Raw genomic sequence first — 60,948 nt, 5'->3', positions numbered from 1 at the left:
CGAGAGGCAGCCGGCGTCAGGCCAGAGCGCCGCCTCCTAGCTCCTGGCATCTCTCCTGCTCCCCGATCTTTTTTTTTTTTTTTTTTTTTTTTTTGCGGAAGAATATCAAGAACAGGGTCTGGGTAGGGCCAGAGAGGCCCCAGACGTGCCGGCCCTCCCCGCCCTGACGTCGCGCTCGTTCCCCTTCGCTCGTGCCTCCGCCCTCTTCGGCTGCTCCTCCAGCCCGTTGTTCGACTGACCACAGAGAAGGCCGGCTCGGGGGTAGAGCGTCGCGTCGCGCCGTGTGACGTCACGCGCGCGCCGCGCTCTGGAGGCTTTCCCCGCCCAGCCGGGCCGGCTCGCTCTTTCCGGACCTGGCTGAGCAGGAGGCGCCATCATGGTGAGCGCGTCTTGTGGCGTTCAGGGCTTGTCTATCCGCTGCCATCCTCGGCGGCCTCGGGCTGGGGGCGCGCCGCAGGGGGACGGGGGTGCCGCGGGTGTCCGGAGGAGGCGGCCTGCTGGGAAGGAAGCTACTCTGGCGCCCGGAGACCGGGGATGGGCCGGTCGCGTAGTCGTGTGTTGTCATCCCCGTTGGACGACGACCGACCTGGGGCGTAGGGAGGCCGAGTGGCGTAGCCAGCACCCGACCCCGGCCGGCCGGCGCGGTGTCCGCTTTGCTGGGCCTCTGGTCTGTGAAGTCGGGTTCAGGGACGGTCGGGAGCCAGGCTCGGCCGGGGCCCCGGCGGCCTCCCTTCAGTCTCGGTGCCCGCCCACCGTGTTGCTTTCGAGGTCTGTGTCTTATACCTTTTTCTTAGTCATATAGTGACCCCACCTCACACTACTCTGAGTTTGGAAGACGTAGTTCGTAGGTGGCGTTTATCACGGGGTCTTGCACACCGTGAGTGCTGGCTAAATGGGAGCCCTTAATACATAACTAGTGTGTGTTATAACCGAGACAGTTTGCGGTAACCAGTGTCCCCAGAACGGCGAGTAGAGGATGCGGAAATGGTGGGTTTTCCCGTGACTTTTTGGCTTTAATGTGGGGATATACTACATAGAGTTTGAAGGAGACTGCATAGGAGGTTTTGTAATGTCCTCTCGACTTGTTGCTGTACCTACTCAGAGAGTGTGCCATTGGTTTATTTTGAGTTCTCCTTGGGGTATGAAAGTAAGTTTGAAAACTTAAGTAATACTTAGGTACTTGCTAAGATATTTTTAGAGAATTATCGATATGGTTGGTGTGTGACAAAACCTTAAGGCACTGTGAGCCCTGTGCTGAGAGCTTTGCATATTGTATGGACCCCTTTTGAGAAGGCTCAGTGGTGTACCTGGGATATGAGCTATTGTCTCCAGACCCTGGCTTTGCTTAGTTGGTAGATAAATGATCATTGAGAACGTTTTGGGGGTAATCTGGCCAGATGCAGGATTGAGACCATGTTTCCTTCACCCCTACAGGGAGTCGACATCCGCCATAATAAGGACCGAAAGGTTCGCCGCAAGGAGCCTAAGAGCCAGGACATCTACCTAAGGCTGTTGGTCAAGGTGAGGCTGGGGCTTGTAGGCCAGACTCCATCTCTGGTTCTGTCCCAGAGCTAGTCTCCAGGATGTGCACAATTTGGGAGTGGGGAGGGGGTTTTCTGGGTGCCTGGCCAGGAAGGACCTGGACCCACTCTCCCTCATGCTCATTAGGATGGGAGGAGCCATAACAGCCTTTCTCGTCTAAGTCATTCATATATATGCTTTCTCACCAGAAAATTAATGGGAAGGAGAGTCGACTGTGTTCTCATTTTCTTTCTCTTCCAGCTGTATAGGTTTCTGGCCAGAAGGACCAACTCTACCTTCAACCAAGTTGTGCTGAAGAGGTTGTTTATGAGTCGCACCAACCGGCCACCTCTGTCCCTTTCCCGGATGGTGAGTGGCTGGTCCAGGAACATGGGGGTCTGGAGGCTGTGCAGGAGCAACCTGGCTTTCCCCTGGGTTGCTGAGGCCGTCAGTGAGTGCAGCACCCTGAGCTTTGGTTGCAGTTATCTGGACAACTGGCGTGGCTCTGTGAGATTGCCCTGGCCTGCGGGTCACAGAAGGGGGGTTTCTACATGTCTACAGTCTTCTCCAGAGGCTGTTGGTGAAGTGTTTGCCTGGGGTGTGAAGCCTGAATTTAATCCCAAGTTAGATCTGAGACCAGGCCTTGTTGTAGCCTGGTGTAGGGGAGGTGTGGGTGGCCCGAGCCCATGTGAAGACATGGCTGTCCTGTCCTTGGGGCGCATGAAGCAGGGGAATTAGGTTTTAAAACCAGACTTTATGATGTGTATCCCCACAAGATCCGGAAGATGAAGCTTCCTGGCCGGGAAAACAAGACAGCTGTGGTCGTGGGGACCGTAACAGATGACGTGCGGGTTCTGGAGGTGCCCAAACTGAAGGTGAGTGAGGTGGGGCTGCAGCTCGGGTCCATGCTCTGCGGTGGTGCCACTGCAAGCATCGCGCTATCCTGGTGGTGTTCAGGCAGGGTGGGATGGGTCAATGTTTGTGGCAGAAGTTCTCGACAAGCCCCTCTGGGCTGGCAGCTGGGCTCAGCTCTAGATTGGCTTTTGCCTCCATAATACATGAGGGATCCAGGCTGGAGGTTTTTGAGTCAGGCATGGTGGCGCACACTTGTAATCCCAGAATTCAGGAGGCTGAGACTAGAAGGTTGCAGTTCAAAAGAATAGCTGCTGTCATCTGGGTGTGGGGGGCACATATCTGTCATCTTAGTACTTGGAAGGGGAAGCCTGAGCTGAGAGGATCAGAGAGGTTCTCAAGGCCAGCCTCAGCAACTTAAAAAACTCTCCAAGCCTGGTGGCGCATGCTTGTAATCCCTGCACTTGGGAGGCTGAGACAGGAAGGTCGCACGGGTTTGAAGCCAGCCTCAGCTACTTACTTAGTGAGGCTCTCAGCAACTTAGTGAGACCCTGTTTCCTAATAAAATATAAAATAGGTCTGGGAGTGTAGCTCGGAGGTAGAAAGCCCCTGGGTTCCACCCTCAGTACCACCAAAAAAAATAAAGACTCAGCAATCCATTGAGACCCTGTTTCAAAATAAAACAGCCAGGCATGGTGGAGCATGCTTTGTAATTCTAGTACTTAGGAGGCTGAGGCAGGTAGATCAAAGGTTCAAGGACAGCCTCAGCAAGTGGTGAGATTCCCATCAACCTTGCAAGACCCTGTTTCCAAGTAAGATAGAATATGGTGTGGTGGCCCATGCTTGTAATCCTCATACTTGGGAGGCTGAGACTGGAGGATCACAGGTTTATGGCCAGCCTCAGCAATTTGTGAGGCCCTCTGTGTCTTAGTGAGACCCTGTTTCAAAATAAAGAAAAAATAGAGCTGGGAAGCTGGGTGTGGTGGGGCATGCTTATAATCCTAGTACTTGGGAGGCTGAGACAGGAAGATCACAGGTTCGCAGCCAGCCTCGGCTACTTAGTGAAGCCATGGTTCAAAATAAAGACTAAAATAGGGCTGGGGTTATAGCTTGGAGGTAGAATTCTCTTGGGATCAAACCCTAGTACCACACATACACAAACAAAAATAGGGCTGGGGGTGTAGCTCAGAAGTAGAATGCCCCTTGGGTTTAATCCCCAGTGCCAATAAGTAAATGGGAACAGCTGTGGTCACCTCACCAAGCACCTGGTAGTGGGTGATGGTTGGCGCTGGGCCAGGGCGGTGTGTGGTGAGGCCAGCGGCCCCCCTGGGGCTCTGACTCTACCTGGCCCACTTTCCCAGGTTTGTGCGCTGCGGGTGAGCAGTAGGGCCCGCAGCCGCATCCTCAAGGCTGGTGGCAAGATCCTCACCTTTGACCAGCTGGCCCTGGACTCCCCCAAGGGCTGCGGCACCGTCCTGCTCTCTGGTGAGTGACAAGTGGTGTCTGCTGTGGAGGTTGGGATGTGATGCCTTTGACCACCTGGGCCTGGATCAGGCGCATCCTGGCCTTGCACCTGGCCTGCCCTCATCACCCCTCTTCCCCCAGGTCCTCGCAAGGGCCGAGAGGTGTACCGGCATTTCGGCAAGGCTCCTGGCACCCCTCACAGCCACACCAAGTGAGTGTCCTTGCCTCGCCCCTTCAGCTGCCCCTCCTGTCTACCACACCTGGGTGGGGGTGGGGTGGGGTGCAGTCCGTTGGCCATGGCACCTAGAGTGCGTGTTTTACTCACTCAGTGGGCTCCTGGGGTCAGCTGCCTGTGGCATATTGGCCTGTGCTGCCAAGCCTTTTCGGCAGTCAGCTGCCTGTCCCAGTTCCCCTGGAAGGCTCTCAGAGCAGGCATCCTGCTGAGGCCCCAGCTGGCGGGGTGGGGGGCTGTAGGCCTCTTGGTCTTCCAGGTTCCCTGCAGGGTGGCTCCTCTAACCCTCTGCTTCTCTCCACAGACCCTATGTCCGCTCCAAGGGCCGGAAGTTTGAGCGTGCCAGAGGCCGGCGGGCCAGCCGTGGCTACAAAAACTAACCCAGATCTTATTCTTGTTAATAAAAAGATTTTGGACTCTGGTGGCCCTCTGCGTGTTAATGGGGCAGGCGGTACACAGTGGGAGGCTGCTGTCTGCAGTGGGGTGCCAAGCTGCCCTGGGTCAGCCTCTAGGAAGAGCCTTTCATCTCTGGCCTGTGGGTGGTGCCCCGAGCCCTCTGGGTCTGGGCAGCACAGGCGCGGTATTCGCATCCCTGCACCTGTTAGACCTTCTGCCCCTAGGATCAGAGCCCCACCTACTTCCAGGTGTCTGGCAAAGTGTGCCGCCCCTCTCCTGGTCACCGGAAGCCTGAGTTTGGCAGAGGGCCAGCCCCTGGACAGGCAGCCCTGCATGGCCCACCCCATGTTTACACAAGGGGCTGGGTTCTCCAGGTCCCAGGCCAACGCCTAAAGAATGAGACCGGGGCCACTGGAGTAGAAAGCTGATCTGCAGTCTTCCCCCATCTGAAGGCAAGATATGGTGGGAGGACCGGGGTAGAAGGCTGGACTGTGGGCAGGGCCGAACGGGGATGGGAGGGGCAGGAGGGAGGCCAGGTGCTTCCTCTTCCTTGTGCTGGGCCCCTCGCTGTGGTTTAGAGGAAGGCAGGTGCCCGGCTTGCTGGGATTACAGGGTGGGGTAGCTGGTTCCTAGGGATCAACACCTGGGGGCCGGGAGGGAGACAGGGCTGGACACTGTCCCTGGCCAGGAAAAGGTGGGGCAGCTGGTGGGAGACCGGCATTGGGGCAGAAATCCAGGCTTGGCCAGGCCGCTGCCCTAGTCAGAGGAGGACCCAAGACGGCTCTGGGGCCCTGGTACAAGCAGCTGCAGCCACCTGAGGAGCAAGGTCTGCTTAGCCTTCGAACAGATCAGGTTCTATAGTAATGGGAACTCCAGGAAGTGGATCTGACCCCCAGCGAGAGCGGCTTGGGGGCCTGTGAGGGTCCTGGGAGCAGAGGACCTGTTGACTGGAGGAGACTAGGGGTGGGGGAGCTATGCTGAGAGTCCAGGCTGAAGTGCATTCCTTCAAGGCTGAGAGCAGGTCTGATGAGGAGGCACCCTTTATGGTTAGCCACTGAGGTGCAGGCAGTGCCAGCCCCCGGACAGAGTCTGCCTGAGACAGGCTGCTCCGTGGAGCTGCCGGGATTGAGATTGGCAGTTAAATAATCCGGGAAAGGTCAGTGAGACAAACTGGCAGCCTGCCATACTGTTGGTAACCAGCAATTGGGTGTTTGGAGACAAGCAGACAGCCTGTTGCGTGGAAGGGGTCGCCTGAGTCTGGGGTAGCCGAGGGGTGTTGTGGCCAGCAGGCTGAGGTGGCTGTGTGGTTGAGATGGCCAGTTGAGGGGTGGCCCCGCTGGAGACTCGGAGGTGGCTGGCTGAGCACAGTGAGACCTCAGGCTATCGGCCATTTAGGGAGACTGTTGGGACTGGGAGCTAAGGACAGCAGCAGGGAGCCGTGTGATTTGCAGGGCTGCCTAGAAGCCCCGTGGCCTCGTAGAGTCTGCCTGTCAGGACCCCCAGATGGTCAGCCCCCCAGTGACAGCCAGACCCTCGGCGACCAGCCTCACACAGTCCTGCCTGGATGGCGGCCTCGCAGCTGGCAGCGCTAGAAGGGGTGGAACCAGGGGCCGGGGTGCTGGCCCTGACTGAGGCCAGCCCTGGCTTCTTGTATTCCGAAGGCCAGCGGCTGGCACTCGAAGCTCTGCTGAGCAAGGGCTCAGAGGCCTTCCAGGCCTGTGTGCAGCAGGAGGGGCTGCGGCCCTTCCTGAGTGGGAGTGAGGTCCAGGGCTTGGAGGCGGCGGCCAAAGACTGGACAGTGGCCCAGCAGGAGCCCGGAGGGGCAGCAGATAGAGCGACTAGCGCTGCTGGGGACCTGGACAGCCTGACCTACTGGCCTGGGCAGTCAGAGGAGACAGCGCCCTTGCTGCGGCTGGGCTGGCCAGAGGACACTGCCTGGAAGGGTATCACCCAGGCACAGCTGTACACCCAGCCACCCAGCGAGGGACACCCACCTCTTAAGGAGCTGGTGCGCCGAGAAATCCAGGCTGCCCACAAGGTGAGTACCCCAGGGCCCGGGCTCCCCTCCTACCTGGACATCCACATGTGCTGTCTCCCAGAACTGGGACCAGCCATTCCTGGGACTTGCAAGCCCACATCCCCAGGACCCATGTCCCTGGAGTCCAGGGGTCCAGGCCCCAGGCTTTTTACCTTTACCCCTCAGATCCCAGGGTCCGTACCCTCTCCTGATACCTGCCTGCCTTTAGGTATTCGTGTCCCTTAAACTAAATTTTTTTTTGGGGGGGTGTGTGTGGTATTGAGGATGGAACCCTGGGGCATTCTACCTCCGAGCCACACCCCCAGCCCTATTTCTATGCTTTATTTTGAAACTGGGTCTTGCTGTGTTGCAAAGGGCATTGCTAAGTAGCTGAGTCTGTCCTTGAACCGCAGTCCTCAAGTCTCAGCCTCCCAAATGCTGGGATTACAAGCATTCGCCACCACGGCCCGGCTTAAACTAAATATTATTTTCAGAGGATACTGGAGATTGAACCAGGGACATTCTACCTTTGAGCCACACCCCTACCCTTTAATTATTAATTTTTTTGTGGTGCTGGGAATTGAACCCATAGGCATTCTACCTATGAGCTATACCTCCAGCCCAACTATTCTTCTTTCTTTCTTTCTTTCTTTCTTTCTTTCTTTCTTTCTTTCTGTCTTTCTCTCTTTCTGTCTTTCTGTCTTTCTGTCTTTTTCTGTGCTACTGGGGATGGAACCCAGGGGCTTTCTACCTTCTTGCTACACCCCCAGACCTATTTTTTTATATACTTTATTTGGAAACAGGGTTGCACGTAGTTCCTGAAAGCCTCACTAAGTAGCTGAGGCTGGCTTCCAACCTGTGCGATCCTTCTGTCTCAGCCTCCCAAATACTGGGATTATAAGCATGCGCCTCCACGCCTGGCCTGATTCTTTATTTTTGAAATAGGGTCTCACTAAGTTGCAGAGGGCCTCACTAAGTAGCTGAGGCTGTTTGCGAACCCAGATCCTCCTGTCTCAGCCTCACAGGTACTGGGATTACAAGTGTGCGCCACCACGCCTGGCTCCCATTCTTTACATTTTTTATTTGGTGGTATTGAGGATTGAACCCAGAGGTATTCTGTCTCTGAGCTATAGCCCTAGCCCTTTTATTTTGAAGTACTATGATTACAGGTGTGTACCAAGATGCCCAGCTTTTTATTTTTATATTTTATTTATTTATTTATTTATTTATTTTTGCGGTACCAGGAATTAAATCCACGGGCATTCTACCTTTGAGCTACACTCCCAGCCCTATTTTTTAGTCTCTGTGTATGTGTGTGTGTGTGTGTGTGTGTGTGTGTGTGTGTGTGTGGTACTAGGGTTCCTGAAAACCCTTCTACCTCTGGGCTACACTCCCAGATCTATTTTTATACTTTTTATTTGGAAACAGGGTCTCTGGCTTTGAACCTGCGCAATCCTCCTGTCTCCACCTTCCAAGCACGGGGATTACAAGCGTGTGCCACCATGCCCAGCGTTAGTCTTTTATTTTTACTTATTATTATTATTATTATTATTATTATTATTAATTTGTGGTACTGGGGATTGAACCCAGGGACATTCTACCTCTGAGCTCTACCCCCAGCTCTATTTTTTATTATTCTTTTTTTATTTTTTATTTTGGTGGTACTGGGGTGAAACTCAGGGGCTTTCTACCTCCGGGCTATACTTCCAGACCTATTTTATATTTTGTTTGGAAACAGGGTCTCACTAAGTTGCTGAGAGCCTCACTAAGTAGCTGAGGCTGGCTTCGAACCTGTGCCATCCTCTTGTCTCAGCCTCCCAAGCACGGGGATTACAAGCATGTGCCACCACGCCTGGCTATTCTTTATTTTGAAACAGGTCTCACTGAGTTGCAAAGGGTCCCACTAAGTGGCTGAGGCTGTCCGTGAACCACGATCCTCCTGTCTCAGCCTCCCAAATGCTGGAATTAAAAACGTGTACCACCATGCCCAGCTCTTTTTTTATTTTGAAACAGGGTCTCACTAAGTTGCAGAGGGCCTCAGTAAATAACTGAGGCTGGCCATGAAGCTGAGATCCTCATATCTCAGCCTCCCAACAGCTTTTAATTTTGAAACAGAATTTCACTAAGTTGCTAAAGGTCTCACTAAATTGTTGAGGCTGGCCTCAAACCTGAGATCCTCCTGTCTCAGCTTCTTAAGACCTGGGATTCCAGGCATATACCATTAGACCTGACTAAAGCAAATAATGACTCTCCCCTCTCCCCTAGTCTCAGCCTGCCCCTACCCCCAACCCAGGCAACCCTCAGCTGCCTCCTCTGCAGCCTCTGGAAACCCACTGTTCAGAAGTTGTCCTGGTGTCCACCAGCTTCCATGCCAGGTGCCTCCCACAGGCTAATGTGGGGTCCTCCAGGAGCCCTGGGAGGTAGAACTGTTACGCCCATTGAAATGGGAAAACACAGGCACAGGGCAGTTAAATCTCTTGCCTGAAGCCTAGCATGGTGGCACACGCTTGTAATCCCAGCCTTTGGGAGGCTGAGGCTGGAGGATCTGGGTTTGCAGACAGCCTCAGCTACTACTTAGTGAGGCCCTTTTCAACTCAGTGAGACCCTATTTCAAAATAAAGAATATAAGGCCGGGCGTGGTGGCGCACGCTCGTAATCCCCGCGCTTGGGAGGCAGAGACAGGAGGATCGCGTAGGTTCGAAGCCAGCCGCGCGCACTGGCTTAGGAGACCCTGTTTCCAAATAAAAATGTAAAAATAGGTCTGGGAGTGTAGCCCAGAGGTAGAAGGGCTTCCGGGAACCCCAGTACCACCAAAAAAAAAAAAAAAAAAAAAAAAAAAAAAAACCAAAAAATAAATAAAGAATATAAAATAGGGCTGGGGGTATAGTTCGGAGGTAGAATGCCCCTGGATTCCTCTCCAGTACTGCAAAAATTAATTAGTTAATTAAAAATAAATAAGTAAAATAAACATTAATAAATAGGGTTGGGGGTGTAGCTCAGAGGTAGATTGCCCCTGGGTTAAATTCCTAGTACTGGAAAAAAAAAAAAATGCCAGGTGTGGTGGCGCAGGGTTGTAATCCCAGCGCTTGGGAGTCTGAGACAGGAGGATCGCACAGGTTCAAAGCTAACCTCAGCTACTGAGTGAGGCTCTCAGCAACTTAGTGAGACCCTGTTTCCAAATAAAGTATAAAATAGCCGGGTGTGGTGGCGCACGCTTGTAATCCCCGCACTTGGGAGGCTGAGACAGGAGGATCGCACGGGTTCGAAGCTAGCCTCAGTTGCTTAGTGAGGCTTTTGGCAACTTAGTGAGACCCTGTTTCCAAATAAAATATTTTTTAAAAAAAGGTCTGGGAGTATAGCCCGGAGGTAGAAAGCCTCTGGGTTCCACCCCCAGTACCACCACAAATAAAGTATAAAATAGGTCTGGGAATATAGCCCAGAGGTAGAAAGCCCCTGGGTTCCACCCTCAGTACAAAAAAAAAAAAAAAAAAATGTCTTGCCTGTAGGTGGCTGAGTGAGGATTTGAACCTAGACCATTGACTGGGGAAAAAAAGTTTATCACCACTGCTACCTTGTGCTCTCACACTGGGGCACTCAAAGCATGCCTTGGTGGTCTAGAAGGTCACCCCACCCCAGCACTCAGGTTACTCAGGAGCACCCAGAGGTGCACTGTCAGCCCCTGACCCAGAGCAGGGCTGTGCTGGACATTTGGGCACCATACTGTCATGGTTCAGAGACCTGTTCACCCTTGTAGGTATGTGATTTATTTATTTGTTTATTTGTTTATTTATTTATTTTGGTACTAGGGATTGAACCAAGGGGCATTCTATCTCAGAGCTATACCCACAGCCGTATTTTATTTTTTTTCTTTTGAAACAAGATGTCGCTAAGTTGATGAGTCTCACTAAGTTGCTGAGGCTGGCCTCGAACTTGCGATCTTTGTCTCAGCCTTCCTAGTACTGAGACTACCACCACCATGCCCGGTCAACATGTGATGAAGATGGTTTTCCAGCACTTAGGGGGTGGGGTTTCCAAAGGCTGCCTATTTCTCATTCTGCGTCTAGGGTTCCCCTGGACCCCCCCTCGAATATCCCTTGGTAGCCAGGACCTTAAACCCCCAGACTCCAGAGAACCTCACCCCCAGTGCCTTAATGTCAGGGCGGGCCCCATCTCTGGGTGTCCCCCAAATCCTAGGTTTCATCCTCATGTTCACGCCCCTTGTCCTCACTCTCTAGCTAGTAGCTGTGGTCATGGACGTCTTTACTGACCCAGACCTGCTTTCGGACCTGGTAGACGCCGCCACGCACCGCTGGGTACCAGTTTACCTCCTCCTGGACCACAGGCAGCTGCCGGCCTTCCTGGCACTGGCCCAGCAAATGGGGGTGAACCCCTGGGCCATGGAGGTAGGGCTGGGCCAGAGGGCCCTGGTCTCCCCATTCCCCTGGTGCTGGGGGAGCAGAGGGAGACCCTTGCGGGTCATCCCGGCCACTGAGAAGGATGTCGGCCGAGAGCACCCCCTGAGACCCGATGCCCCAGGCCTGGGGTGGTGGAGGGGAATGGCAGTGAACATCCCTCTGGGGCTCTGGGCCACTGAGGGGTATCCCCAAAAGACTCCTCAGGGAACTTGGTATCAGTGGCTCTGGGGACATTTGAGTGGCTTCTACAGAGGCAGCTACCACCAGCCTGGAGGGACCCCATGTCCGCAGGGTGGGCCTGAGCCAGTTGTGCCCTCCCTACCCCCACCCCTCCAGAACCTGGACATCCGCATTGTGCGGGGCTGCACTTTCCAGAGCCGCTGGCGACGGCAGGTGAGCGGCGATGTGAGGGAGAAGTTTGTGCTCCTGGATGGCGACAGGGTCATCTCCGGATCCTACAGGTATGCCCCCCCACCCCATACCTCCCCGCACTTTGCAGCAGGGGGCTCAGGGTGGCCTCCCCTTTCTGGGCCTCTCTGTGTTCTGTTAGATGAGTCCAAACACCCTTCCTAGGAGGAAGTGTCCTGCTGCAGGACGGGCTTGGGGTTGGAGGCCTGTCTGCTCGAGTGCTGGGCCAGCCCTGGAGCTGACCTGGTTAGTAGACTTGGGAAGGACTCTCTTTGGCCCTGTGATTCCTAATCTGGAAAACTGGGGCGTGGGGCTCTGGGGCCAGGTGGCCTGGATTCAGATCTTAGCTCTGCCAGTTGAGCTGTGTGACTGCAGGCAATTTATTACACCCCTCTGTGCCTCCGTTCCCACTATATAGGTGAGCTAGCAGCACTAGGCCCATCTAGAGCAATACTGCTCAACAGGGGTATCACTCGAATTTTGGACTGACTCTTGGGGCTGCCATGAGCTTCGTAGGATGCGGGCCGCGTCCCCAGCCTCCACCCCTCGCCTCTATAATTATGACAACCAGCCAGGTGTGGTGGTGCACACCTCTAATTCCAGTACTTGGAAGGCTAAAACAGGAGGATTGCAGGTTCCCAGCCAGCCTCAACAACTTGGAGAGGCTCTCAAACTTAGTGAAACCTTGTTTCAAAATAAAAAATAGGGCAGCTGGGCATGGCAGTCGGTACATGCTTGTAATCCTATTACTTGGAGCTGGGCGTGGTGGCACATGCTTGTAATCCCAGAAGTTGGGAGGCTGAAACAGGAGGATCACAGGTCTGCGGCTATCCCTCAGCAACTTATGAGGCCCTCAGCAATTTAGTGAGGCCCTGTTTCAAAATAAAAATAAAATAAGGCTAGAGCTTGGAGGTAGAAAGCCTTCAAGTTCAATCCCTAGTGCTTAAAAAAAAAATAATCCCAGTACTTGGGAGGCTGAGACAGATCACAGGTTCAAGGCCAGCCTCCACAATTTAGTGAGGCCCTGTTCAAAATAAAATTTTTTTTCAGTACTGGGGATTGAACTCAGGGGCATTCTACCTCCAAGCGATACACCCCCAACCCTATTTTTTTAATCTTTATTTTGAAACAGGGTCTCACTAAGTTGCAAAGGGCCTCACTAAGTAGCTGAGGCTGTCTGTGAACCCAGATCTTCCTGTCTCAGCCTCCCAAGCACTGAGATTACAAGCGTGCGCTACCACACACGCCCCACTCAAAAAAAATTTTTAAAGGGGCTGGGGATGTAGTTCAGTGTAGCTCAGAGGTAGAATGCCCCTGGGTTCAATCTTCAGTATCAAAAAAAAAATTATGATAGCCAGAATGTTCTCCAGACATTGCCCCTTCTCTCTGGGGCACAGAAGCACCCAGCAAAGGACCATTGCTTTATTTTTTGTGATATTGTCAATGGAACCCATGGTCCTTCTATCTTCAGGATACACCCTCAACCCAATCTTATTTTTATTTTGAAACAAGGTCTCACTAGGTTTATGAGAGTCTCACTACATTGCTGAGGCTGCCCTCGAAGAACCTGCAATCCTCCTGTCTCAGCCGCCCAAGTACTGGGGTTGCAGGCATGTGCCACCATGCCCAGCCGGGCCACTGCTTTAGAACTGTGGCTTCGGCCCCGTGCATACGTTAGAGTCACCTGTTGAAACACAGCTTTCTGTCACCTTTTGTTTGCCTGGCCTGGGATAGGGCCCGAGGATGTGCATTTCCAGCAAGTTTTTAGTTAATGCTGATGCTGTCGGTCCGGGAACACACACACCACTGAGTCTGGGATGTTACCTGGCACGTACCATGAGAAGTGCTCCATGGCCAGGTGTGGTGGCACACACCTGTAATCTCAGTCCTCAGGAGGCTGAGACAGGAGGGTTGCACTTTGAGGCCAGTCCCTGTAACTTCTCGAGACCCTCAGCAACTTATCAGGATCCTGTTTCAAGAAGAAAAAAAATAAAATAGGGCTGAGGGTGTAACTTGGAGATAGGATGCCCCTGGTTTCAATCCCCAGCACCCAAAAAAAAAAAAAGCTTCATAAACATCAGCTACTGTTTATTATTATTATTTAAACCAAATTTCATCGACTCTAACCTGCCATCAGTAGAAAAAGGCATCCTGGCCGGGCGTGGTGGCACAGGCTTGTAATCCCCACGCTTGGGAGGCGGAGACAGGAGGATCCCGCAGGTTCAAAGCCAGCCGCGCTGGCTTAAGAGACCCTGTTTCCAAATAAAAATATAAAATAGGTCTGGGAGTGTAGCCAAGGTAGAAGGGCTTCCAGGAACCCCAGTACCATAAAAAAAAAAAAAAAAAAAAAAAGAAAGAGGCATCCTGATTGAAAGGGCAAAAAGATACATGTCTTAGAAGCAATGAAATAGACCCACAAACTGAACAGCGGCCCCATTGCTAGTCAGGCCTGAGGGCGCCTTACCGAGCCTGGGTTTCTGGTGGACCCAGGACACCCTAGAATGGATAAAGCCAGGGCCACGAGAGGTTGTCCAGGGCCTCTGGCCATTTAATGGGGGGAGGGGTGGAGACGGGGGCACGAGGGGAGTGATGCAGCTGGGAGACCAGCCCAGGACCCTGCCCTCCGGGTCGGTCACAGCAAATGTCGCAGCAGTGGCAAGCCGAGCACCAGGCCAGCGGTGGCTCCTGCCGTCCGGCTGCCTGTGTGGCCCTCATTACACAACTGGCCGATGCAGCAGGTGGTGGTGAGGGTGTAGGTGAGGCCCATGTAGCTGACTGGCTCCTCCCGGCCGCAGCTGGTGGAATGCACACAGCCTTTGTTGATGATGGGGCCCACGCCCTGGGCCACCCCGTGGCCCGTGAAACAGTCCTCATCATCCCCGCAGCGCATGCGGGTGCCCGGGCACTGCACGGAGTCGGTCAGCTCGCAGAAGACGCAGTCCTTAGCCCCTGTCACGTGCGAGGGCAGAGTCATCACCAGAAGCAACAGCCAGCCCAGGACCATGGCAGCCTGGCGGCGGGGACCTTGCTCAGGCCAGGCCGAGGGCTCCCTGGATGTCCTGGAACTGCCGAGTGAATGAGCCTTCTGCCCAGCTTTCTGCCCGCGGGACTCGTGCAGCCTGGGATGTCCTTACTTCCCAATGCCTGGGCTCCCTCAGGAGCTCCTGAGTGCTTGGGATGGAGATGGGCCACCTCTGAGGACAGTGTCTGTGAAGCGGAATGTAGTGACCTCACAGACCATTCCTGGCCGCTGGGGCTGAGGTCACAGGTGGGGGAGGGCGGCAGGCCCAGAGGCAGCCTGCCCCTGCCCCCACCCCACCCCACCCCTAGGGAATGCCTAGGAGCCTTCCTCCAAACGTGGTGAATTCATTTTCCAGATAGGCAGACTGAGGCCCTGGAAGGGAACGGGTTGCAACTGAGATTCCCTGAGCCAGGTTTAGAAACCGGGAGTTAAGGTGGGTATGGTGGCACACACTTGCAATCCCAGAATTGGGGAGGCTGAGACAGGAGGTTCGAGGCCAGCCTCAGCTACTTAGGCCCGTTGCAACTCCTGTTTTAAAATAAAGAATGAAAAATAGGGCTGGGGGTGTAGATCAGAGGTAGAATGCCAAAGGGCCATGGCTCAGTTTTCATAATGAAGCAGGGCCTTGATAAGTTGTTGAGACTGTCCTCAAACCTGCGATCCTCCTGTCTCAGCCTCCTGTGGGGTCACAGCTATGGGCCGCCATGACCAGCTGGTATTAGTATCTTAACTCATGTTGTCCTCACATGGGCTCCCAGGTGTTAGGTAGGTAGGTAGTTCCATTTTCTCATTCTGTTGCGGGGGAAGCCGGGTGTGGTAGCACATGCTTGTAATCCCAGCATTCAGGAGGCTGAGACAGAAGGATTGCAGTTTGTGGATAGCTTCAGCTACTTAGTGAAGCCCTTTGCAACTCAGTGAGACCCTGTTTCAAAATAAAGAATAAAAATAGGGCTGGGGTGTAGCTTGGAGGTTAAATGCCCCTGGGTTCCAATCCAAACCCGAAAAAAAAATATATATATATATATATATATATATATATATTTTTAATTTTTTTAAATTTTTGGTGGTACTGGGGTTCCTGGAAGCCCTTCTACCTCTGGGCTACACTCCCAGACCTATTTTTACATTTTTATTTGGAAACAGGGTCTCCTAAGCCAGCACGCAGCGGCTGGCTTCGAACCTGCACGATCCTCCTGTCTCTGCCTCCCAAGCACGGGGATTATAAGCGTGCGCCACCACGCCCAGCAATATATATATTTATATAATTTATATATATTATATAATATATGTTATATAATATATATATATAGAGAGAGAGAGAGACAGACAGACAGACAGACAGACAGGACTTGCTTGAGGCCCTGGCCCGCCCTGGGACCTGGTTGGGGACCAGGGATGGGAGCCGGGCTGCGTGGATCCTGACCCCCGGCTCCGGTCCCCAGCTTTACGTGGAGCGATGCACGCCTGCACCGAGGCCTGGTCACCCTGCTGACCGGGGAGATCGCCGATGCTTTCAGCCAGGAGTTCCGGACGCTGTATGCAGCCTCCAGCCCGCTCCCACCCGCCCCGGCCCCGGGCCCCCCGCAGCAGGCCCGCAGCCCGCACCACGTAGCCCGCCGCTGCCCCGTGGCCCCCGTGTCGCCGCTGCCGCCCCGCGGCCCGCTGGCCCCCCGCCTGGCCGCCGGCCGCGTCCCCGGGGACCTGCAGGGGCGGGAGCCCTCGGCCCCCGGGCCCGCGCTCAGCGACATCCTACGGTCGGTGCAGCGCGCCCCGGCCCGGCCCAGCCGCTCCCTGTGGGACCTGAGCCGCCTGTCCCAGGTGTCCGGCTCTAGCGACGGTGACAATGAGGTGAGACCCGGGGCTGCTGCCCGAAGAGGGCGGGGGGCAGAAGCCAAGAAAGGGGAAGGCGCCTGCCATAGGCGTGGGGTCGGCTCCAGGGCCCCTGGTCCTAAGCACAACAGTGGGAAGTCCCCCCCTCCCTCCCTGCCTTCCTCCTTCCTTTTTTAATTTTTATTTATTTATTTATTTATTTATTTATTTATTTATTTTTGTGGGTCTGGGGCTGGAACCCAGAAGCATTTGACCTCTGAGCTATACCCCCTGCCCAATTTTTTATTCTTTATTTTGAAACAGGGTCTGAGTTGCAGAGGGCCTCACTAAGTATCTGAGGCTGTCCACAAACCGCCATCCTCTGGTCTCAGCCTCCCGAAAGCATACACCATCACGCCCGGCTCTTTCTCTTCTTTTCTTTCTTTCTTTCTTCTTTTTTTTATTTTTTATTTATTTTTTATTTTTGCGGTACTGAGGATAGAATCCAGGGGCATTCTACTTCTGAACTACACCCCCAGCCCTATGTTTATTCTTTATTTTGAGACAGGATCTCACTGAGTTGCAAAGATCCTCACTAAGTAGCTGAGGCTGTCCGTGCACCTTGATCCTTCAGTCTCAGCCTCCCGAATGCTGGGATTACAAGTGTGCGCCTGGCTTTCCGAGCCCTTTTTGTCTACTCCATTCTACACCACTCCAGGCTTCCTTATTTATTGATTTTTTTTTTTTTTTTTTTTTTTGGTGGTACTGGGGTTCCTGGAAGCCCTTCTACCTCCGGGCCACACTCCCAGACCTATTTTTGTACTTTTTTATTTGAAAACAGGGTCTCTTAAGCCAGCACACACGGCTAGCTTTGAACCTGCGTGATCCTCCTGGCTCCGCCTCCCAAGCGCGGGGATTACAAGCGCGCGCCACCACGCCCAGCTGATTTATTTATTTATTTATTTTATTTATTTATTTATTTATTTTTGCAGTACTGGGGATAGAACCCAGGGCATTCTACCTCTGAGTTACATCCTCAGCCCTATTTTTTATTCTTTACTTTGAAACAGGGCCTCACTAAGTAGCTGAGGCTGGCCACGAACTGCAATCCTCCTGCCTCAGCCTCCCAAATGCTGGGATTACAAGTGTGCGCCACCACGCCCAGTGAACCTCAGTATGTCCATCTAGGAAATGGGCTGAGAAAGTACACTCATTCTCAGTATAGATGGAAAGAGGCATCAGTGAGGACAAAGAAATATAATAACAATGACATCAGTAAATTTTCAAAATGTTTTTTTTTCTTCAGGGCTAGGACTGGAAGCCAGGGCCTCAAGAGGTGCTAGACAAATGCTCTACCACTGAGCTACTTTTTTTTTTTTTTGGTGGTACTGTGGGTGGAACCCAGAGGCTTTCTACCTCCGGGCTATACTCCCAGACCTTTTTTTTTTTTTTAATTTGGAAACGGTCTCACTAAGTTGCTGAGAGCCTAAGTAGCTGAGGCTGGCTTCGAACCCGTGCTATCCTCCTGTCTCAGCCTCCAAAGCGCGGGGATTACAAGCGTGTGCCACCACGCCCGGCTCTACCACTGAGCTACTTTAAAAATTGTGTTATTAGCCGAGTGTGGTGGCGCACGCTTGTAATCCCAGCACTTGGGAGGGAGGCTGAGACCAGAGGATTGTGATTCATAGCCAGCTTCAGCTAGTTAGTGAGGCCCTCCGCAACTTAGTGAGACCCTGTTTCAAAATAAAGAATAAAAAATAGGGCTGGGGGTGTAGCTCGGAGGTAGAATGCCCCTGAGTTCCATCCCCAGTACCACACACAAAAAAATTGTTATTGTTGTACAAGAGATTGAACCCCTGGGCGTTCTACCTCTACCCAGTCCTATTTTATTTTTTATTTTGAAACAGGATCTCACTAAGTTACCACATGCTGGCCTCAAACCTGCAATCTTCCTCATTCTCAGCCTCCCAAACACAAGGATTATAGGTATGCAGCTGGCCTGGAATTTATTTTTAGTTATTTCATGACTTCTTTATCCCAGACCAGTGAGGCTACACCCTATCATGCCCATTATTTATTTTTGGTACTGGGGATGAAACCCAGGGGCCATTCTGCCTCTGAGCTACATCACCAGCCCTATTTTCTTTTTTATTCTTTATTTTGAGACAGGGTCTCACTAAGTTGCAAAGGGCCTCACTAAGTAGCTGAGGCTGTCCTCAAATCGCCATCCTGCTGTCTCAGTCTCCCAAATGCTGGGATTACAAGCGCGCGCCCCCACGTCCGGCTTAACCCTCTTTACTTTGAAACAGGGTCTTACTAAGTTGCTGAGGGGCTCACTGAGTGGCTGAGGCTGGCCTTGAACCTGCCATCCTCCTATCCAGCTTCCCAAGTACTGGGCTCGCAGGCATGTGCCAATGTGCCCAGATTTATCATACCGATTTTTACAGATAGGACAGTGGAGGCTCAAAGAGGCTAAGTAAGCTGTCCCAGTCAGGACAACCATCTTCTGTAGGCCCCTTGTTGCATGCCAGGGCGCACTAGGCACTTTTACAGAAATGATTACATTTTTTCTTTTGTGACACTGGAGATTGAACCCAGGGCATTCTACCTCTCAGCTGCACCCCAACCCTATTATTATTATAATTGTTGTTGTTGTTATTTTGGGGTACTAGGGATGGAACCCAGGGGCATTCTACCTCCAAGCTACACCCCCAGCCCTATTTTTTATTCTTTATTTTGAAACAAGGTCTCACTAAGTTGCCAAGGGCCTCACTAAGTAGCTGAGGCTGTCCGCAAACTGTGATCCTCCTGTCTCAGCCTCCTGCATGCTGGGATTACAAGCGTGCACCACCAGTTCTGCCCCAACCCTATTTTTTAATTTTTACTTTGAAACAGTGTCTCACGAGGTTGATGAGAGTCTCTGTACTTGCTAAGGCTGGGGATCCTCCTGTCTCAGCCTCCACAAGTACTGGGATTACAAGTGTGCGCCACCACATCCTGCTTGAGGTGGTTACATTTCACTGACCCATTTCACAGATGGGGAAACTGAGGTCCTGGAGACCAGATCTCAGTCTGGGCTTCTTTCCAAGAGGTGCTTTCCAGTGCTCTACTTGCTGGCTTCCCATTTTTGTGTGTCGCGGGATACTGGGGAGCTGGATGTGATTTAGGGAGCTCAGAGGGGTCTCCCCCAAACTCCTCTGATAGAGTTCCAACAGAACCTGCTCCAATCTGCTGGAGGGCCCCGGGCAGGTGCCTCGTCCTCTCTGAGCCTCAGTTTCTTCAGCTGTAAAGTGGGCTGTTTCAAGGGCAAGGGCCAAGCAGCACAGGGGAGACAGGAGGGGTCACCCAGGACACGCGCAGACCAGAGGTGCAGTTCTCCAGCCTCGATTTCCCTATCTGCTGAGTGGGAGCTAGAGGCTTCCTTAGAGGGTGAGATGTCCCTGGAGTTACCTTCCTCGGTCTCAGCTTGAAGAGGAGAGGGATGGGCCGGGACAAGGTCCTCACCTTGGCCTGTCCTGGGCGGCCCTCACCCAGCATCACCTCCTTTGACAAATATTTGTTCCCCCAGGCAGCTGCCAGCTGCTTCCTGTTCCTCCCCAGCTGCAAAACCCAGGAGGAAATGTGGCTCCTCCGCCACTCTGTGGGTCTGGGGTCCCAGGCCTCCCCTCTCCCTTCCTAAGGCTCAGGGCCCTTCTCACCTCCCTTCATATTTAGAGACCCCAACCTGTGCCAGGCCCCGTGGTGCACGCTTGTAATCTCAGAATTTGGGAGGCTAAGACAGGAGGATCACAGGTTTGAGACCAGCCTCAGCAACTCAGCCAGACCCTCAGCAACTTAGTGAGATCTTGTTTCAAATAGAAAAAGATTTGGGTATAGTGGCAGATGCCTGTAGTACCAGTGCTTGGGAGGCTGAGACAGGAGGATCACAAGTTCATGGTCAGTCTCAGCAACTTAGTGAGGCCCTCCGCAACTTAGTGAGAACCTGTTCAAAATAAAAAAAATCAAAGCTGGGAGTGGTGGTGCAAGCTTGTAATCCCAGCATTTGGGAGGCTGAGATAGGAGGATCGCAGTTAGCGGACAGCCTCAGCTACTTAGGCCCTTGGCAACTTAGTGAGACCCTGTTTCAGAGTTAAGAATAAAAAGTCGGGCTGGGGGTATAGCTCAGAGGTAGAATGCCCTGGGTTCCATCCCCAGTACCACAAAAAAAAAAAAAAAAAGGAAGAAAAAAATGGGGCTGGGTATCTGACTTAGACTGCTCTTGCATTCAGTCCTGAAAAAAAAGAGCTGGCGTGGTGGTGAGGACAACCGCAGCAAGTAGTGAGGCTCATCAACCCAGCGAGACCCTGTTTTAAAATAAAAATTTAAAAATTGGGCTGGGGAGCCAGGCGTGGTGGCGCACACTTGTAATCCCAGCATTAGGGGGGCTGAGGCCAGAGGACTGCAGTTCGCGGACAGCCTCAGCTATTTAGTGAGGCCCTCTGCAACTCAGTGAGACCCAGTTTCAAAATAAATAATAAAAAATAGGGCAGGGGGTGTAGCTTGGAGGTCGAATGCCCCTGGGTTCCATCTCCAGACCCACCAAAAAATAAATAAAAATAAAAATAAAAATTGGGCTGGGGGTGTTGTTGGAGGTAAAATGCTCCTGAGTTCAAACCCCTATTAAAATGAAATAACCAGCCGGGCGTGGTGGCGCACGCTTGTAATCCCCGCGCTTGGGAGGCGGAGACAGGAGGATCGCGCAGGTTCGAAGCCAGCCTCGCGCGCTGGCTTAGGAGACCCTGTTTCCAAATAAAAATGTAAAAATAGGTCTGGGAGTGTAGCCCGGAGGTAGAAGGGCTTCCAGGAACCCCAGTACCACCAAAAAAAAAAAAAAAAAAAAAGAAAGAAATAAATAAAAAGAAATAACCAGTAGCCAGGCGTGGTGACACATGCTTGTAATCCCAGCATTCAGGAGGCTGAGACAGGAGGATCGTGGTTCACGGACAGCCTTAGCTACTTAGTGAGACCCTGTTTCAAAATAAAGAATAAAAAATAGGGCTGAGGGTTTATTATTTATTTATTATTTATTTATTTATTGTCATGCTGGGGGTGGAACCCAGGGGCTTTTTATCTCCGGGCTATACTCCCAGACCTATTTTATACTTTTTTGGAAACAGGGTCTCACTAAGTTGCTGAGAGCCTCACTAAGTAGCTGAGGCTGGCTTCGAACCTGTGCAATCTTCCTGTCTCAGCCTCCCAAGTGCTGGGATTATAAGCATGCACCACCATGCCCAGCTTAGGGCTGAGGGTTTAGCTTGGAGGTAGAATGCCCCTGGGTTCCATCCCCAGTACCGCAAAATAAATAAATAAATAAATAAATAAATAAATAAATATAAATAAATAAAAATAAATAAAATAACTAAAAACAAACAAATATGGATCAGAGCTGGACATGGTGGCGCACATATGTAATACCAGTATTTGGGAGGCTGAGACAGGAGGATTGTGGTTCATGGCAGCCTCAGCTACTCAGTCTCACTCTGCAACTTAGTGAGTGAGACCCTGTTTCAAAAATAAAAAAAAAAAATAGCTGGGTGCGGTGGCACATGCTTGTAATCCCAGCGCTTGGGAGGTTGAGACAGGAGGATCACACAGGTTCGAAGCCAGCCTCAGCTACTTAGTGAGGCTCTCAGCAACTTAGTGAGACCCTGTTTGCTAATAAAATATAAAATAGGTCTGGGAGTATAGCCCAGAGGTAGAAAGCCTCTGGGTTCCACTCCCAGTACCACCAAAAAAAAAAAAAAAAAAAAAAAAAAAAAAAAAAATATCCTGGAGGTAGAATGCCCCTGGATTCTATCCCCAGTACTGCAAAAAAAAAAAAAAAAAAAAAAAAAGAACTACTGTCCTCCTTCACCTCCTCCCTCCCTGTCTGTGGATCCACAAAGCCACCTCTCATCTCCCACTTTTTCCCTCCACAGCTCAAGAAATCCTGGGGTTCTAAGGATACTCCTGCCAAGGCCCTGATGAGGCAGCGGGGCACTGGAGGGGGGCCCTGGGCTGAGGCTGACTCCCGTCCACTGGCACGGTCCCAGCCCTGGGCTAGCCCCCTGCCCCCGATCCCTGCCCACCGCCTCCGCTACTTGTCCCCAAGCCGAAGGAGATTTGGTGATGATCCTGCACCCAAATTCCCAGGACCCAGAGGCCTCCAGCAGCCAGGCTGGGCCTGTCGCTCAGGAGCCGGGGGCTGGCCCTGACAAGGGCCCCCTCTGACGTGGCCAGCCTGTGCCCTGGACAAGCCTCTGGCTTTGAGGTCTGGACAGCAGAAGGGAATTTCCCCCCCTCGTTCTAGAACTGGCAAACCCAGCGCCCGTACTCAGGCTCGGTGTCAGTCGCGGGAATAGACAGGAAGTCCCCATAGCTGTAGATCCCAGCTGTAGAAGAGGCGGCCAGGATGCGTGGGTGAGGCGGTGGAGCAGTCCGCTGTGGGATGATGTGGGGTAGTGACAAGGAGTCCCAGGGACCAAAGGGGGTGCTTCCTTCCCATGCCCACAATGCTCAGGAGCAGTGGGTAAACTGAGTCCAGGGCAGGGGAGAGTCCACAGACCCTGGAAGGCAGCCGAACTGAAGGATGAACTGGAGAGTCCTGGGACTGTCACTGAGGGGCCTGGGCAGGTGCTGGGGAGGCCTTGTGAGCACTGAAGGGGGATTTGCTGGGTCCTCTTAACTCACACTCAGAATAAAACTCTCTTGTGCCAGAAACCTGCATTTCTAATGACCAGCCCAGAATCCTAGACCCCAGGTTCATCCCGTTCCCTGACACCCAGGGGTCCAGGCCCAGCCCTCCTCCTCAGACCCAGGGGTCCAGGACCAGCCTTCCTCCCTCAGACCAAGGGCCCAGGCCGAGCCCTCCTCCCTCAGGCCCAGGGGTCCAGGCCCAACCCTCCTCCCTCACTGAACCCAGGGGGCGAGCCCCAGCCCTCCTCCCTCAGACCCAGGGGGCCAGCCCCAGCCCTCCTACCTCAGACCCAGGGGTTCAGGCCCAGCCCTCCTCCCTCAGACCCAGGGGTCCAGACCCAGCCCTCCTCCCTCAGGACCAGGGCTCCAGACCTAGCCCTCTTCCCTCAGACCCAGGGGGCCAGCCCCAGCCCTCCTCCCTCAGACCCAGGGGGCCAGCCCCAGCCCTCCTCCCTCAGACCCAGGGGGCCAGCCCCAGCCCTCCTACCTCAGACCCAGGGGTTCAGGCCCAGCCCTCCTCCCTCAGACCCAGGGGTCCAGACCCAGCCCTCCTCCCTCAGACCCAGGGGGCCAGCCCCAGCCCTCCTCCCTCAGACTCAGGGGTTCAGGCCCAGCCCTCCTCCCTCACTGAACCCAGGGGTCCAGACCCAGCCCTCCTCCCTCAGACCCAGGGGGCCAGCCCCAGCCCTCCTCCCTCAGACCCAGAGGTCCAAGCCTAGCCCTTCTCCTCCCTCAGACCAGGCCCCACTCTTTCTGAGGAAGTACCCCAGTTTGGCGCTCCCTGCAGGACCTTTGCTCGGGGTGGGGCCCGGCGCCTGGGTCCCGGCCCCATCGGTGTGGCAGATGGGGCAGCAGGTTGGCAGATGGGGCAGCAGGGTTGGGGACCTGCCCCGCGCGCGCCCCCTGCCGCCCCGCGGCGTCACGCCCCCTCCTGCGCTCAGAGGAGCCTGGCCGGAGCGACACGTTTATTGTCAGGGTCACGGGGAGGGGTCCTCGGAGGCCTGGTCGGGGCTGGGCGCGGGCTCGGGCTCCAGTTCGGGGTCCGGGCTGGCGTCCTCCGGGGTCTCGTCCCAGGGGAAGGCCGGCATCCCCCGCATCTGCTCGCGGTAGACGCGGTCGAAGGCTTCGCTCTGTGCCACTGTGAAGTGGTTCTTCCAGTCGCCGGAGATCCCTGCAGGGGATGGGGGTGAGGAGCCATTCTGTGGTGTGGCCCTCACCCCCACATCCCAGCACGCTCCGGCCCACCGCCCTCCCCAGCGCCCACAGAGGTCTGCCACCTGCAGGAGCTCCGACCTGCTAGTTCTGCTGGTTTCTCTGCTTAGTCGATCTCAGCACAGGACAGACCTCCCACCGGATTATTATTATTATTATTATTATTATTATTATTATTATTATTTTAACTAGGGATGGAACCCAGACACCACACCTGGCTTATTTTTATTTTATTGTGCTACTGGGGATTGAACCCAAGTGCGTCCTACATCTGAGCTACACACCCCCCAGTCTTATGTTTTATTCTTTTTTTTTTTTTTTTCCGGTTCTGGGGATGAAATCCTGGGTTATTCTACCTCCGATTTACACCCCTAGCCCTATATTTTCATTTTTTGTGGTACTGGGGTTCCTGGAAGCCCTTCTACCTCTGGGCTACACTCCCAGACCTATTTTAAACTTTTTTATTTTTAGAAACAGAGGCTCTTAAGACAGCGGGGCTGGCTTTGAACCAGCGCGATCCTCCTGTCTCCGCCTCCCAAGTGAGGGGAGTGTGCACCACCACGCCCGGCGCCAGCCCTATATTTTTATTCTTTTATTTTGAAACAGAGTCTCACTAAGTTGCTGAGATCATCACTAAATTGCCAAGGCTGGCTTCCAACCTGAGATTCTCCTGTCTCAGCCTCCCAAGTACTGGGATTATAAGCGTGGGACACTTTACTTTTTATTTTGAAACAGGATCTTACTCAGTGGCTGAGGCTGGCTTCCAACCTGCCATTCTCCTGTCTCAGCTTCCCAAGTACTTGGATTACAGGTGTGAGCCACCCTACCCGGTACTCCCAGCCCTTTTAAATTTAGTAAGTTTGGCCCCGCGTGGTGGCGCACGCTTGTAATCCCCGCGCTTGGGAGGCTGAGACAGGAGAATCACATAGGTTTGAAGCCAGCCTTGCTGGCTTAAGAGACTCTTTTTCAAAAAAAAAAAATTACACACACACACACACACACACACACACACACACACACACACGAGTGTAGCCCGGAAGTAGAAGGGTTCCATCCATCCCCAGTACCCCCAAATAAATAAATAACATAAAAATAAGTTTTATAAATTTGGAATCAGGATCTGGCTAAGTTGCTGAGGGTTTCAGTAAACTGTGGAGGCTGCCCTCGAACCTATGGAACTGGCTGAACCACACAGCCATCTAGCGACCCGGTGGGGCCCGGTGCTCACCTTTCCGGAGGAAGGCCCCCTGGCGGTGGTCCAGCAGGCTGTGGGGCAGGAGCGTGTAGTTGGACATGCTATTGGCCTTCATGGCGCCGAAGGTCGAGTGCGCCACGACGGAGCCCAGCGCCTCCTCGTCCAGCGGCCGGCCCAGGAACTCGCAGATGCGCTGCACGGAGCCCTGGAGGTCCTGGGGTGGGAGAGGGGGGGATGGAGTCAGGAGGAGGGAGTGCCCGTCAGAGGAGGCACCACGGTGACCGAGTCTGGACATCCGGGCTCTCGCCCAGGGCCATCAGGATGACTCCTGCCTCTTTGCCTCAGTTTACCTGCCTCTGAGCCAAGGGCTGGGGCCTCAGCCTCTGTGGTTTAAGGGCTCTGTGGGTGGGCAAAGAAGATGGTGGCTGGTCTGCGTCCTACTTGGGGCCCTCACCCCAGGACCCCTTGACCATCCTACCTCAATCCCAGGGTCCTCCCAGACCTGGCCACGCCCCTGCCAGCGTCAGCCACGCCCCTCCTGCCTTCTGCCTCCCTTTGCCCGTTTCCCCGAGCTGGCTCAGGCCTCAGCCTCTGCCTCAGTTTCCTCCCTCGCCTCCAGCCTCCTCGTGTCACCTCTGCTCCTCCCCAGCTCGCCCATGGCTCCCCAGTGCTGCGGACAGAGCCAGCCCCCAGGCCTGGCTTTCGACCACTGGGGTGACCTGGTCTCAGCTCTGCCCAGCGTCCCCACCCGGGCTCACCCGCCTTTGCACAGTCCTCTCTCTACTGCTACGGGATGGGGCTGCAAAATGCCCTTTCCCGCCAATGCAGGTCAAATACCACCTTCTTGGTGACAGCGGTGGGCCAGTCACTGGGACTGAGCGCCCACAGTCCACCAAGCTCTGGTCCAAGCCCTGCTATGCATCTGGGCTGCACCTGACATCAGCTTTGCAAGAGATGTCATCCCAGGGGGTAAAGAGCTCAGAGAGGGGAAGACAAACACGTATCCAAGGCCACAACCAGGAAGAAGTTCAGGCCCCGGCCTGGCTGCCTTCTGACAGCCTCGGGTCAGCTGCCCATCCCTCGCGGGCCTTTCCCAGGTCACTTCTGTTTTTATAACCTTCATCCCTTTATCCTCTAAAACCACTGCCGCGTCCCAGAAATTCTAACGTGGGCGGTGCCTCACAACCCTGGCAGCCCAGGATCTCTGTCAGGCTCCCTGGCCCAGTTTTTGGCTGGAGAATAAAAAGGGATGGGGGTGGGTGGTGTGCAAAACCTTCTCTGGATCTTTCCATCAAGAGAAATTTACCAGGATGGAAAAAATAACCCTGGGGCCACAGTGGAGAGCTATGCACCTGGGGCAAATTATCAGCCTCTCTTTCTTTCTTTTTTTTTTTTTTTTTTCTTTTCTTTTTTTTGCAGTACTGAGGATGGAACCCAGGGGCATTCTAGCTCTGAGCTACACCCCCAGCCCTATATTTTTATTCTTTATTTTGAAACAGGGTCTCACTGAGTTGCAAAGGGCCTTCACTAAGTAGCTGAGGCTGGGCGTGAACCGTGAGCCTCCTGTCTCAGCCTCCAGAATGCTGGCATTATAAGCCTGCGCCACCATGCCACATTCAACCACCACATTGTAGGTCAAAACTGGGTGATCACTGGCCTGTCTTTTTTTCTGGTGCTGAAGATTGAACCCAGGGAAGTTCTACCCCTGAGCTATACCCCTACCCCTACTTTGTTACTTTTTTATTATTAATTTTTTTTTCTTTCAGGTCTGGGGATGGAACCCAGGGGCATTTAACCTCTGAGCCACATCCCCTGCCCTATTTTTTTATTCTTTATTTTGAAAATTTTAACCTCTGAACCACATCCCCTGCTCTATTTTTTTTTATTCCTTATTTTGAAAAGGGTCTCACTGAGTTGCAGAGGGCCTCACTAAGTAGCTGAGGCTGTCTGTGAACCGCGATCCTCCGGTCTCAGCCTCCCCAATGCTGGGATTACAAGTGTGCGCCACCACGCCCGGCTGCTTTATTTATTTATTTTCAGTACTGGGGATTGAACCTAGGGCATTCTACCTCCAAGCTACACCCCCAGCCCTATATCTATATCTATCTATCTATCTATCTATATATTTTGGTGGTACTAGGGATGGAAGCCTTCTACCTCTGGGCTACACTCTCAGACCTATTTTATATTTTATTTGGAAACAGGGTCTCTTAAGCCAGCGAGGCTGGCTTAGAACCTGCACAATCCTCCTGTCTCTGCCTCCCAATCACGGGGATTACAAGCATGCGCCACCACGCCCGGCCCCAGCTCTATTTTTTTATTCTTTATTTTGAAACAGGGTCTCGCTGAGTTGCAAAGGGCCTCTGTGAGAGTACTGAGATGCAGGCTCCTGCTTCAAGGGTTAATGTAGCAACTCTGGCTCGAGAAGCAGCGTGGAACGCCAGGCTGGGAGGCAAGCAGACTTTCTCTAATCAGTGAGCTGCGAGTTTTGCCAAGTTCCCTTGAAGGTCAGGAAGTGGCTCCAGGCCTCTTTGCACGTCCTTCCCAGTCTAGACATCTCAGAAAACTTATTGGTATGATAAACAGCTTGAGATGTTATGAGCTGGTCACAGGCTTCCTTGCTTCTGTTTGTAAAACAGAGAGTTGTTTTAAGTTTGAGATTAGTCCTCTGGCTTTGTTTACACACATCCATTGTTGCTTTAAGATAACCTTGTAATATCTGAAATAGCTAAATTCGTCAATGTAGTTCGATAAAGGCTTTCTCTATAAAAGTGCGATTGCTCTCTCAATAAAACGTGCAGTTGTACCTGAAAATCCTCATCCCCTGTGCCCTGATTAAAAGGCTTTACCCTCAGGTCTCCAGTGCACTAGACACTGACAGGCCTCACTAAGACAGGCCTCACTAGCTGAGGCTGTTCACGAACCACGACCCTCCTGTCTCAGCCTCCCAAACCCTGGGATTACAAGTGTGTGCCACCATGCCCGGCTGGCTGTTACTTTTTCATTTTGATTTTTTTTTTCTTTTGGAAAAAGGGTCTTGTTAAGTTGCTGACAGCCTCACTAAGTTGCCGGGGCTGGCTTTGAACCTGTGATTCTCCTGCCTCAGACTCCCAAATATTGTGATTACAGGCATGTACTACCATGCCCGGCTCACATCCTTCTTCTTTTTTTTTTTTTCTTTCCCTCCTTCCTTACTGCTAGAAATTGAATCCAAAGTGTCCTACCTCTGAACTACACCCTCAGTCTTTTTTTTTTTTTTAACAAAGTCTTGCTAAATTGCTGAGGCTATCTTCAAACCTGCAATCCTCCTACCTCAGCCTTCCTTAAGTACTGGGATTAAAGGTGTGTGCCACCATGCCCGACAGAGTGGCTACATTTTTTTTTTATCTATATCTATCATCTATCTAGCTAATCTAACTCCATCATCTATCTTGTAATATTGTAGTCTACCAGATATTGAACCAAGGAGTGTCCTACCACACTGAACTGCATTCCCAGCCCTTTTTAAATTTTGTAATAGAGTCTCATTAAGTAGCTGAGGCTGGCCTCAAACCTGCCATCCACCTGTCTCAGCCCCCCCAAGTCCTGGGACTACAGGCATGCACCACTGCGCTCAATTATTACTGACATTTCCTGTGGTTTAATATATGTGTCCTCCCGGGACCCTACATTGGGAGAATCAGGTTCCTGGTGTTCAGTCACGGGTGACAGGCATTAGAGTTGATGTTCGAGTTGTCATTACTCATCAGATAGGTCCTCGCCGGGAACCTGTGGACACTGTGCTGATGCCTCCCTTCGCATGTCCGCACCGGTGTTGTGCTTCTAACAACCCCATGTATTGTTCTTATTATCATTTGTTGTTTGTGTTTGGTACTGGGGATTGAACCCAGGGGTGCTCGACTTCTGAGCTTTGTCCCCAGCCTCCCTGCCTCCAGCTGGGAATCTGCAATCCTCCTGTACTGGGTGTACAGGCAGGCACCACCGCGCCCAGCCTCTGGGATGTGTGTGTGTGTGTGTGGGGGGGTGCTGGGGATGGAACCCAGGGGCATTCGACCTCCAAACTACACCCCCAGCCCTATTTTTTATTCTTTATTTTGAGACAGGGTTTCACTAAGTTGCGAAAGGCCTCACTCAATAGCTAAGTCTGCCTGCAAACTGCGATCCTCCAGTCTCAGCCTCCTGAATGCTGGGATTACAAGCGTGGGCCACCATGCCCGGCTTATTCTTTATTTTGAAACAGAGTCTCACTGAGTTGTGAAGGGCCTCCCTAAGTAGCTGAGGCTGTCCTCAAAACGCTTTCTCTGGTCTCTGCCTCCCTAATGCTGGGATTACAAGCGTGAACCACCGGGCCTGTCTTTATTCTTTATTTTGAAACAAGGTGTCACTGAGTTGCAAAAGAGCCTCGCTAGGTAGCTGAGGCTGTCTGTGAACTGCAACCCTACAGTCTCCACCTACTGGATGCCTGGATTACAAGCGTGCACCACCACGCCCAGCATCCGGCATCTTTTTAATTTTTTGAATCGGTCTCACTGAGTTGCAAAGGACCTCGCTAAGTGGCTGAGGCTATCCACAAACTGTGATACTCCGGTCTCAACCTCCCGAATGCTGGGATCGCAAGCGTGCGCCACCACGCCTGGCTTTAGTCTTTATTTTGAAACAGGGAGGGTCTCACTAAGTTTTGGAGGGCCCAAGTGACTAAGACTGCGATCCTCCCGTATCAGCCTCCCAAGTACTGGGATTACAAGCTCCCTTACTTTTTGTCCATGGTCTGTGTCCCGTGCACAGGCTCAAGGCCTCTGCCTGCCTGGTCCTTGTCCCAACTCCTGGCATGTTGGAGAGCAGAGCGGGCTTCAGACCTGCTGGAGGGGGGCGTCAGGGAGCGGAATGTAGGAACCCACCTGCTGCAGCTCCTCGTAGGTGGTGAACAGGAAGTTCTCCTTGCCCTTCATCCGGATCCAGCCCTTAATGTGGTGGAACCAGGAGCCAAACTGCACTGCGGGCAGAGGGGCGGGGGTGAGGTTCAGGCAGCAGGGCCAGCGGGGTGCGGTGGGTGCCAGTGCCCCCCTCCCCCGCACACACGCACCGGGTCTGGCTCCTGGAGCAGAACACTGTGCCCAAGACCCCCACATCTCTGCCAAGCTCAGGGTCTCTCTCAACCAGCTCCTCCATTCAGGGTGGCCCTCATCCGCCTGTCCACCTGACCTGGCCATCGGCAGCCTGGTCCCTCTCCCAACCTCGGATTCCCCTCCACAGCCAGAGCTTCTCACGGGGAGAGAGAGAGACAGGGCGTGGGGAGGCGCTGATCCACTGCGGTGGTCTCTCTCTACTTTTTTCTCAGTCTCTGCCTCCTTTTGCTTCTTTCTCCCCCACCCTATTTTGGTACTGGAGACTGAACCCAGGGGTGCTCTACCTCCAAGATACATCCCAGCCCCTTTTATTATTTATTTATTTATTTACTTTTGGTGGTACTAGGGGTGGAACCCAGGGGCCTTCTACCTCCGGGCTACACTCCCAGACCTATTTTATATTTTTTATTTGGAAACAGGGTCTCTTAAGCTAGTAGAGGCTGGCTTCAAACCTGTGCGATCCACCTGTCTCAGCCACAAGCGTGCACCACCATGCCCAGCTGGCCTTTATTTTTGAAACAGGGTCTCACTAAGTTGCTGAGAACCTCACTAAGTAGCTGAGGCTGACTTCGAACCTGCGCGATCCTCCTGTCTCAGCCTCCCAAGTGCTGGGATTACAAGCATGCGCCACGAGGCCTGGCTTGGCATTCTACTTCTGAGCAACACCCCCAGCCCTATTTCCTTCCTTTCTTCCTTCCTTCCTTCCTTCCTTCCTTCCTTCCTTCCTTCCTTTCGTTTTTTGTGTTACTGGGGATGGAACCCAGGGGCATTCGACCTCTGACCTATACCCCCTGCCCTATTTCTTTTATTCTTTATTTTTAAACCGGGTCTCACTGAGTTGCAGAGGGCCTCACTAAGTAGCTGAGGCTGTCCGCGAACCATGATCATCCTGTCTCAGCCTCCTGAATGCTGGGATTACAAGCGTGCACCACCACGCCCGGCTCCAATTTATTTTTTATTCTGAGATAGGGACTTGCTAAATTCCTGAGAGTGTCCCTAATCTGCTGAGGCTGGCTTCGAACCTGCGCAATCTTCCTGTCTCCGATCTTCCTGTCTCTGCCTCCCAAGCGTAGGGATTACAAGCGTGTGCCACCACGCCCAGCTTCATTTTTTATTTTGAAACAGAGTCTTGCTAAGTTGCTGAGGCTGCCCTGGAACCTGCTATCTTCCTATCTCAGCCTCCACGTACAGGGATTACAAAGGCGTGCCATGGAACCCAACCCCACTCCTTATCTCTCCTCTCTCTGGGTCTCCTGGGGATCTTCTTTCCTCCGTGCTGGGTCCCGCCCGCCCCTGTGTCCCGGTCCTCACCTTCGCCTTTGAGGAAGTTCTGCAGGAACTGGTCAGGTGTGCCGGGGTCCTTCAACTGCCCTGCGATCTTGGAATAATGATAGAAGGAAACCACCACGTCCCGGGGGTTCCTGCCCAGGTAGATCACCTGCGTGTGGATGGACGAGGAAGGGCGTCAGACAAAGGCAGAAGCCCAGACCCCAAGGCTGCCTGGCCCCTGGCCCCTGCCCCTCTCCTGACTCTGCGGCAGGAAGGACGAGGGAGGACTCCCAGGGGACTTTGCGCGGTCACTGTGGGTGCCTGTGGGCTCCAGCAGCCTCCAGCCCAGCGGCCTTCCTAGATCACTTACAACCTGTATCTCCACCCCCAGGCTGGGGTCCCTAGAGGGCAGGGCAGGGTGGAGGCTCACTGTCCTGGAGCCTCTGTCCACAGCTCCCCAACCTGGAGGCTGCAGAAGTTGTATGAAGGAGTTACAAAGACAGATGTTTAAAAACCCCAGCAAGCAGAGGCGTGGAGCACACTTGTAATCCCAGTACTTGGGAGGCTGAGACTGGAGAATCACAGGTTCGCAGCCAGCCTCAGTGACTTAGTGAGGCCCTCCCCAACTTGACAAGACCCTGTTTCGAACTAAAAAATAAGACAGGTGTAGTGGCGCACGCTCATAATCCCCGCGCTTGGGAGGCTGAGACAGGAGGATCGCGCAGGTTGGAAGCCAGCCTCAGCTACTTAGTGAGGCTCTCAGCAGCCTAGTGAGACTCTGTTTCCAAATAAAGTATAAAATAGGTCTGGGAGTATAGCCCGGAGGTAGAAAGCCTCTGGGTTCCACCCCCAGTACCACTAAAAATAGCTCAGAGGTAGAATGCCTTTGGGTTCAAGCACCAGTAAGTACCACAACACAACAACAACAAAAAAAAAAACACAAAAAAACAGGCCAGAGCTGGGCGTGGTGGCACACGCTTGTAATCCCAGCATTTGAAAGGCTGAGACAGGAGGATCATGGTTCACGGACAGCCTCAGCTACTTAGTGAGGCCCTTGCAACTCCATGAGACCCTGTTTCAAAATAAAGAATAAAATATAGGGCTAGGGGTGTAGATTGGAGGTAGAATGCCCCTGGGTTTCATCCTCAGTACTGCAAAAACAAACAAACAAGCCGGGCATGGTGACGCACACCTGTAATCCCAGTACTGGAGGATTGGAGGTTCGAGGACAGTCTCAGCAAGTAGTGAGACTCTCATCAACCTAGTGAGACCCTGTTTCAAAAAAACAAAATAAAATAGGGCTGGTAGCCGGGTGTGGTGGTGCATGCTTGTAATCCCTGTGCTTGGGAGGCGGAGACAGGAGGATCCTGCAGGTTCGAGGCCAGCAGCACTGGTTTAAGAGACCGTGTTTCTAAATAAATAAATAAATAAATAAATAAATAAATAAATAAGGCTGGTAAATAAAATGTAGCTAAGAGGTAGAATAGCCCTGGGTTTAATCTCTAATACTAAAAAAAAAAAAAAAAAAAAAGGAGCCCGGCGTGGTGGCGCACGCTTGTAATCCCTGCGCTTGGGAGGCTGAGACAGGAGGATCGTGCAGGTTTGAAGCCAGCCTCAGCTGGCTTAAGAGACCCTGTCTTCAAATAAAATATAAAATAGGTCTGGGAGTGTAGCCCAGAGGTAGAGGGCCCCTGAGTTCCATCCCCAGTACCACACACACAAAAAAGGAATAAAAATCATGACAACTAACATTTTGTTTGTGTTTGTGTATGGTACCCAGGGACATTCTGCCTCTGAACTGAACTATACCCTCAGCTGTATATTATTTTTATTATTTATTTATTTAGCATTACTGGGGGTGGAACCTGTTAGGTGCACTCGGTAAAGAGACGAGAGACCAGGAGTAGGAGCACAGTAGCAGGTTGTTTTTTTGTTTTTTGTTTTTTGGTGGTACTGGGGTTCCTGGAAGCCCTTCTACCTCCGGGCTACACTCCCAGACCTATTTTTACATTTTTACTTGGAAACAGGGTCTCCTAAGCCAGCGCGCGCGGCTGGCTTCGAACCTGCGCGATCCTCCTGTCTCTGCCTCCCAAGCGCGGGGATTACAAGCGTGCGCCACCACGCCCAGCTCAGCAGTAGCAGTTTTAATGTGGTCCTCTCGGGGATTGGGCTGGACCATCCCAGAGACCTGCGTGCTCCTCCGAGGCCGAAGGGAAAATGCTGCTTTTTTAAGGCATAAGTCTTGGGGGTGGGACTACGCGTGGGAACGCTGCCCCTCTCCAGACGGGACATCGCCTGCCTCCAGATATGGCCCAGCAGAATCTCTTCCTCCTTTTCTAGGGTTCCGCCCCTGCGGTAAGAGGGAGGGACCCGACTTGTCAGAACCCAGGGACATTCTACCTCTGAGCTATACCCCCAGCCCTATTTTTTATTCTTTATTTTGAAACAAGGCCTTACTAAGTAGCTGAGGCTGTCCGTGAACCTGGATCCTCCTGTCTCAGTCTCCCAAGTACTAGGATTACAAGTGTGAGCCACCACACCCAGCTCTTGTTTTTATTTTTTATTTTATTTTTGCGGTACTGAGGATGGAACCCAGGGACATTTTACCTCCCAGCTACATCCCCAGCCCTATCTTTTTTACTTTTTTTTTTTTTAATTTTGAAACAGGGTCTCACAAGGTTGCAAAGGGCCTCACTACGTAGCTGAGGCTGTCCACAAACTGCGATCCTCCTGTCTCCGCCTCCCAGGCGCGGGGATTACAAGCGTGTGTGCCACCACGCCCGGCTGAAACAGGTTCTCATTAGGTTGATAAGCATCTCACTACTTGCTGAGTCTGTCCTCAAACCTGTGATCTTCCAGTCTCAGCCTCCTAAATACTGAGATTACTGACATGGCCCACTACGCCTGGCCTCCCCACTTCTCTCTGTCCCAGGCCCAGCCTCATCGTCTCTCCTAGGGATTCAGGCTACTTCCCTGTTCCCCGGATTCCATGCTGTCCCCTACATCCACCCATCCACCTGCCTCAGTCTCCCAAGTACTGGGATTATGGGTGTGTGCCACCATGCCCAGCTTTATTCTTTTTTTTGTGTGTGTGTGGGGGGTCTGGGGATGAAACCCAGAGGCATTTGACCCCTGAGCTACACCCCCTGCCCAATTTTTTATTCTTTATTTTGAAACAGGGTCTTACTGAGTTGTGAAGGGCCTCACTAAGTAGCTGAGGCTGTCGGTGAACCATGATCTCAGCCTCCCAAATGCTGGGATTACAAGCGTGCGCCACCACGCCCGGATCTTTATTCTTTATTTTGAAAGAGGGTCTTGCTAAATTGCTGAGGGTCTGGCTAAATTGATGAGGCTGGCCTTGAATTTTCAATCCTATCTCTGCCTCCTAAATATTGGGATTATAGGCGTGCACCTCCATACCGGTCTGATTTCCCTTATTTTCCCATCTATTACCTGCCTGCTCCCCTTTATTTATTTTATTTTATTTATTGCGGGTCTGGGGATGGAACCCAGGGCCATTCGACCTCCGAGCAACACCCCCGGCCCTATTTTTTATTCTTTATTTTGAAGCCGGGTCTCACTGAGTTGCAGAGGGCCTCACTAAGTAGCCGAGGCTGTCCGCGAACCGCGATCCCCTGTCCTCAGCCTCCCGGATGCTGGGATTACAAGGGTGCGCCACTACGCCCGGCTATATATATATATATATTTTAAGAGTCTCACTAAGTTGCTGAAGGTCTTCGCTGGCCTCGATGCTCCTGTCTCAGCCTCCCAGGTGTGCGGCACCACGCCAAGCCCTCGCTCCCCTTTAGGACGTGGCCCCCAGAGGCCGCGCTTACTTAATGCCAAACTAGACCAGGGCCACGCCCACGGCAGATGTGCCGTAAACCCGTGCTGAATCCGTCCGTAACCCTGCTCCCCCCACCCTGCATGGGGGGTGCTCGGTACCTTGGCCTTGGAGTTGAAGGCGGCCTTTGGGAACAGCTGGATGGGAAGGTGGGAGCTCAGGAGGCGGGGGCTGGGCTGGTCCTGGTGGCTGAAGGCGCCCATGATGGTCTCGCACCAGGGCGCTCGCTTCCAGTTGGGCACCGAGCGGATCCAGGTGGGGTCGCCGTCCTTCAGGATCAGGCTGAGGATTTCAATCATCCAGGTTGTGCCTGTCGGCAGAAATCAGGCCCGTCAATCGGGGTGGAAGGGTGTGAAGATGGCTGGGTGTGGTGGCGCACGCTTGTAATCCCAGCATTCGTAATCCCAGCATTCCGGAGGCTGAGATGGGAGGATCGCGGATGGCCGACGGCCTCGGCTACTTAGTGTGAGGCCCTCCGCAACATCGTGACACTCTGTTTCAAAATGAAGAATAAAAAATAGGGCCAGGGGTGTAGCTCAGAGGTCGAATGAATGCCCCTGAGTTCCAACTCCAGACCCGCAAAAAAATATAAAAAAATAAAAATAATATAATAGAAAGGATTGGGGTGTAGCTCAGAGGTAGAACATCCCTGGGTTCCATCCCACACCCGCAAAATAAACAAACAAAAAGGCGTTTAGAGATGGGATATGACCAGGTGAATAATGACGGCGTAACTCGAACGCTTCACCATTTTTTTTTTTTTTTTTTTTTGGTACCAGCAATTAAACTCAGGGGTGTTCTACCTCCAAAAGACACCGTAGCCTTTATTTTTATTTACTTTTTTTTTTTTTTTTTAATGTGTGGTACTGGGGATTGAACCCAGAGGCATTCTACCTCTAAGCTACATTCTCAGTGCTAGTTTTGATTTGGAAACAGGGTCTCACTAAGTTGCAGAGGGCCTCACTAAGTAGCTGAGGCTGGCTGTGAACCAGCGGTCCTCCTGTCTCAGCCTCCCAGGTACTAGGATTACAAGCGTGCGCCACCAGGATCGGCTCTTATTTACTTACTTTTTGTGATAGTGGGGTCGAACCCATGGGCCTTCTACCTCTGGGCTGTACCCCCAGACCTATTTGCCACAGGTCTCCTTAAGTTGCTGAAGCTGGCCTTAACCCTGAGATCCTCCTATCTCAGCCTCCTTAAGTACTGGGATTACAGGCGTGTGCCACTATGCCTGGCTACCCAGACCTTTTTAATTTTGAAACAGGAACTCGCTAAATTGCTGAGGGTACGGATAAATTGCTGAGGCTGGCCTTGAACCTGTGAGCTTCCTGTCTCAGCCTCCCAAGTTGCAGGCATATGCCACCTCAGCCGGTTTTATTGTATTGGATTCTAACAAAGGCCCCGTGTGGGTGCTTGGACTCTGCTCCTGGCCTTATTTTGTGACACAGAAGACAGTGATAATCAGCCTGCTGGCTCAGTGTCAGTCCTTGCCAGCAGAGGGCGCCAGAGGAGCGTTGCACCAGTCCAGTTCCTCTCCCGGGTTCTCACCCGGCCTTCTCAGGGGACCTAGTGACCAGCAGCCGTCAGCCCTGCGGTGGGCACCCGGGACATCACCCACTTCCAAATTTGATGCTTGGAGTTTAATTTCAGCCCTAGGGGAAGGCGCTCTCCCTTTACCAGCTGTTCCTATTTTTTGGGAGTGGCAGTGGGAATGGGGATTGAATCCAGGGACATTTTACCTCTGAGTTACACCCTCAGACTTTTTAATTTATTACTTTATTTTATTATTTATTTTTTTTAGTGGTACCGGGGGTGGAACCCAGAGGAGGCTTTCTACCTCCGAGCTATACTCCCAGACCTATTTTATATTTTATTTGGAAACAGGGTCTCACTAAGTTGCTGAGAGCCTCACTAAGTAGCTGAGGCTGGCTTGGAACCTGTGCGAACCTCCTGTCTACGCTTCCCAAGCACAGGGATTACAAGTGTGCGCCACCACGCTTGGCTCTTATTTATTATTTTAAAACAGGGTCTCACTAAGTTGCGGATGGCCTCACTAAGTAGCTGAGGCTGGCCACAAACATGCAATCTTCCTGTCTTGGTCTCCCAAATTCTGGGATTACACGCGCGTGCCACCACACCTGGCTCAATCCTTTTATTTATTTATTCATTTATTCATTCATTCATTCATTTTGCATTCCTGGGGCGGAACCCAGGGGCATTCTACCTCCGAGGTATACCTCCAGCCCAATGTTTTATTCTTTATTTTGAAACAGAATCTCACTGAGTTGCAAAGGGCCTCAGTAAGTCAGTCAGTAGCTGATGCTGGCTGCGAACTTGTAACCCTCCTGTCCCGGCCTCCCTAGTACTGGGATGACAAGCGTCAACCACCACATCTGGCTCCAAATGTCTTTCAACAGATGCCCGGATAAACTGTGCTACCTCCTGACAACACACTACCACCTTGATGCAAAATGTGCCAGCAACCCCAGGACTCGGGAGGCTGACAGGAGGATCGCAGGTCTGAGGCCAGCCTCAGCAACTTAGCAAGCATGGATCTCTCTACCCAGGCCGACCACCCCTCTTTCCCTGCCCCTCTCCCTCGGTGTGTCGTGTCACCGCCCCTGTCTGCCCTCCCCAGCCGGCCAGCCCCGGCCCTACGGGTACCTGATTTGGGGTAGGTGATGATGAAGATGTCGTCGTCGCGCACGTCAGTGGTGTTCTCTGCCAGGCTGATGCTCTCGGGCGAATACAGGCCGACGGGAAAGAGGATGCCCTTGTACCGGAAGTAGTCGCCGGGCAGATTCTGGCTGCAGGAGGGAAGGGTCGTGGTGAGGAAGAGCGAGAGGCGCCCAGGGTGCTCTTTGGGCGCTGGCAAGGACTTCCCCTCTGGACCTTTCTGTTTCTTTTTTGGGTCCTGGGGACAGAACCCAGCGGCATGTTACCTCCACGACACACACACCCATTTTTTTTTTTTTTTTTTTTTGCGGGTCTGGGGGTGGAACCCAGGGGCATTCGACCTCCGAGCTACACCCCTTGCCCAAATTTTTATTCTTTATTCTGAAACAGGGTCTCACTGAGTTGCAGAGGGCCTCACTAAGTAGCTGAGGCTGGCCACGAACCGAACCGCGATCCTCCAGTCTCAGCCCCCCTACTGCTGGGATTACAAGCCTGCGCCACCATGCCCGGCTACACCCTTTTTTTTTTTCAGTACTGGAGATGGAACTCAGGGGCATTCAACCTCCTAGCCACACCCCCAGCTCTAGTTTTTAGTTTTAATATTTATTTATTATTTATTTATTTTTTATTTAGTGGATCTGGGGATGGAACCCAGGAGCATTCGACCTCCAAGTTACACCCCCTGCCCTATTTTTATTTTTTATTTTGGAACAGGGTCTCACTATATTGCGGAGGGCCTCACTAAGTAGCTGAGGCTGTCCCCAAACTGCAATCCTTCGGTCTCAGCCTCCCGAACCTGTGATCCTGTTGTGTATGGATTACAAGCATATATAACCACGCCCGGCTTTATTCTTTGTTTTGAAACAGGGTCTCACTGAGTTGCAGAGGACCCCACTAAATAGCTGAGGCTGTCCGCGAACCGAGATCCTCCTATTTCAGCCTCCCAGATGCTGGAATAATAAGCGTGGGCCACCACACCTAGCTGTTTTCTTCTTTTTCTTTCTTTTCTTTTCTTTTTTTTTTTCTTTTTTTCTTTTTTTTTTTTTTTGGTACTGGAGATGGAACCCAGGGTCATTCTACCTCCGAGCTATGCCCCCAGCCCTATTTTTTACTCTTTATTTTGGAGCAGGGTTTTACTGAGTTGCAAAGGACATCACTAAGTAGTAGCTGAGGCTGGCTGAGAACCATGATCCTCCTTTCTCAGCCTCCCAAATGCTGAAATTACAAGCGTGTGCCACCAAGCCTGGCAACTTTTTTTTTTTTTTTTTTTAAATTTTGAAACAGGGTCAAAATTGCTGAGAGTCTCAGTAAATTGCTAAGTTTCTGAGGGTTTAACTAAGTTTCTGAGGCTGGCCTTGAACCTGTGATCCTCCTGTATCAGCCTCCCATGGCCTGGGATTACAGGCATGTGCCACCACGCCTGGCCAAAGGGAGAGTTTTATGAGCTGTTGGTTAAGTCTATGCTTCTGTCTGTCGCAGCTTCTCTGGTACCTCTTGTACGTGCTACAGAAGGGGGTAGGCGTCAGGACCCGGTGCTCCCGAGTGCGAATCATGTCTGTGTATAGAAAAGGCACTTAGAGCTGACTGGATCTGAACTGCTTTCATCCCCAGTACCCCCCCCCCCAAAAAAAAAAAGATATACTCCAGTTTTTTTTTTTTTTTTTTTTTTTTTTTTTTTTTTTTTTGCGGTACTGGGGATGGAACCCAGGGACATTCTACCTCCGAGCTACACCACCTAACCCTATTTATTCTTTTTTCTTTTCCTTTTTTTTTTTTTTTTTTTTTTTGATGGTACTGGAGATAGATGGAACCCTTCGACCTCCAGGCTACATGCCCAGACCTATTTTTTTTTTAATATATCTTATTTGGAAATAGGGTCTCTTAAGCTAACAAGGCTGGAACCTGCACGATCTTCCTGTCTCTGCCTCCTAAACGCGGGGATTACAGGCGTGTGCCACCACACCCGGCTAGTCTTTTTTTTTTTTTTTTTTTTTTTTTTTTTTTTGCGGGTCTGGGGATGGAACCGAGGGGCATTCGACCTCCAAGCTACACCCCCTGCCCTAGTTTTTATTCTTTATTTTGAAACTGGGTCTCACTGAGTTGCAGAGGGCCTTACTGAGTAGCTGAGGCTGTCCGCGAACCGCAATCCTCCAGGTTTCAGCCTCCCGAATGCTGGGATTACAAGCGTGCGCCACCACGCCCGGCTAGTCTTTATTTTGGAACAGGGTCTCACTGAGTTGCAAAGGACCTCACTAAGTAGCTGAGGCTGTACCTAAACTGCAATCCTCCTGTCTCAGCCTCCCGAAAGCTGGGATTACAAACGTGTGCCGCCACGCCCAGCTCCCAGCCTATTTTATTTATTATTTTGAAACAGAGTCTCGCTAAATTGCAGAGGCTGGTCTGAACTTGAGATTCTCCCGTCTCAGCGTCCCAAGTACTGGGATTACAGGCATAAACCACTATGTTCAAGTGGTTTGTTGCATTTTTAAAAATAAGGAATGCAGCCAGGCGTGGTGGCGCACGCTTGTAATCCCAGCATTCGGGAGGCTGAGACCTTAGGATCGTGGTTCGCGGACAGCCTCAGCTACTTAGTGAGGCCCTCTGCAACTCAGTGAGACCAGTTTCAAAATAAAGAATAAAAAATAGGGCAGGGGTGTAGCTCGGAGGCTGAATGCCCCTAGGTTCCATCCCCAGACCCGCAATAAACAAACAAACAAACAAACAAATAAAATAAAGAATGCAGTCTGGTAAAAATGGTCAAAACGCAGCCTGGCTCATGGCCTGCATTTAACAAATTGTAATATTTTTCAGTGAGGACATCAGTTGTTCCACAGCTTGATTGTTGGGGGGATGGAGTTTATGACATCATTGATTGTTGGGAGGATGGAGTTTATGACATCATTAGTTACCAGGCAGACTTAGCCCAGTGCAGGATCTGACATTAACAGTTACCAGGCAGATTAGCAGCTAAAGGTCTGGGTCCGGGCTCCCCTTCTTCTTTTTCTTTCTTTCCTTTTCTTCTTTCTTTTTTTCTTTTGGAGTGCTGAGGGTTGACCCCAGGGTTGTTTTACCTATGAGCTACACTCCAGACCTATTTTTAAAAATAAATTTTGAAACAAGGTCTTACTAAGTTTCCTAGGCTAGCCTCAAACCTGCGATCCTCTTGTCTCAGCTTCCCAAGTGTTGAATTATGGGTATATGCCACCATGCCCAGCTCCCTCTGCCTTTTCTGTGTCTGATCAACTTGACCCTCAGTTTCCTCATGTGTCATGCAAGGACATCAGTAATCTCTGCTCCAAAGGACTAAGGTATTTTAAGCACTTGGCTCTTGATAAGCCCGGTAGGAAGAGGAAGTTCTGGTGAGTGATGTATTTTGGTTCTCAGGGGAGGTACTGGAGGTTGATCCCAGGGGTATTCTATCTCTGAGCTATACCCCATCACTTTTTTGTGTGTGTGGCATACCGAGGATGAAACCCAGGGGTATTCTACCTCTGAGCTACCCCCTCAGCCCTATTTTTTATTCTTTAGTTAGTTTGTTTATTTATTTATTCATTATTTTTGCGGGTCTGGGGATGGAACCCAGGACCATTCGACCTCCGAGCTACACCTCCTGCCCTGTTTTTTATTCTTTATTTTGAAACAGGGTCTCACTGAGTTGCAAAGGGCCTCACCAAGTAGCTGAGGCTGTCCTCGAACTGCAATCCTCCTCTCTCAGCCTCTCAAATGCTGGGATTACAAGCGTGTGCCACCACACCCGATTTCCCCATGGGTTTTCTTTTTCTTTTTTTATTTTTCCCTTTTTTTTTTTCCTGTGGGTCTGGGGATGGTACCCAGGGGCATTTGACCTCCAACTACACGCCCTGTCCTATTTTTATTCATTATTTTGAAACAGGGTCTCACTGAGTTGCAGAGGGCCTCACTAAGTGGTAGCTGAGGCTGTCTGCAAACTGCGATCCTCCTATCTCAGCCTCCCAAATGCTGGGATTACAAGCGTGCGCCACCACGCCCGGCTCCCATATGGGTTTTCATTCTACAAATTACAAAGTAGAAGTTCAGAGAGGGGAAAGAATGTGGCCAAGCCACACAGCAAGAACCAGAGTCGGCTGGCGTGGTGGTGCACGCTTGTCATCCCAGCATTCAGGAGGCTGAGCCCAGAGGATCGCGGTTCGCGGACAGCCTCAGCTACCACCTAGTGAGGCCCTTTGCAACTCAGTGAGACCCTGTTTCAAAATAAAGAATAAAAATAGGGCTGGGGGTGTAGCAAGGAGGTAGAATGCACCTGGGTTCCATCCCCGTACTGCAAACAACACCAAAGCCAAATAAATAAACAAAGTTAAGAGCTGTAGCTGGGACCTCAACCCAGGCAGGCGGAGGCACATGGCCCCTCATTTCCAGGGAATGAATTTGCCGTCCCCCTTCCAGCGTGCACAGGGCCACCCCAAGACCCCAAATGAACTAAGCACTAGTCCCACGGGGTGGGGTTGGGTGCTCGGCAGCTGCTGTCCTTCCTGCTGGGGCAGTTTGTGCACAGAGGTAGCTGAGAGGCCTCTGCTGAAAGGGGTCACTTCCGGCTCAAGTCTGTCCTCAACTGGGGGGGGGGGTAACTTCTTCCCACACCCGGAAATCAAATCTAGCCCCAGGCCACTACTCCTGTTGCCGGCCACCGGCCTGATTTGTTTCCAAAAAACTCATCCAGGGCCCAGCACGCAGCTGTCGCTCCATTTGAGCGGAGGAATGAAGGGGTTGTGGGAAGTGAACCAGCGAGAGGCTAACTTCTCGCCGGGTGCAGTGGCAAACAATTGTAATCCCAGTACCTGGGAGGCTGAGACGGGAGGATCGCAGGTTTAAAGCCAGCCTTCGCAATTTAGTGAGGCTCTCCGCAACCTAGTGAGAGCCCATTTCCAAATTAAAAGTGAAGGCTAGGGGTGTAGGTCAGAGCTAGGATGCCCCTGGGTTCAATGGCCAGTATAAACACACACACACACACACACACACACACACACACACACACACACACACACCAGCCTGTCTGATTTGCCCCAGCAGGGGAGGAAGGGCGGAGGAATTCTATGCCAAGGACATTCATTGGCAGATTTCAAGAGGTGGCTACTGAGAGGGTCATTTCATGTCAGAAGAAATCAAGGCCCAGAGAGATTAATGTATGTCCCCACGGTCACACAGCAGCCTCTATTAAACCGCATTAAATATCTGTTGCCAGGCATGGTGGTGCAGGCTTGTAATCCCAGTACTTGGGAGGCTGAGACAGGAGAATCACAGGTTTGTGGTCAGCCTCAGATACTTACTGAGGCCCTCCACAACTTAGTGAGACCCTGTTTCAAAAATAAAGAATAAAAAAGTGGGGCTGGGAGCCGGGCGCGGTGGCTCACGCTTGTAATCTCCGCGCTTGGGAGGCTGAGACAGGAGGATCGCACGGGTTCGAAGCCAGCCTCAGCTACTTAGTGAGGCTCTCAGCAACTTAGTGAGACCCTGTTTCCAAATAAAATAGAAAATAGGTCTGGGGGTATAGCCCAGAGGTAGAAGGCCCCTGGGTTCCGTTCCTGGTACCACATACACGCACACAATAAACAAACAAACACATAGAATAAAACATGGGGCTGGGAGCTGGGCATGGTGGTACATACTTCTAATCCAGAGGGTCATGGTTCCTGGCCAACTACTTAGATCTTGTTTCAAAATAAAGAATTAAAAATAGGGCAGGGGGTGTAGCTCGGAGGTCGAATACCCCTGGGTTCCATCCCAGACCTGCAAAAATAACTAACTAAATAAATAAATAAATAAAAGATAGGGCTGGGGGTATAGGTATAGATCGGAGGTTGAATGCCCCTGAGTTCCAACCTCAGTATTGAAAAAAAAAAAATGGGTCTGGGGATATAGCTCGGTGGTAGAATGCCCTTGGGTTTACTCTCCAGTACCAAAGAACAAACAAACACCAAAAAAAAAAAACCCCAAACCCAAAACACCTGTCCACGCGTCTCTATTTGCTCTGCTGTGTGTTTTCCCAGTGCCTGACCCATGACAGGTGTGCAGTAGGGTTCCGACAGCAGCTCAGGGTTCCCAAGGCCGCCCCGTCCTCAGCGGGAAGGAAGAAGGGCTGAAGTTGGACAGACTCGGATTTGAGCTCAGGCTCTGCTATCAACCAGCTGTGTGGCCCTGGATACGCAGCTAACTTCACTGGGCTTCAGTTACCATGTTTGGGAGAGGAGGCTAGAAAGGCCTCCCGTGAGGGGATTTTGGAAGTATTAAAAGCCACAGTTGCCACAGTACTGTAGTCTCCTCTTCCTTCTGTGTGTGTGTGTAGTACTGAAAATTGAACCCAGGGCCATTCTATCTCTGAGCTACACCCCCAGCCCTTTTTGCTTGGAAATTGGGTTTCTCTAAGGTGCCGAGGGTCTTGCTAAATCCCGGCAGCTGTCCTCAAGCATTTGATTTTCCTGTCTCAGCCTCCCAAATGCTGGGGTTATGATGGCTTTTATTTTATTTTTTTATTTTTGGTGGTACTGGGGTTCCTGGAAACCCTTGTACCTCCAGGTTACACTCCCAGACATCATTCATATATATATATATATATATATATATATATATATATATATATATATAATTTTTTTTTTTTGAAACAGGGTCTCTTAAGCCAGCAAGGCTGGCTTCCAACCTGTGTGATCCTCCTGTCTTGGGGATTACAAGCTTGTGTCACCACACCTGGCAGCTTTTATTTTTTATTTTGAAACAAAGTCTCCCTAGGTTACTGAGGGCCTCAATGAGTTATTAAGGCTGGCCTTGAACCTGCGATCCTCCTGTGTCAGCCTCCCAAGTATTGAGATTACGGGTGTGCACCACCACGCTTGGCTCCTATTTTATTTTTTATTTTGAAACAAGGTCTCACTAGGTCTGAGGGCATTACTAAGTTTTTGAGGCTGGCCTTGAACCTGAGATCCCCCTGTTTTAGCCTCTCAAGTACTGGAATTATAGGCATGCATTATAGGCAAACCATGCCCGGTTTAGTTGAGCACCTCTCTCTCTCTCTCTCTCTCTCTCTCTCTCTCTCTCTCTCTCTCTCTCTCTTGTGGTACTGGGGCATTCTACCTCTGAGTTACACCCTCTTTCTTTTTTCTTTTGTTGGTACTAGGGGTGGAATCCATGGGCTTTTCTACCTCCAGGCTATCCTCCCAGACCTATTTTATACTTTATTTGGAAACAGGGTCTCACTAAATACCTGTGCAATCCTCCTGTCTCAGCCTGACAAGCGCTGGGATTACAAGCCTGTGCCACCACGCCTGGCTAGTCTTTTTTTTTTTTTTTTTAAACAAGGTCTCACTGAGTTTCAAAGAGACTTACTAAGTAATAGCTGAGGCTGCCTGCGAACCGTGATCCTCCTGTCTCAGCCTCCCAAATGCTGGGTGTTGGGGTCTGCTCAAACTGCCTGACAGAACTTCCGATGAATCAGCTACATGTAGCGCCAAGCACGTTGACGTCTGCACAACCACCTGACAGAACTGCCGATGAATCAGCTACATGTACCGTCCAGCGCAGGTCTGCATAACCGCCTGAACTTCCGATGAATGAATCTGCAACATGTAGCACCGAGCGGATATGGAGGGCGTAACTACTCTCCTTGCCCCCGCTAGCCCAATTTGGTAATGTTGAGCCTTATTGGCTCAAATAATGCTTCCGTGCTTGTGAACCCCTCGTGCACTGGATAATGATTGGCTGCAAGTTATGTGCTTTGCGCATGCAAGGGTGACCTTTAGCTTGATAGGTTAGAATAGTTTCCTGTTGGGAATCCCCCTCGCAGTTTTTTGCTTTAAATTGGGTTGCCTGAGAGAAATAAACGAGATCCTGCTTGACTCGACTCCCGGTTCGTGTGTTTCTGTTCCGGCCGTCGGCACTCATTTTCCTCCTCAGCCCCACCGCTGACAGGCTGGACCCATTAACTGGGATTACAAGCATGCGCCACCATGCCTGGTCCCAGCCCTACTTTTTATTCTTTATTTTAATTAATTAATTATTTTCATTTATTGTGGGTCTGGGGATGGAACCCAGAGGCATTCGACCTCTGAGCTACATCCCCTGCACTATTTTTTTTTTATTCTCTATTTTGAAACAGGGTCTCACTAAGTTGTGGAGGGCCTCACTAAGTAGCTGAGGCTGTCCGAGAACCGCGATCCTCCAGTCTCAGCCTCCCAAATGCTGGGATTACAAGTGTGCGCCACCATGCCCGGCTTTATTCTTTATTTGGAAACAGGGTCTCACTAAGTTGTGGACGGCCTCACTAAGTATCTGAGGCTGGCCACAAACCTGCAATCCTCCTGTCTCAGCCTTCCGAGTACTGGGATTACAAGTGTGTGGCACCATACCCGGCTGGTTGAGAATCTCTTAACAAAGATTATGGGGACAAGAAGGGATTTGGATTCAGATTTTTCCCCCCTGATTTTGTAATATTTGCATACACATCATGATGAGCTGCCTTGGGCATGGAACCCAAGTCTAAACACGAACTTCATTAATGTTTCATATACACCTTATACACATAGCCCCGAGGGACTTTTGTGAAATACTTTCTGTGTGCCTGCCCTTTGACTGTGATCCATCCCATGAGGTCAGGGTGAAATTTTCCACTGATGGTGTCACCAAGTTGCTCAAAGCTTGGACTTTGGAGAATTTGGTTTGGATATTTTTCTGATAAGGGCAATGATTCGATACATCCACAGTTCAAGGCCTGTCTTCTCTGCTTGCCTAAGCCTAGGGCTTGTTAAACAATCATTTTACTGCTGGACTTGGTGGCACACGCTTGTAATCCCTGCGCTTGGGAGGTAGAGACAGGAGTATCGCGCAGGTTTGAAGCTAGCCTCGCTGGCTTAGGAGACCCTGTTTCCAAATAAAAGATATAAAATAGGTCTGGGAGTGTAGCCCAGAGGTAGAAGGGCTTCCAGGAACTCCAGTACCACCAAAATAAATAAATAAATAAATAAATAAATATTAAAAAATCATTTTACTGTATTATAACTATTTTTTTTGGTACTGGGGATTGAATCTGGTAATCCTCCCAATTATAACCTCAGCCCTTTTTACTTTTATTTTTTATTTTTATTTTTTGCGGTACTAGGGATGGAACCCAGGGGCATTCTATCTCTGAGCTACACCCCCAGCACTATTTTTTTTTTTTTTTTTGGCAAGTCTGGGGATGGAACCCAAGGGCATTTAACCTCTGAGATACATCCCCTGTCCTATTTTTTATTCTTTATTTTATTTTATTTTATTTATTTTTTATTTTTTTATTTTGGTGGTACTGGGGTTCCTGGAAACCCTTCTACTTCCGGGCTATACTCCCAGACCTATTTTTATATTTTTATTTGGAAACAGGATCTCTTAAGCCAGTGAGGCTGGCTTCGAACCTGCGCGATCCTCCTGTCTCTGCCTCCCAAGTGCAGGGATTATAAATGTGCGCCACCACGCCTGGTTTATTCTTTATTTTGAAACAGGGTCTCACTAAATTGCAGAAGGCCTCACTAAGTAGCTGAGGCTGTCCTCAAACCGCGATCCTCCAGTCTCAGCCTCCCAAATACTGGGATTACAAGTGTGTGCCACCACTCCCGGCCTATTTATTTTTCTTTATTTTGAAACAGGGTCTCACTGAGTTGCAAAGGGCGTCACTAAGTAGCTGAGGTTGTCCGTGAATCCAGATCCTCCTGTCTCAGCCTTCCAAATGCTGGGATTACAAGTGTGCGCCACCATGCCAGGGCTAGCCCTTTTTATTTTGAAGCAAGGCCTTACTAAATTTCTGAGGCTGGCTTTGAACCTGTGATCTTTGTGTCTCAGCCTCCCAAGTACTGGGATTACAGGTGTGTGCCAAGGCTAGAATGGAAGGGTAGGAGAGGTTGATTAATGGAGGAGCTACATCTGAATACGTGTAAATATATGAATAGAGCATGGTTAACCTGGACACTCATTGTTGGGAGGGGGGAAAGGGAAAGCAGAGTGGGGGAGATGGCCCAAGCACAGTCTGAATGTGTGCCATTTTCAATATGGCCCACATAAAAATAAATAATGCCAGGCGTGGTGGCGCATGCTTGTAATCCCCGCACTTGGGAGGGGGGAGACAGGAGGATCATGTCTGTGGACAGCCTCAACTACTTAGGCCCTTTGCAACACAGTGAGACCCTGTTTTAAAATAAAGAATAAAGCCGGGCGTGGTGGCACACGCTTGTGATCCCCGCGCTTGGGAGGCAGAGACAGGAGGATCGTGCTGGTTCGGAGCTAGCCTCCCTGGCTTAAGAGACCCTGTTTCCAAATCTAAAAAAATATAAAATAGGTCTGTGAGTGTAGTCCGGAGGTAGAAGGGCTTCCAAGAACCCCAGTACCACCAAAAAAAAAAAAAAAAAGAAGAATAAAAAATAGTGCTGGGGGCATTGCTTGGAGGTAGAATGCCACTGGGTTCCATCCCCAGTACTAAAAAAAAAAAAAAAAAAAAAAGGCTGGAGGTGTAGCTGGGGGACAGATTGGCCCTGACTCCTGGTTGCTATCCAATAGAAACAGACAAAACAGACTTAAACATCCGCACGTACACGTCTACGGCTGCTCCATCCATCATTACCCAAACGGAGAATGGCCGGAACAGCCTGCGAAGGGTGGACGGATGAAGAGCCGCGAGCCAGCGTGCGAGGCGCCGCCACTAGGCAGCTGGCAAAATGCCACGCTGCCCTCGTGGAGCTCAGAGACTCCAGACTGGGAGGGTCCCCCCGTCATTCTTTTTATAGGACTGCGGTTGGCGGGCTGGCTGAATCACGGCCCCAGATGTTTCTGTCCCAATCCCTGCACCTCAGTGCATTCCACTGCATGGCTAGAGCTATTTCACAGAGACCACCCAGTTAGGAGCTCAGGATGCGGACAGGGTCCTGTGCTGTTCGGGAGGAGGAGGCTGGCACCAATTGTCCTCACTGGAGGAAGGGAGGCGGGAGCTCAGAGTCAGGGAGAGCCTGGAGGAGGCCGCTGCTGGCTTTGAGGATGAGGAGGGACAAGGAATGAGGGGCCTCTGTCAGCTGGGACAGGAAGGGAAACAGGTTCGGTTCTCTCTCACAACCTCCAGGAGTAACCACATCCGGAGTCACCTTGATTTCAGCCCAGAAAGACTCGTGCCCTGACCTCTAAAATGACCACAGAACACCCAGTGGAGGGTTCAAGATTCTCAGTTTGTGGCTCTTCCTTCTGTCCTGGGGATTGAACCCAGGGGCATCTACTTCTAAGCTATACCTCCAGCCCTTTTGATGTGTGTGTGTGTGTGTGTGTGCGTGTGCGTGTGCGTGTGCGTGTGTGTGTGTGTGTGTGCTACTGGGGGAGGAACCCAGGGGTATTCTATCTTTAAGCTACACCCCCAGCCCTATTTTATTCTTTTATTTTGAAACAAGGTTCTACTAAGTTGGGAAGAGTCTCACTACTTGCTGAGGCTGTCCTTGAATCTGCAATCTCCCTGTTTCAGCCTCCTAAGTACTGGGATTATAGTACGGCTCTATTTTTTTTTTTTTTTTTTTTGTGATACTGGGGGTGGAACCCAGAGGCTTTCTACCTCTGGGCTATACTCCCAGACCTATTTTATATTTTATTTGGAAACAGGGTCTCACTAAGTTGCTGAGAGCCTCACTAAGTAGCTGAGGCTGGCTTCGAACCTGTGTGATCCTCCTGTCTCAGCCTCCCAAGCGCAGGGATTACAAGCATGCGCCACCACGCCTGGCCGTAAGGCTCTATTTTATTTTTTATTTTGAAACAGGATCTCACTCGGTTTCTGAGGATCTCACTAAATTGCTGACGCTGGCTCTGAACCCCCCATCCTCCTGTCTCAGCCTCCAAAGTAGTGGCGTTTCAGGCGTGCGCCACCACACCCAGCTTGTATAATTATATTTTTAAGAGCCTCGTTCATATAAATGCTTGGCATTCATTATTATAATAAATGTCTGACTGGCCAGCGTCCCTCTTGGCCACCTAGGGATGTGTGGAGAAGCGCCCTTGCCTGCGTGACAGCCCCGCTGGGTGTGTGCCAATCTCTAGCCACACAGGAGCCTCTTTTCTGGGGACGTCCCAGTCTGATGCCCAAAGAGAGCTTTAGGTCTTTTTGCCTGAGATGGAGGCACATTCATTAATTCATCCCACAGATACTTACTGAGCACCTACTATGTGCCAGCTATGAGAGAATGTGACAGTGATCAGGACAGAGGAAAATCCCTCCTGCAGGCTACATTTGAGGAAAAAAATCAATGATCCCAGGTTGGAGGCCTCCCTTAGCAATTCAGCAAGACCCTGTTTCAAACTAAAAAATAGGCTGGGTGTGGTGGCACACGGCTGTAATCCCAGCATCTGGGAGGCTAAGACAGGAGGTTCAAGGTTCATGACCAGCCTCAGATACTTAGTGAGGTCTTCTGCAACTCAGTGAGACCCTGTTTCAAAATAAAGACTAAGCTGGGCATGGTGAAACACGCTTGCAATCCCAGCATTTGGGAGGCTGAGACAGGAAGATAAGATCGTGGTTCATAGACAGCTGCAGCTACTTAGTGAGGCCCTTTGCACTAAATGTGACCCTGTTTCAAAATAAAGAATAAAATATAAGGTTTGAGGTAGAATGACCCTGCGTTCATCCCCAGCAACACACACACACACACACACACACACACACACACACACACACACACAAAATAAATAAATAAATAAATAAATAAAAAGGGCTGGGAATATGGATCAGAATTGGAACATGCCTGAGTTCAATCCCTACCACCAAATAAAAAAAAAAAAAGAAAAGAAAAGAAGAGAAAAGAAAAGAAAAGCTGGGCATGGTGGCGCACGCTTGTAATCCCAGCATTTGGGAGGCTGAGACCTGAGGATCACGGTTCGTGGACAGCCTCAGCTACTTTGTGAGGTCCTTTGCAACTCAGTGAGACCCTGTTTCAAAATAAAGTATAAAAAATAGGGTAGGGGGTATAGCTCAGAGGTCAAATACCCCTGGGTTCTATCTCCAGAACCACAAAAGAAAAAAGGAAGAAAAGAAAAGAAAAGAAAAGGAAGGAAGGAAGGAAGGAAGAAAGAAAGAAAGGGAAGGAAGGAATGTGTGTGCAAAGGAAGCCACTGTGTGGACGCGGGGATTCTGGGGTCTGTGGGATGACTGGGGCCGGCTCCTGTCCTGCCCTTCTAGAAATTTGAATTTCTAGCTGCCAGGCGTAGTGGTGCATGCTTGTAATTCCAGCATTTGGGAGGTTGAGACAGGAGGATCCGGGTTCTCGGCCAGCCTCAGCTACTTAGTGAGAGGCCCTTGCAACTCAGTGAGACACTGTTTCAAAATAGGGAATAAATGGGGCTGGAAGTGTAATTCCGAGGTAGTATACCCCTGGGTTCAATTCCCAAGTAGTGAAAAAAAAAAAAAAAAAGAGAGAGAAATTCGAGTTTTTGGGAAGAAAGACTGATTCGCACCCGTGGCCAGCAGGCCCTTCTTTGGGGATCAGGGCTGCTCAGGCCCCACAGCTGGAGCGGGATCCCCAACACCACGCTGCAGACAGGGCCGCCCTCCCTCACCCACCGTGGGCTCCACTCAAGCTCCCTGGCCAGAGAAGAGGCCTCTCAGCGGAGGCGTGATGGCGTCACCTCTTACAGAAATCATTTAGCAACATTTTTTTGGGGGGGGGGAAGCACTGGGGATTGAACCCAGGGGCATTCTACCTCTGAGCTATACCTCTGCCCTATTTTATTTTATTTTATTTTATTTTGAAACAGAGTCTCACTAAGTTACTGAGGCTAGTCTCAAACCTGTGATCCTTCTATCTCAAGCCTCTTGAGCACTAGAATTAGAGGTATGTACTACTACATCCAGCATCTATAAACTTCTGCTTTTTATCATTTCTTTTTTGGGCTACACTCCCAGACCTATTTTTATATTTTTATTTGGAAACAGGGTCTCTTAAGCCAGCATGGCTGACATCAAACCTACACGATCCTCCTGTCTCCGCCTCCCAAGCTTGGGGATTACAAGTGTACGCCACCACGCCTGGCTAAACTTCTGCTTTTTAAATTATTTTTGGTACTGGGAACTAAACCCAGGGACATCCTACCTCTGAGCTACATCCCCAGTCCTATTCTTATTTTATTTATTTATTTATTTATTTATTTATTTATTTTGCAGTACTGGGATGGAACCCAAGGGCATTCTACCTCCAAGCCACACCCCCAGCCCTATATTTTATTCTTTATTTTATTTATTTATTTATTATTATTTTATTTTATTTTATTTTATTTTTGGTGGTACTGGGGGTGGAACCCAGAGGCTTTCTACCTCCGGGTTATACTCCCAGACCTTTTTTTTTTTAATATTTTATTTGGAAACAGGGTCTCACTAAGTTGCTGAGAGCCTCACTAAGTAGCTGAGGTGGCTTCAAACCCTGGCGATCCTCCTGTCTCAGCCTCCCAAGCGCGGGGATTACAGGCGTGCGCCACCACGCCTGGCTTTTTATTCTTTATTTTAAAACAGGGTCTCACTGAGTTGCAAAGGGCCTCATTAAGTAGCTGAGGCTGTTTGTGAACTCGGATCCTCCTGTCTCAGCTTCCCAATTGCTGGGATTACAAGTGTGCGCCACAATGCCTGGCTATTTTTTATTCTTTATTTTGAAACAGGGTCTCACTAAGTCGCGGAGGCCCTCACTAAGTAGCTGAGGCTGGATGCGAACCCGCAATCCTCCTGTCTCAGCCTCCCAAGTACTGGGATTACAAGTGTGTGCCACCCACCAGCTTCCCTCAACCCTTTAAAATTTTTTGTTTAGAATTTAAAGCAGGGCCAGGCGTGGTGGCGCACGCTTGTAATCCCCGCCCTTGGGAGGCGGAGACAGGAGGATGGTGCAGGTTCGAAGCCAGCCGCGCTGGCTTAAGAGATCCTGTTCCCAAAAATGAAAAAGAATAAAATCGGTCTGGGAGTGTAGCCCGGAGGCAGAAGGGTTTCCAGGAACCCCCACAAATAAAATAAAATAAAATAAAATAAAATAAAATTGAAACAGGGTCTTGCCGAGTTTTTCAGGGTCTAGCAAAGTTGTTGAGCTGGCCTCAAACCTAAAATCTCTCTACCCCATTAGTACTTGAGTTGGGTTGGGAGAAGCAGAAATTGTGTCTCTGCTGTGCTCCCACTCGAAGACTGATGTGTAAAAGGCAGGAGACTTCATTGTATATATTGCATGAACAAAATGTGACCTCCCAAAAATGTGTGGGGGTACACAGACTGCCGTGAAGAAGTGCCCCATGAGATAGAGGCCCAAATACTGATGGCAATATTGTGAACGGCTAGTGGTGAGGGGTTGAGGACCTGGGGGACACAGGGTGAATGAGAAGGAGGAGGAGGAGAGGAGGGTCAGGCTGGCTGTGGCTTGGAGAAGGGCCCTGAGCTATGGGGCTGTTCAGGTCCCAAAAAACTCAGGGTGTACTGGACTCCTGGGAACCCGCAAGGTTTCCTCCTCGCAGCCCGCAAGGAGGAAAAGGAGGGTGTGGGGGCAACACCAGAGAGGAGCCCAGAGAGAGAACTGGCACTCACCAGGGCACTATGGGGTGTCAGGAAAGAGGGCACAAGCCCTTGACCAGTGACTGGCCGGGCCGCTCGGGACCCCGCTCCGCGTGGGAGTTATACTCTCTATTCTGCTTTTCCTTGGCTTCAAACAAACTTCCGTGCTTGTTGTTTGTGACTTTATTTGTCGGTTTCTTCGTGGGACAAAGGGCCCGTGAGAGAAAGATGTGGGCTAGAGTGTTTGGTGCATTGACTGAGAAAGAGGGCTGGTGACTTGGACTTTGTTACTCTAATTGCCCGCTGTGGGATGCCTGGAATTTATCCTTGTCTTGGTGCCTGTTCCCGTTCACTGCTAAGAGTGTTTTTGTTTAAACTGACAGGCCTTGAAACCTTTCTGCCACCACCTCTGCAGGCACAGGTTAGACAATGGGCAGAATCTATGTGTCCTTTTACTAGGGTAACTACGGCCTTTTTTTTTTTTTTTTTTTTTGCGGGTCTGGGTCTGGAACCCAGGGGCATTCGACCTCTGAGCTACATCCCCTACGCTATTTTTTTTTTTTTCTTTATTTTGAAACCGGGTCTCACTGAGTTGCAGAGGGCCTCACTAAGTAGCTGAGGCTGTCCGCGAACCGCGATCCTCGGGCCTCAGCCTCCCGAATGCTGGGATTACAAGCGTGTGCCGCCACGTCCAGCCATGGCCATTTCATTTTTGAGCTCCTCGTGGTTTTTCTAAATTCACCTGGGTTTGCATATATATGTTTTGTTTTGTTTTTGTGGTGCTGGGGATGGAACCCAGGGGCATTCTACCTCTGAACTATACCCCGAACCCTATTTTTTATTCTTTACTTTGAGACAGGGTCTCACTGAGTTGCAAAGGGCCTCACTGAGTAGTAAATGAGGCTGGCCGCGAACCGCGGTCCTCCTGTCTCAGCCTTCTAAATTCTGGGATTACAAGTGTGCGTCACCACGCCTAGCTCACATATATTTTTTGCTTTGATTTATTTATTGTTTAACTAGAGGCCTCCTAGACCTTTACTCTTTGGGGTTTTTTTTTTTCCTCCCTTTCTCTCTCCTACTATTAAATACTACTCAAGGGTTAATTCTTTTTTTTTTTTTTTTTTTTTTTTTACCTCCTGGCTATACTCCCAGACCTTTTTTTTTTTTTTGGAAACAGGGTCTCACTAAGTTTCTGAAAGCCTCTCAGCCTCCCAAGCGCGGGGATTACAAGCGTGCGTCACCACGCCCGGCTTTCAAGGGTTAATTCTTAATTTCACTTGGAGCTAAAGACCAAAAACTATCTTTTGGGGCTATTAGGGAATGAGAAAGAGCAGAGTCAAAGTCACGTGGTGGCCCAGGCTTGTCATCCTAGTACTCTGGGAGACTGAGACAGAAGGATTGGCAATTCGAGGCCAGCCTCAGCAACCTGGGGAGGCCCTTAGCTACTTAGTGAGACCCTGTTTCAAGATAAAATGGAAAAATGGCTGGGAAGTGTAGCTCAAAGGAAGAGCACCTCTGAGTTCAGTCCCTGGCAAAGAAGGAAAGAAAAGAAAGAAAGAAAGAAAGAAAGAAAGAAAGAAAGAAAGAAAGAAAGAAAGAGAAAGAAAGAAAGAAAGAAAGAAAGAAAGAAAGAAAGAAAGAAAGAAAGAAAAGGGAGGGAGGGGAGATAGAGGGACAATGGTGGTGATAGGTGTGGCCCTGCCTGTCATGGTGGGAAAAAGTAGCCACCTGAGTGAATTGATCAGTGTCACTCATGACTGACAGACTCTCCCAGACTTACCCAATTGTGTAAGATTTCCCCATGTCTATGTCCTAAAGTAAAACTTGTGACAAAATTTTTTCTTTCTGGAAGCTGTAACTCTGGCAAATAAATGGATTAACATTTGTTCATGAGTTAAAGTAAGGGTGTCCTTAAAATGGCTCACGCAAAGCCGGGCGTGGTGGCGCACACTTGTAATCCCAGCATTCGGGAGACTGAGACAGGAGGATCACTATCTGCGGTCAGCCTCAACTACTACTTAGTGACGACCCTTGTAACTTAGCGAGACCCTGCTTCAAAATAAAGAATAAAAAATAGGGCTGGGGGTGTCACTTGGAAGTAGAATGGCACTGGGTTCCATCCCCAGTACCCCCCCAAAATGGCTCACACATGCAATTTCTTTTCTAAGGTGCCTAACCAGTCAAGATGTTTTCTGTAGGATTCCCTCTCTCTCCCTCTCTCTCTCTCTCTCTCTCTCTCTCTCTCTCTCTCTCTCTCCCTCCCTCCCTCCCTCCCTCCCACCCTCTCTCCCCTCCCCTCCCCTTCCCCCTCCCCCTCCCCCTCTCCCTCTCCCTCTTCTCTTCTCTCTCTTACTTTGGTACCCAGGGCCTCTGTATCTCTGAGCTACACTTCCAGCCCCATTTTATTTTTTTGTTTTGGAACAGAGTCTTGCTGGGTTGCTGACAGTCTCACTTTATTTCTGAGGCTGTCCTTGAACCTGCAAGGGCATGATGGTGCACACCTGTAATCCCAGTCCTTAAGAGACAGAGACGGGAGGATTATAGGTTCGAGGCCAGCCTCAGTAACTCAGCAAGGTCCTTACCTACTTAGCAAGACTCTGTTTCCAAATAAAATAAATAAATAAAGAAGAAAGGGCTGGGGGTGCAGCTCTGAGGTGGAAGCTTCATTTTCTTACTACTGGCCATCATCCTTGGAGAACCAGCCACAGACAGATTAGGGACATTTCGCTTGGGAGACAAAAGGAAATCACAGAGGAATCACTGCGTCTGTAGGAGCAAGGAACCCAGGCTAGTCACTCCTTACATACAGCGACAATATATTTGAGGATGGAGGTGACGCCGCATCAGGGGACATCCTAAAACCAGGCAGGAACAATGGGGAATGAGAAGGGATTCCTTCTCCTCCCTTGTCATTCGGATGGAGAATTCTCCATCCGCCATCAAGCTCTTCAGCGCCCCACTAGACAGTATTGTTTTTAAAACTGGATCCCTTCTGACCCCCAGACACTAAGGAAGAAATGTCTAGTCTTTTTCTGTGCCTGAGCTGTGTTCAAGCACAGATTATAAGACAGGAAGGATGGCCACCGAGAGGAAGGGTGAATGGCGGCACTATCTTACGGCTGGATTTGTTTTATAGGAGAGAGAGTAAACGGTCTTAAGTTTCTTAAGGATTTGTTTTGTTTTGTTTTGCACTAAGGAAAAACCCAAAGCTGTGTCAGCAGTGTAAATCTGATGTTGTCCTTCCAACTGCACTGATGAGTGTGACGTCCACAACACCTCCAGGGATCAGAGAAGAGAAAACTGTACTGCATACAAAGCAAATGTGCACAGGTATGAGGAGGTGTTTTAGTAACAAACAAACAAAAGGCAATGCAACAAAAGTTAGAAGGAAAAGGGAAATGCTTTTGGGTAGAAATGATCTTGTATGGCAAGATTTTAGTTCTGAATCAGTTATCCCATAGGGGAAAAGAAAGGTGAGAAATCATAGCAGAAAATTAAAGCAGGATGTAAAGGGTTCAAGTAAGTTGAAAAAGGTTTGGGAAGGATGAAACTTTTTTTTTTTTTTTTTTTTTGCAGTACTTGGGATGGAACCCAGGGGCATTCTACTTCCGAGCTACACGTATCCCCAGCCATATATATATATATTTTTTTTTTCTTTTCTTTCTTTTTTTTTTTTTGGTGGTACTGGGGTTCCTGGAAGCCCTTCTACCTCCGGGCCACACTCCCAGACCTATTTTTTAAATATTTTTGTTTAACTTGGAAACAGGGTCTCCTAAGCCAGCAATGCTGGCTTCGAACCTGCGTGATCCTCCTGTCTCCGCCTCCCAAGCACGGGGATTACAAGTGTGCACCACCACCCCGGCTCCCAGACCTATTTTTTATTCTTTATTTTGAAACAGGGTCTCACTGAATTGCAAAGTTCCTTACTAAGTAGCCAAGGCTGACTTCAAACCGTGACTCTCCTGGCTCAGCCTCCCAAATGCTGGGGTTACAAGCACGTGCCAACACACCTGGCTTTATTTTTATTCTTCTTTATTTTATTTTATTTTTTTGTGGTACCAGGAATTGAACCCAGGGGCATTCTACCTCTGAGCTACACCCCCAGCCCTACTTTTTATTCTTTATTTTGAAACAGGGGTCTCACTAAGTTGTGGAGGGCCTCACTAAGTAGATGAAGATAGCTGTGAACCTATGATCCTTCTGCCTCAGCCTTCTAGGTACCAGGATTTCAAGCATGTGCCACCACGCCCTGCATGTAAAGATAAAACTTACAAAATTTGTTTGACAATTATGTATGGTAAAGCTGGTTAGAATTAAAAGGAATTACTGCCGGGCGTGGTGGTGCACGCTTGTAATCCCCGCGCTTGGGAGGCGGAGACAGGAGGATCGCGCAGGTTCGAGGCCAGCCATGCTGGCGTAAGAGACCCTGTTTCAAAAATGTAAAATAGGTCTGGGAGTGTAGCCCGGAGGAAGGAGGGCTTCCAGGAACCCCAGTACCACCAAAAAAAAAAAAAAAAAAAAAAAAAAAAAGAATTAAAAGGAATTATTTAAGTGTGTGTGTGTGTGTGTGTGTGTGTGTGTGTGTGTGTGTGTGTGTTGCTGGTGAGTGAATCCATGGGCATTCTATCCATGAGTTCCACCCCAAGCCCTATTTTTTATTCTGAAACAGAGTCTCACTAAGTTGTAGAGATCCTCACTAATAAATTGCTGAGGTTGGATATGAACCTGCAATCCTCCTGTCTCAGCCTTCCAAGTATCGGAAGCCACCACATCCAGTTCTATTTAAGGCTTTTCCAAAAATCAAACTTATTGCATTGATTTTTTGTTTGTTTGTTTGTTTGGTGGTACGGGGGTTCCTGGAAACCCTTCTGCCTCCAGGCTACACTCCCAGACCTATTTTATATATTTTTTATTTGGAAACAGGGTCTCTTAAGCCAGTGAGGCTGGCTTTGAACCTCTGTGATCCTCCTGTCTCCACCTCCCAAGCGCGGGGATTACAAGCATGCGCCACCACGCCCGGCTTGCATTGATTTTGTGTTTGAAAAATTAGTTTTTTTTCCCCCCTCTCTGTATGTGTGGTACTGGAGATTGAACTCAGGGGCATTTACTTCGAAGATATACCCCTATTCCTTTTTATTTCTTATTTTGAAACAGGATCTCCCTAGGTTTATGAGAGTCTCATTACTAATTGAGGCTGTCCTCAAACCTGCCATCCTCCTGTCCCAGCCTCTCAAGTACTAAGATTACAGGTGTGTGACATCACATCTGGCTAAAAAATAATTTTCTTAAAGATATTAATCCGCTCTTGGTAAAGTTTTTTAAAAAAAACTAGCCTAGGAAGCAAAAATTCTGCAATTTATTAAGATAATTTTCTATATTTTCTTCTCTCTCCGTTTTCTGTCTAAAACAATGAGATTTTCAGATCAAAGATCTCAAATACTGGGATTACAAACATGCGCCACCATGACTGGCTTCTTTTTCTTTCTTTCTTTCTTTCTTTCTTTCTTTCTTTCTTTCTTTCTTTCTTTCTACTTTCTATCTATCTTTCTTCCCATACTGGGGATCGAACTCAGAGGCATTCTACCTTCAAGCTATACCCTCAGCTGGATCTTATTTATTATTTGGAAATAGGCTGTTTCTTACAAGGTTGCTGAGAGCCTCACTAAATTGCTGAGCCTGGCTTTGAACCTGTGATCCTCCTGTCTCAATGTCACAAGTACTGGGATTATAAGCATGTGCCACCATACCTGGCTAGTATGCAGGCCTTCTAAAATAAAAAATTTAAGAGGCCACTTTATTAAGCTGTGTCCTTTACACAAAATTATGAATAGTGACAGCTTTTTCAGACTTATATGTTGCTAATTGTTATTATTATGGCCATCTTCTTTATGTAAGGATACAAGGAGATTTGTGTGTGTGTGTGTGTGTGTGTGTGTGTGTGTGTGTGTGGCACTGGGATTGAGCCCAGGGTCATTCTACTTCTGAGTTACACCCCCAGCCCTATTTTATCCTTTATTTTGAAACAGGGTCTTACTAAGTTGCAGAGGGCCCCAAAGTTGCTGAGGCTGGCCACGAACCTCCAATCCTCTCAGCCTCCCAAACACGTGTCACCCTGTCCGACTGTTTTGTGTTTTTCTTATAAAACCCTGTAATTATTGTCTGTTAAAGATTACAAAAGCACAATACTCAAACATTGTTTTGAGTTTATAGCCAACACCTGCAAGTCAGCATAAAAAGAGGTAGGCAAGCCAGGCACAGGGCGCACGCCTGTAATTCAGTATGTGGGAGGCTGAGACAGAAGGATTGCAGGTTCGCGGACAGCCTCAGCTACTTAGTGAGGCCCTTTGCAACTCAGTGAGACCCTGTTTCAAAATAAAGAATAAGCTGAGCATGGTGGCGCATGGTTGTAATCCCAGAATTAGGAAGGGTGAGATCAGAGGATTCCAGTTCACGGACAGCCTCGGCTACTTAGTGAGGCCCTTTGCAACTCAGTGAGACCCTGTTTCAAAATAAAGAATAAAAAATAGGGCTTGGGGGGTGTAGCTCAGAGGTAGAATGCCCCTGGGTTCCATCCCCAGTATCGCAATAAATAAATAATAAATAAATAAATAAATAAATAAAAGGACTGAGGGTTGAGCTCATAGGTAGAATGCCCCTGGGTTCAATTCCCAGACACACACACACACACACACACACACACACACACACACACTATAAAATTAAGCCTGTTTCTCTTGTAGTTTTTCAGATCCAAGAGGGCCTGACTCCACAAAAAGGGAGCTTCCTATGCCTGTAAACTGCTGGGGGATATGAGTTGTATTAAAAAAAAATTAAAAATAAAAGAACCTGTTCAAGCCAAGTTAAACACAACACACTTGGTTTCCAGATGCCTCTTAATATGTAAAAACAGAAATAAAAGTGGCCTCATGAGCCGGGCGCGGTGGCGCACACTTGTAATCCTCGCGCTTGGGAGGCGGAGACAGGAGGATCGCGCAGGTTCAAAACCAGCCGCGCTGGCTTAAGAGACCCTGTCTCCAAATAAAAATAAAAATTAAAAAAAAAAATAGGTCTGGGAATGTAGCCCGGAGGTAGAAGGGCTTCCAGGAACCCCAGTACCACAAAAAAAAAAAAAAAAAAAAGTGGCCTCATAGTAAGCAAATTATTAGTGCTAATGGACAGGGATGTCAGAGTCGATATGCCAACCTGTACGCTGTGCCCCAGGCTTTGGCCAGGACGACTTCTCA

The 60,948-nt window shown here is 50.4% G+C and overlaps 4 protein-coding genes across 4 annotated transcripts; 2 read left to right on the top strand and 2 right to left on the bottom strand.

Moving 5' to 3' along the window:
* Nucleotides 1-347: 347 nt before the first annotated feature.
* On the top strand, nt 348-4,449 carry RPL18 (ribosomal protein L18; the record flags this gene model as incomplete). The annotated part of the gene is made up of 7 exons (XM_080703661.1): nt 348-379; nt 1,435-1,521; nt 1,783-1,890; nt 2,298-2,396; nt 3,735-3,858; nt 3,979-4,048; nt 4,374-4,449. Exons 1-7 carry the CDS (start codon nt 377-379, stop codon nt 4,447-4,449), a joined length of 567 nt encoding a protein of 188 aa, XP_080559787.1. The 5' UTR covers nt 348-376.
* Nucleotides 4,450-6,029: 1,580 nt separating this feature from the next.
* FAM83E (family with sequence similarity 83 member E) lies at nt 6,030-22,369 on the top strand (the record flags this gene model as incomplete). The annotated part of the gene is made up of 5 exons (XM_080703660.1): nt 6,030-6,503; nt 10,718-10,885; nt 11,234-11,358; nt 15,770-16,175; nt 22,094-22,369. The coding sequence occupies 5 exons, from the start codon at nt 6,030-6,032 to the stop codon at nt 22,367-22,369; spliced, it is 1,449 nt and encodes a 482-aa protein (XP_080559786.1).
* Nucleotides 13,938-14,309, bottom strand: SPACA4 (sperm acrosome associated 4; the record flags this gene model as incomplete). The annotated part of the gene is made up of 1 exon (XM_080703212.1): nt 13,938-14,309. One exon carries the CDS (start codon nt 14,307-14,309, stop codon nt 13,938-13,940), a length of 372 nt encoding a protein of 123 aa, XP_080559338.1.
* Nucleotides 22,370-23,827: 1,458 nt separating the features above from the next.
* SULT2B1 (sulfotransferase family 2B member 1) lies at nt 23,828-38,299 on the bottom strand (the record flags this gene model as incomplete). Its single annotated transcript, XM_080702963.1, has 6 exons — nt 38,161-38,299; nt 35,598-35,806; nt 31,695-31,821; nt 30,156-30,250; nt 25,291-25,471; nt 23,828-24,021 (listed from the first exon to the last, which is right to left on the bottom strand). The coding sequence occupies exons 2-6, from the start codon at nt 35,793-35,795 to the stop codon at nt 23,828-23,830; spliced, it is 795 nt and encodes a 264-aa protein (XP_080559089.1). The 5' UTR covers nt 35,796-35,806; nt 38,161-38,299.
* Between the last annotated feature and the right edge of the window lie 22,649 nt (nt 38,300-60,948).

Source organism: Muscardinus avellanarius (genome assembly GCF_963383645.1).
Source record: "Muscardinus avellanarius genome assembly, chromosome: 10".
Lineage (NCBI taxonomy): Eukaryota > Metazoa > Chordata > Mammalia > Rodentia > Gliridae > Muscardinus > Muscardinus avellanarius.
The sequence above is the reverse complement of the archived record's forward strand: the minus strand, read 5'-3'. Positions and strand labels throughout refer to the sequence as shown.